This window comes from Triticum dicoccoides, chromosome 7A, assembly GCF_002162155.2.
Source record: "Triticum dicoccoides isolate Atlit2015 ecotype Zavitan chromosome 7A, WEW_v2.0, whole genome shotgun sequence".
NCBI lineage: Eukaryota > Viridiplantae > Streptophyta > Magnoliopsida > Poales > Poaceae > Triticum > Triticum dicoccoides.
Genome location: NC_041392.1, coordinates 336,092,918 through 336,159,812, shown reverse-complemented (window position 1 = coordinate 336,159,812; position 66,895 = coordinate 336,092,918). Strand labels below are relative to the sequence as shown.

Below are 66,895 nucleotides of genomic sequence, written 5' to 3'. Positions count from 1 at the left end.
GCCCCGTCCACACCACCGTCCCGCCGCCCGGACGCCGCCCCGTCCACACCACCGGACGCCGCCTCCTCCACCCCGGCCCGCTCCTCCAAGGTAAGCTACCGCCCCGACCCCTATCCCCTTCCCTCCTCCCATCCCATCTCCATATGAGCATGATAATTTGCACTCAGCTTCCGCCAGGACCAGTTTGATGCACATTTCATTCATTGCCTCGGTTGACTTTGCTTCCTGTTGTTTCCTGTTGTTGATATTGTTTCAGTAGGTTGCCTCGGTTGACATTTGATGCACATCTCCATATGAGCATGATAATCTGGATGCTTTGCTTCCTGTTGTTGATATTGTTTCAGTAGGTTGTCTGATCTGTCTTGTAGCATGAATTTTAGCGCAGCTTATTATCCCACGGTTGACTTTAGCCGACACGATGGGCTATGTATTTTTAGTTCTCTAGTGGTGTCATCCTAGATTAATTCACTCACATCATAGTTGTTCCTCTTGGTTCACTAGAACACTTTTTCATGTAACCAGAGGTTTTAGTATGAACATTGTATGGCTGTCTTGTTTTACACTGGAGATTAGTTAGTCTCCTGGAAGGATGGGGATATCAGGGTGTAGATGATTTGTACTGCGGTTGTCTGATCTGTCTTGTAGCATGATTTTTTTACTTGCCGTGGCTTTGCTCAGATTCCTATAATTTAGAGAAGCATATTGTTATATGATTAATTCTGGCCAACACGATGGGCTGTGCATTTTTAATTTTCCAGCAGGTGTGATGTTAGCTTAGTTTACTGTATCGTTGCTCTTGGTTCACAGGTTTTTAGTATGAAGAATGCGTTATTATTTGTGTCTGCCTTTGATTGTTTTTCACTGGAGAATTAGTTGTGTCTCTCCTGGAAAGGGTGAGGGGATACAAAAGACTGGAAGGTAGATTGCAATCAGATGAGATGATATGTGGTCTGATAAGACGCTTTCCGTCCTGTTGGTGATATATGTTTTGTGTAGGTTGCTTCCACCAGTGATGCATACATGCACAATGAACCAGTGATGCCTTGCTTCCACCAGAAGGAAAGTGAAGGAGAAAAATGAACACAATGAACTATTTAATTTTTTATATAACTCATAAAACAAAAAAAATGGCTCCATTGGGTTTTGGTGCTTCCCCATGGCCAAGACAAGATAACTTTATCATTGTCCTGCTGCTACTTGTCCATTGGGTTTGGGTTTTGCTTGGCAGTATAAAGTACTAGTAAGTATAGATAAGAGGTTGGTTTTTTGAGGAATCAACAGTTAACGGGTGAGGCTCAGGCTGCAGTGATGGCTGCAGTATAAAGTAATATTCTTGTTTCGGTGTACATATGTAGGACACAAACAATTAAGGTGTCTATTTTGATTTAGTGCCTTTGCCTCCACTGCCTTTATCTGGATTGAAGCTTGCTTGTGTTTACTTCTGATTACAAGATCTCCATACTCGGAGATTTCTTTATATATGTTGTAGTATAAATATATTGTTTTGTCATTCTGTAATTGTTAGTGGAATTTACATTGTAAATGTTAGTGGGTTTACAGTGTACTTCTAGTGGATTTTTGCTCTGTATTTGCTAGTGGCATTTTTACTGAAACTAAATTGAAAATGGGACTTTGTGCACCAAGTGCATGCATGCTGCTGCTACTGCTGCTGCTGTACTACTTGTCAAGTGATGTTGCTGCTGCTATCTGCGAGTTGCTGCTGCTAGTTGTGATTTTGTCAAGTGATGCTGCTGCTACTTGTGATCTTCTAAAATGACCCCTTTCTCCTGAAACGTTGATTAATTTCCGTTTCGGTTGAGAAATGGGGCACTCCAAGGTCAAGAAAATTAGCAAAGGTCATGCCCAATTTTCTTGACCTAGAAGGTGCCCGATTCTCAACCGAAATAAAAATTAATTTGCTTTAGTGGTTGGATTAGTTTAGTATTTTTTTCACACACTCAGACACCCTTGCTTGCCATGTGTGTGAGAGAGATAGTGAGAGGAGACAAGAAGAAGGGGGTTAGGAAGATGTTGCCTGCTCATCAAAGCTAACCATCTCCCCCTTTTCACCCCTTTTCCTTTGTCTTTTGTGGGTTGCAAGGAAGCTACCGTCTTAGCTAGCTTAGCTTGTGCACAAATCCCAGTGTTACAATCTAGAAAATTAGCCTGCAAAGATGAGGTCCCATGCTGGCTGTACCACTGCATCATGCAACAGTGCCTCCAAGATCCAAGGCAATATCACAAACATCATAGGCAATTTGACCAAACTCACAACGTTGTATCTTTGCAGCAACCAACTTTCTAGACACACCCCTCAAGAACTAGGTTACCCTGAGAATTAGGTTATTTGGTCAACTTAGAGATCTTGTTCCTTGACAATAACCAACTTTTTGACCAAACTTTGTTTCTATTTAGAGAGAAACATGGCCCACAACGATGAGGCCGAGGGTTCGGGCGGCAAGGCATTCTGGGAGCTGTCCCAGGAGCTGGAGGAACAACCTCACTTGTATGAGGCCGCCGCCTTCCCCACCGATCCTGAGACCACAGATGGTGCCGCCGAGGATGACCACACTGATGCCACCACTGATGGTGCCGCCGAGGATGCCACCACTGATGATGGCGGCGCATGCACAGATGGCAGCCAACCGAAGAGGCAACGGAAGGACCGGCGCCCGATCATGCTCCGCACCCTCAAGGAGGAAGTTACTGAAGTGGACTCCAACGGGAATCCAACGGCGCCCGAACGAATAGTCAAGGGGTACTCGCTTCAGCTCGGGTGCATTGTCCGGAGCACCGTCTCGATCAACACCGAGAACCTGAGGCATCCTGACCGAGGGAATTTGCGCAACCTCCTCTTCACGAAGCTGCACGAACGATACAAGTTCCCCGCTGAATTTGAAAACACAAGCCTCAAAGGGAATAAAGTGAACAATGCTGCCCTCACGAAGATGAGCAAGGCCCTGTCTACTTGGAAAAGCAATGTGAAGAGAATGATCGAGAAAGGTGAGAATTATCAGAAGATCAAGGAGAAAAATCCTTCGATCACCGAAGATGACTACAACGACTTCAAGATCAATTGCTCGAGCACCGCAAGCTCCCAATCAAGTGAGTGGGGGAAACAAATGCGGGAGCTGAACATAGGGGAACACACACTCGGTCCCGGCGGTTACAGAGTGGCGGAGCCTATATGGGACAAGGAGGACGCGGACCGTGCCGAGCAAGGCCTACCGCCCCGCTTCGAGAAATACAGCGGTAACAAGCAGACTAGGAACTATGTCAGGGCCCGGTACAAGGAGGACCCGATAACAAAGGAGCTTACCACGGATCTGAAGACCAGGGCGCTTGAGCTTGTTCTGGTAAGGAATACACCCCCGCGTAATTAGCTCCATATGGTTGCATTCTAATTAATGAAGCCAAATTTCTAAATGGTTCACATTCCTTCCGCAGGCGACTGAAAGCAGTAGCGCGGAGTCGACTAAGAGCAACCCTTGGGACACCACTCTAAATAGGGGGTTGAATGTAATGAAGAACAAGGATAAGCTCAGTAAGCCGACGTCAGCTGGTCGTGTGGCCGGCAAAGGCTTGTCGACAAAATGGGGGTCATACTATACCGCTGGTGTGCGGAAGGAGAAAAAGACCAGCTCGGAAAGCCAGGCGCGAGAGGTTCAAGAACTCAAGGCACAGGTGGCACGGATTCCGGAGATTGTCCAAGAGCAAGTGGAACAACGACTCGGAGCGACGATCACCGCCCTTGTGCCTACCTTGATCTCGGGGTTGAGTGCGTGGATTGCGGGCGGCCAACAGGGGCCGCCCCCGATTCTAGCTTCACGGCCAGCAACTCGCATAATGCGATGGCGGGGCCATTGGTGCCTCCGGCGGAGGCGGCATTGGTGTCTCCGACGCCGGCACGGGAGCTTAATGCACCCGGGTGTACGCCGGCCGGCACCTCTTCAGCAAGCGGCCCCTCCGTCAACTGCACGCCCGCCGTTGGCGGTGCCTCGACATTAGCCGAGCTCGACGCCATCATCACGGTAACTAATTAAGCCTCTCTCGGCCGAGGACTTCATCTCCTTGCCTTTGACTGGGCATCCCTGACGCCCTACATGTTTTCGCAGGGCGCCGCCGACGTTCCGTGCACTCTCCTCCACTTCGTGAACAACGAGTTGGTCGATGTCGCCAAGGGCAAAATCGTTCAACCGGGCAACCCCTTGTTCCACGGTACCCAGATGCCACCCAACTTGTTTAGGGTTCAACTGGTTCGGGTGCTGCCAGGCTGCGACGACTTGTTACCTCCGATTCGACCCGTCGGGGCCGACGATGAAGACGTGATGACCCTCAGCGCCTGCCTGAGCTGGCCCCTGCTTTGGCCGAAGAGCCAGATTCGTTTGGGGGCGGGGGACACCCCCCCAAAGACAACACCGCCAGTCGTGCCGGCGCCAAGTCGGCCCCATGGCAAGACCGCCGTAACGGTGCCGGACATCCCTATGCCACTGGATCCAAACATGCATATGGCACAGGATCAGAACGACGACGACGACGACGATGATACATTTGGCAATGTCGATCAGTACTTTGCCGAGCATGGGTACGATGGCGACTTCATGGGGCCTCCTTCTCAAGAACCAAACCCAACAAAAGACGTGTGCGATCTAGCTCGTACCGCGGAGAAGCCAAGTTGCAACAGGCGCCGTCTGGCGTTCAGCTCTCAGGAGACGCCTCCAGCTGCCGACTTCACCGAGCCTCAGATAGGCGAGGTGCGAAATATTATCAGCCCCAACACACTCAAGAAGGCGGTCTGTGAGCAGAACTCGGTCCCATTACAGGAGAAGAAGAAGGCACGCAAAAGAAAGACTAAGAAGGGTGCAAGCCAGCCGGCACCGAGTATGATCCGTGCTCAGGACGGGCCACCTTCACCGCAGGATATCTCGAGGAGGGTGCATGTGGCGGGTAGGGCGATGCTACCGACAAATATGCTCAATGCTGCAACCGGTGCTATGCGGAGTCTGCATGACAGTGTTCTTGCTTTGGAGAAGCGGCGTCTCAGAGAGAAGGATGTGGCATACCTGGTTTTCGCGGCCAAGGTGCCAGAGGGAAAGGGCTTTGTGGATAACTCCATCGGGCGTACGATCGTCCTGCGTTTTGATGACATCCACGCTATGTTGAACCTTCATCCGCTGCACTACACCTTCGTTCGGCTATTTTCGCTGAGTATGGAGATGCGGATCATTCACGCAAGACCCCGGACATCGTGATAGTCGACCCCTTCTACATGCGTGCCAAGATCTTGGGCAGCGCTGGGGACCGGCAAGTCGCGAGTTCTTACCTCGAAGGCGTCATTCTGGCAAACCAAGATAAGGATAACTTCCTCGTGCCTTACTTTCCCGAGTAAGTCCTCCCCTCAACCGGCCCGTAACATATGAATTCTTACATTTCGATCGTTTTTCTTTTAACATTCCGTGTTTTCTGCAGTGACACACATTGCACGCTCATCCTCCTAAGCCCCAAATATTCCATGGCCACGTATTTCGACCCGGACCGTCAGTCGAACGTAGACTACACAAATGTCAAGAAGGTTCTTGATGATGTTCTCCCCGGCTACGCCCAATCTGGAGGCACCTTCACCAGGCCTATTCGTAAGTACGGCAAGCATGTGTTCTCCCACAATACGACGTTCTGCTGCGTCAAGCAGCCGCCTGGCGGTCAGAAGGGTGCCTACTACGCCATCCATCACATGCGGGCGATCGTACGGGACCATCATCAACTTCTACTACCGAGTAAACTCAAAGATTGGGCCGCGAGCGTGTCGGCAATCTAGGACGCGGACCTCCGACAAGAATTCTTTCGCATCCAGTCGGAGTTTGCGGAAATCATCCATCAAGATGTCCTTCGTACCTCAGGGCAGTTCTACCTCAGAAATCAACCGTCCAACAGTGACATCGACACAATGCTACAAATGTAGGATGACAACGCCCGTTCTTTCATGACTCCCACGATAGACGGCGGCTTCATCCACGCTCCGGTCCCTTGAGTCAAGTTGTCTAGTTCTGAAACATCGATTGGCTCATGTTGTAATTAAACTTTAATGAACTTGTAGTATGTCTCTTTGGTTTCGAGAGTCGTTCAACTTAGATGTAATCGATGCTATTAATGTCTTGCTTTTCTCTTCCGATCATTCTGTTGCATACTTATATATTGCTTATGTATTGTCTGTGAATTGGTACTAACGTTTCGTTTGGCTAGTGCATAGCGATGCCGACGTATGTCGTGTACAAGGGTAAGGTTCCCGGAGTCTACGATGACTGGGAGGAGTGTCGGAGACAGGTTCACCGATTCAGCGGTAACAGTTACAAAGGGTACACCACTAGGGCCGAGGCCGAATCTAGATACGCCCGCTATCTAGCGGGAGAGGGGAGGGAGCGTTGGAGGAACCGGATGAAGACGAGTTTCATCGTGATGATGCTCATCGTGATGACCGCAGCTCTCTTCTATGTGATGGTAGTTTAGATGATCGATATCGACTTGTAATGTGAAGACAGACTCGCTACTCGCGGTCTCGAGACTTGTAATATAATGTTCTATCTTTGTTCGGTCTTTTCAATTCGGAGACTAATATGATGAATTGTATTCGGAGACTAATATGATGAATTGTATTCAAAGGCTAATCTTCTATTGTATTTGATGAATCTGTTGTTGATGTGTGCTGTCTATATTTTGTCAAATTATACATTTTGTAACCTGTGCAAAAAACAGAAAAATAAAAAATAAAAAAAACCTAATATTCATACTAATGGCGCATCACATGACAGTGCGCCATTAGTATGACAGTGCATACTAATGGCGCATCACTGGGCAGTGCGCCATTAGTATGTCGCGGTTACTAATGGCGCATCCGGAGGTGGTGCGTCATTAGTATGCCAAAGCACCTGGGTATACATGGCCCCTGGGAGGCATACTAATGGCGCACCTGGCCTATACTAATGGCGCACCCGAGGTGCGCCATTAGTATACCAGATACTAATGGCGCACCAGGTGGTGCGCCATTAGTAAAAATTACTAATGGCGTGCTGTTAATGGCGCACCACAGATCCGCCATTAATGGCCATATTAGGTGCGCCATTAGTAGGGGGTTTTTTAGTAGTGTCCCAAAGAACCTACCAGGTATTGGAGAACCTGACGTCCATAGCAGCCATGTAGCGACGGACGTGCTCGTCCTCCTCCCTGACACGATGACGCGCCACCTCCAACGGGGCCAGCTTCCTCTGCACCGAATGTGGCCCACGCGAACGCCACCAAACAAGATCAGGGTCGACGACAGGACCCGGGGTCGGGTTCCTCACCAAGCGGCGTGCCCCTGAAGGTAGCACCTCCCAATGCCAGCCCGGCGAAGCCCAGTCCCGGACATGGGTCCTCTAAAGCAGGATGTCGTCGCGAACGGGTCGACGGCGAGGATGCAGGCCGGGCATCGTCGAAAACAAATACTATATGCAAATGTAACATTTTTTAAATTATTGGATTGTGTCTTATATTCAAATTCTAAATTTCTATAACTAAAATTATAAGAAACTAGAAAAACATTGATCATCGTCTACCAATTTGAAATTAATCTAATTCATCTAGCTAAAACTAACATTTCTAAAATTGCTAACATTTCTATATACTAAAATTTATAACATTTGTATAAAAATAGAAAAAACCTTTGACATTAACAGAAAAATTGTGTGTGTGCGTGCGCGTGTAGTGTGTGTGTGTGTGCGCGCGCGCGCGCGTGCGCGCGTGTAATGTGTGTGCGTGTGTGCGCGCGCGGCCGGCGCCGATGGCGGCGCGGTAGATTGGAGGGAGGAGAGGCCGGGGGAGGGGCTCACAGCGCGCATGGGCGAGGTCGAGGTGACGGGGATGTTGACGGCGTGGGACGGGGCGGCGACGGCAACGGGGACGGCGACAACGACGACGGGGACGGCGACAGCGCGGGACGGGGCGGTGGCGCGACGGGGACGTCAACAGCGCGGGACAGGGCGGCGGCGCGACGGGGACGGCGACAACGCGGGACGGCGCGACGGGGGTGGCGACGGCGCGGGACGGGGACGGCGACGACGCAGGACGGGGCGGCGGCAGAGAGAAGTGGGGGATGAGGAACTGAAATTTTTTAAGTGTTTTCTTATATAGGAGGCACCTTTAGTACCGGTTGGAGCCACCAACCGGTACTAAATGCCTGTTTTGGCCAGGCCAAGCGGCGGGAAGGGCTGGCCTTTAGTACCGGGTGGTGGCCCCAACCAGTACTAAAGACCCCCCCCTTATTACCGGTTGGAGCCACGACCCGGTACTAAAGGGGTGTGCTGCCAGGCGTGGGGTGCAAAGTTTAGTCCCACCTCGCTTAGCGAAGGGCATCCGCACTGGTTTATAAACCCAGCCGCGGCTGCTCCTTCGAGCTCCTCTCCAAAGCAGACCTTCTGGGCCTACCTGTTCTGTGCTGCCCTGTGGGCCAACTGGGCCTTACGGGCCTGCATCCTGGCCCAACAACAGGTTGGGTTTCTAGTCGGATGCAGGCCGCTGTGGCCCAGTAGGCAAGCTTTTTTATTTTATTTTTTTATTTTTTTTATTTTTCTTATTTGCTTTATTTATTTTCTTTTGTTTATTTCTGAGTTGTTTTTTGCTGTATTTAGAGTTTCTTTGTGAATATTTTTTCTTTAGATACAAGAATTACAAACTTTCTGTTAGTGCCGGTAGTTTTCAAATTTGAATAGTTTAAATTTTGAATTATTTGAAATTTGTGTGAATCACTAGTTTGTGAATAACTTAACTTTAAAAATAGATTTTTCAGTGATTCTTTTTTCTTATGTTTAATATTAGTGTGTTTTATCATTATATTCAATTTGGTAATGCTTAGGTTATTTAAAAAATGAAATGCCTTTGTAACAGATGAGTTTTTGTCCGAAACTCTGATACTTCGAAAGAGATTGTCCATTTTGTACACGAAGTGCATCCAGTTTTTGTCGTAATCCTCTCTACTTTTTTGCACATGCTATGTGGGTGAATTTATGATACCATGCCAACTTTCAACCTTTTCGGAGTTTATTTGAAGTGTTTTCAATTTCAGGGTCATTTAGCTGGAAAAAATCAGTAAATGCATGAAAGAATTTGTTTGCAAATAAAGCGTTTCAAATGCCAAAACACATAACTACCCTAACTATTACAGAGATTTCCTCCTAGGTGTGAAACACAGAAGAAAGTGATGATAGTGAAGCCGATCACATCCCAGATCTTTGGGTGTGAAACTTTTTCTTCGCGTGCGTCCCTTTGCGCCGTAACCATGGAAAATCTTCATCATTTAACTAGATGCTCGGATCAATATTCACTGTGAATGGAGCAATTTCATTAAATTTTTCATAATCTTCTGACATGTCTATCTTGTCATCCACTCCGACGATGTTTCTCTTCCCAGAAACAACTATGTGGCACTTTGGCTCATCGTATGATGCATTCGCTTCCTTATCTTTTCTTTTTCTCGGCTTGGTAGATATGTCCTTCACATAGAAAACTTGTGCCACATCATTGGCTAGGACGAATGGTTTGTCTGCATACGCAAGATTGTTGAGATCCATTGTTGTCATTCCGTACTGCGGGTCTTCCTTTACCCCGCCTCGTGTCATATTGACCCACTTGCACCGAAACAAAGGGACCTTCAAACCAAGTCCATAGTCAAGTTCCCATATGTCCTCTATGTAACCATAATACGTTTCCTTTCCTGTCTTGGTTGCTGCATCAAAGCGGACACCACTGTTTTGGTTGGTGCTCTTCATATCTTGGGCGATCGTGTAAAATGTATTCCCATTTATCTCGTACCCTTTGAAAGTCATTATATTCGAAGATGGTAACTGGGACAACAAGTACATGTCATCTTCAATAGAGGCGTCATGCATGGCACGTGTCTGCAACCAGCCGGCGGAAGTCCTCGTTTGTTCACGTGTAATCCAGTCATCAGACCGCTCCGGGTGTTTGGAGCGTAGAAAATTCTTGTGTTCGTCCATATACGGAGCCACCAAGGCGGAATTCTATAGAACTATGTAGTGTGCTTCAGTGAGAGAATGTCCGTCCATACATATTATTTGATTCCCTCCTAGCGTGCCTTTTCCATCCAGTCTGCCCTTATGTCGCGATTCAGGAATACCAATCGGCTTAAGGTCAGGAATAAAGTCAATACAAAACTCAATGACCTCCTCATTTTCATGGCCCTTGGAGATGCTTCCTTCTGGCCTAGCATAGTTATGAACATATTTCCTTAAGACTCCCATGAACCTCTCAAAGGGGAACATATTGTGTAGAAATACAGGACCCAAAACGTTAATCTCTTCGCATAGGTGAACTAGGACATGTGTCATGATGTTGAAGAAGGATGATGGGAACACCAACTCAAAACTGACAAGACATTGCACCAAATCATTCTCTAACCTTGGTATGATTTCTGGATCGATTACCTTCTGAGAGATTGCATTGAGAAATGCACATAGCTTCACAATGGCTGATCGAACATTTTCCGGTAGAAGCCCCCTCAATGCAACCGGAAGTAGTTGTGTCATAATCACGTGGCAGTCATGAGACTTTAGGTTCTGGAACTTTTTTTCTACCATATTTATTATTCTGTTTATATTCGATGAGAAGCCAGACGGCACCTTAATACTGAGCAGGCATTCAAAGAAGATTTCCTTCTCTTCTTTGGTAAGAGCGTAGCTGGCATGACCCTGATATATGTTGTCTTTTCCGTGCATACGTTGCTGGTCCTCCCGTGCCTCGGGAGTATCTTTGTCTTCCCATACACGCCCAAGAAGCCAAGCAGGGTCACGCAAAGATTCTTCATCACGTGCATCACTCGAGTGCGGAGGGGACCTCTAGGTCATTCCAATAGGGCAGGTCCCAAAATATAGATTTCTTCTTCCACATGGGTGCGCGTCCGTCAGTGTCGTTTGGAACAGGTTGTCCGCCAGGACCCTTTCCGAAGACTACCTTCAAATCCTTGACCATATCATGTACATCAGCACTAGTACGGTGACGATGCTTCGTCTGGTGATCCGCCTCACCTTTGAAATGCTTGCCTTTCTTTCTTACGGGATGCCTGCTTGGAAGAAATCGACGATGTCCCAGGTACACATTCTTCCTACAATTACCCAAATATATACTGTCGGTATCATCCAAGCAGTGCGTGCATGCGCGGTATCCCTTGTTTGTCTGTCCTGAAAGGTTACTGAGAGCAGGCCACTCATTGATGGTCATGAACAGCAACGCCTTTAGGTCAAATTCTTCCCCCATGTACTCATCCCACGCACGTACACCTGTTCCATTGCACAGTTGTAAGAGTTCTTCAACTAATGGCCTTAGGTACACATCAATGTCATTGCCGGGTTGCTTAGGGCCTTGGATAAGCATTGGCATCATAATGAACTTCCGCTTCATGCACAACCAAGGAGGAAGGATATACAAAGATAGAGTCACATGCCAAGTGCTATGGTTGCTGCTCTGCTCCCCAAAAGGATTAATGCCATCTGTGCTTAGACCAAACCATACGTTCCTTGCGTCACCTGCAAACTCCTCCCTGTACTTTCTCTCAATTTTTCTCCACTGCGACCCGTCAGTGGGTACTCTCAACTTTCTGTCTTTCTTACGGTCTTCTCTGTGCCATCGCATCGCCTTGGCATGCTCTTTGTTTTGGAATAAACGTTTCAACCGTGGTATTATAGGAGCATACCACATCACCTTGGCAGGAATCTTCTTCCTGGGGCGCTCGCCCTCGACATCACCAGGGTCATTGCAGCTGATCTTATAGCGCAATGCACCGCATACCAGGCAAGTGTTCAAATCCTCGTACTCACTACGGTAGAGGATGCAGTCGTTAGGGCATGCATGTATCTTCTACACCTCTAACCCTAAAGGGAAGACAGCCTTCTTTGCTTAGTATGTACTCTCTAGCAATTCGTTGTCCTTTGGAAGCATATTCTTTATCGTTACCAGCAACTTTCCAAATCCCTTGTCAGATACACCATTCTCTGCCTCACATTGCAGCAATTCCAGTGTGGTGCCCAACTTTTTCTTGTCAGCTTCGCAATTCGGGTACAACAATTTCTTGTGATCCTCTAACATGTGCTGCAACTTCTTCTTCTCCAAATCACTTGCGCAGTTTCTCTTTGCATTGGCAATGGCCCGACCTAGATCATCAGCGGGCTCATATAATGCCTCTTCTTCAACTTCTTCCCGCATTGCCGGCTCAGCTTCTTCCCCCATTGTTGTATCATCGTATTCAGGGAACCCATGGCCAGGATAGCTGTCGTCGTCCTCTTCTTCTTCATTGTCTTCCATCATACCCTCTTTCTCCGTGCTTGGTCCAAACATTATAGTGGGGCATGAAACCGGACTCAAACAGGTGGATGTGAATGGTTCTTGACTTAGAGTAATTGTGATCATTCTTACAGCCAGCACATGGACAAGGCATAAAACCATCCGCCCGCTTGTTTGCCTCAGCCGCAAGCAGAAAAGTTTGCACGCCATTGATGAACTCGGGAGAGCATTGGTCATCGTACATCCATTGTCGACTCATCTTCATTACACAACACCGAAAAGACCAAATTAATACAAGTTCATACATAAAGTTCATACAACACTTAAATGCAACAAACAAATAACTCTCTAGCTAAAGCATTAAAATGCAACAACAAATGCGATCAAGATCGCAACTAAGGTAACAATTGATCCAACAGCATAATGATACCAAGCCTCACTATCAATGGCATATTTTCTAATCTTTCTAATCTTCAAGTGCATTTTCTCCATCTTGATATTGTGATCATCGACGACATTGACAACATGTAACTCCAATTCCATCTTCTCCCCCTCAATTATTTTCAATTTTTCTTTCAAATACTCGTTTTCTCTTTCACGTAAATTTAACCTCCCGACTATAGGGTCGGTTGGAATTTCTGGTTCACATAGCTCCTACATAAAAATATCTATGTCAACTTGATGGGCATAATTTGTCATAAACATGAAATGCAACAAATAGTTTCAAAAGAGAATATACCACATCCGAATCATAACAAGGACGAGGGCTGACGGGGACAGATATCAAAACCATGGCACTATGTATAACAAACAACGTACGGGTAAGATAATTATACGAGTAACTATATATCCAAATCACACAAACATCAATTTTTTATATAAAAAATTCATGAACAAGAGGCTCACCACAAGGTGGTGCCAGCAACGGGACGATGCGGGCGATCGACGGTGGTCACGTCGGAGATTTAGAAGGCACTAAGTAAACCACACCTACATATGCAAACTAAGTGTTATTTTGACCTCAAATTGCATATAAATCAAATACTACCACATATAATTCCTCCCAAATTACTAAAACCCACAAATTAATCACTATATAAACCATTGCAAGAGCTAATCTAGCAATGAGATATGAAAGGACAAAGTTGCTAACCTTTGTGATCATTTGAATGGATGGGGGGCCTTCAAATCTTGACAAAATTTGGGCAAAATTTGTGATGAGCTCGAGAGGAAGGGAAGAACAAAGGAGAGGGGAAAGGGGAAAGAAGCGAGCTCGAGTGGATGAAGGGTTTATATAGGGCGACCTTTAGTACCGGTTCGTGGCACGAACCGGTACTAAAGGTGCTGGAGGGGCCCCAGACTGACAACATCCTACCACCACTCTCATTAGTACCTGTTCGTGGCACGAACCGGTGCTAAAAGTTTGGCAAGAACCGGTACTAATGAGAGCGGCCGGGCTAGCCGTTGGAACCGGCACTAATGGACACATTAGTGCTGGTTCAAATTCAAATCGGCACTAATGAGCTGAACATTTGACCCCTTTTCTACTAGTGGTCTTACCAAAATCAGGAAGTGAAAGCAATGGGGCTGATGTCAATCTCATCTTCAGTTCTTGGAAGGACTTGTCCTGGGCACCACCCCATTGGAATGGAGTGTCTTTCTTCAGTAACTCATTCATGGGTGCAACAATGGTGCTGAAATCCTTCACGAACCGGCGGTGGAAACCTGCAAGTTCGAGGAAGCTACGTACTTGGCTCACATTTTGTGGAGGCATCCACTCACTAATAGCCTTGATCTTCTCTTCATCGACCTCCACACCTTTTGCTGAAACAACAAAGCCAAGAAACACAACCTTGTTTGTGCAAAATGTGCACTTTTCCATGTTAGCATACAACTTTTCCTCCCGTAGAACAGCAAGCACACATTTTATATGTCCAACATGATCCTCCAAAGTTTTGCTATAAATCAATATGTCATCAAAGTAAACCACTACAAACTTGCCAATGAAGGATCTAAGCACATGATTCATCAATCTCATGAAAGTACTAGGTGCATCCGTTAATCCAAAAGGCATGACCAACCATTCATACAAGCCAAATTTTGTCTTAAATGTAGTTTTCCATTTGTCACCCTCTTTCATTCTTATTTGGTGGTAACCACTACGCAAATCAATTTTGGAAAATATGGTGGAGCCACAAAGTTCATCAAGCATGTCATCGAGCCTATGAATAGGGTGTCGATATCTCACAGTTATATTGTTAATGGATCTACAGTCAGTGCACATGCGCATGGTACCATCTTTCTTTGGAACTAGAAGTATAGGAACAGCACAAGGAGAAAGACTTTCCCTTACATACCCTCTGTTAAGAAGATCTTTCACTTGCCTCTGAATTTCCTTCGTCTCCTCTGGGTTTGCTCGGTAAGGTGGTCGGTTTGGTAGTGGGGCGCCCGGAACCAAGTTGATTTGGTGCTCAATGCCCTGCTTCGGTGGCAAACCAGGTGGTACCTCCTTGGGAAACACATCCTGATACTCCTGCAAAAGATCAAAAGAAACACTAGGAAGAGTTGTGGGTAAATCGTTAGCAGCCAATAAATTTTCCTTGTACATGAGTACAAAGAATGGAGTATTAGGTTCTCTCAATTCCCGCATATCCCTTTTCCTAGCCGTCATAACTAATCCCTGTTTTTCTCCGGGCTTGGTCATATTTGGATGTGGAGCTTTTGGTTGTGGAAACACTCCCTCACTATGTTGGTGGCTCACTCGTTGTGTATGATCACTCTCTCCCTTTTTCTTTCCTTTTCTTTTCATCTCATCAAGATAGACTTCCTCGGGTATCATGGGCACCCAAGTGAACTTTTCTCCTTTATGGACAAAATATAAGCGATTCGCATGCCCGCTGATGTGCACATCATGGTCATGCAACCACGGTCGTCCAAGAAGCAAGTGACAAGCGTGCATTGGCACCACATCACACTCAACATCATCTTGATATGTCCCAACAGAAATTGGTATTTGCACGCTGCTAATCACCTTAATTGCGCCACAATCATTCAACCATTGCATGCGGTCTGGGTGTGGGTGACGTTTTGTTTGCAATTGAAGCTTGTCAACCATCTCTGTGCTTGCAATATTGTTGCAGCTGCCACTATCAACAATCACTCGACATATCTTTGAGTTGACATGGCAACAGGTGTGGAAAAGATTATGCCGTTGCCCCTTGTCCTCCTCCACAGCCTGGGCGTTAAGTGAACGACATACAACCAAAGCTTCTCCATCAAGTTCCTCATGAGATAAAATAGTTCCTCCTACTTCCCAACCTTGCTCCTCTTCCACTTCATCATTGCCACCTTCAGGGTCACTTTAAGACTCCCATTCACCTCGTTCATTGATGATCATAGTTCTTTTGCTTGGACATTCCGAAGAGATATGACCTCTTCCTTTGCACTTGTGGCATTGAATGTCGCTGCTGCGTGTAGAACTCTTTTCTGAAGGTGGAGCAGAGGATACTCCAGCTGTACCTGATGACCTCTTATCTTGATTGCGAATAGCAGGTGAGGAAGCCATCGAGGCATGTGGGTGTCTAGGTGGTGCACCCTCAAACTGAGAACCATATGGTTGTTGTGCTCACTGCCATGAGCTTGTGGTGGTGCGACCTTGGAAGGCACGAGTATGACCATTACGCATATTCTTCTTCTCAACTCTTATAGCTTGATGTACCACATCTTGTAATGTATCATAAGGAAACATATCCACAAAATCTGATGTTTCATCATTCAACCCATGTAAAAATCTCGCCATCTTCACCTCATCACTTTCACAGGTTCTTGTCCGAATTAGCAGCACCTCCATCTCTTTATTGTACTCCTCAGCAGTGTGAGAACCTTGAGTGAGCCCCTGCAACCGCTTATACAATTGACTCTCATAGTATGATGGAACAAAACGGCGCCTCATGACTTCCTTCATCAAAGTCCAGCTGCGGATATGATTATTGCCTGACATCAACCGATCGTCTTGCAGCTGATTCCACCATGTAAGAGCATAACCAGATAACTCCATAACAGCAAGATCAACTCTCTTGGCTTCAGAAAAAACATGTATGTGAAAGATTTGATCACACTTCTCTTCCCACTCACTATATGCATCCGGATCCTCTTTTCCCGTGAATGATGGCACATGGAGCTTCACTCTCGCTTGGTTGTCACGATCATCCTGATCACGACAGTCATAATGATGACCATTGCGACCAAAAATAGCACCACATCGAGGCGGGGAGTAGGGTTCATAGTCCCCCATGCCTTCATCTTCGTCACCATGCTCGGAGAGATCTTCAAGGAAGATGGCATCACCATCATGTGCCACTCGTCTCTAGTGAGCAGCAGCAAACCCGCGGGGGTCATGGTCTCACCCGCGAGCTTCTCCTCCATGTAGCCAGCCCTCACGGGGGCAGCAAAGTCGCCACACCTCCGTTCAGCACCAACAGCAGGGGCGCCGCGGGCAGCAACTCCTGCCACTCGTCCACCACCAACATGGCGATCGTTGTGTTCTTGACGTTGCCGGTTGTCAGCGGCCAACGAGGCAGCGGGGCTGTGTTGATGTTCATCCCCATTACCCGCAATAGGAAGATGACCACCGAACATCCTTCGCATAGCTGCAACTATACTCTCCTCAATCATATCACCAAGTGTTGCGTGAGTTTTTGGGAGATCATCTTCCACATGTTGATGTCCATGTACACTCGGGTTGGATCATGTCATGTTAAATCTTGGAAACAAGTGGACAAAAGAAAAATATATGTGGAAAACACTCAGCTCACCTTCTTGCTTACCCAAATTCTAATGATTCCTTGGCGGCTATGCGGAAGTAGCAAATCAGGAGTGGACAAGCGAATGAAAGGAAGGAAGCTGATGGTTTCTAGGTGGATTTGGGTGGGGTAAAAAGGGAGGGCTAGTGCTGAGATCCAATCGATGAAAACCAAATGAACAGGAAAAAATTGTAGATCCTTGCACCATGTTTGAGCTGCAACACTTGCCACTACAACTTCTGAAATTTCTCACCCAACTGAAAATGATTGCACACTTGCTCAACACTTTCTCTTCTCTTTTTTTGCTCTTTTCACTCTTGTTTGCTCTTTTTTGTAGCACAATAGATCCAACAACAAGACTCAAAGAAAAACATCAGCAACTTTGGATAGAACTTGGTGCAAACACAAAGAGGAAAGCAAACAACTAGATCTCAGCAACAAAGGCTTGGATTTTTTTGTGGCTTTTTGGCTTTGGACTCTAGGACAGGGAAAACCAAACTAAAAAGGATAGATCTAGCAACAAAGAACATATCCTACCGTGTAAACCTTGCTCTGATAGCAGATGATGCGACACCGTCTTCGGAGAAGAGGGTGTTTAAGGGGAGGTCTGATCTTCACGGCGTAGGATTGATAAATGGATGGGGATAACTAGCTGCAATCAGCCAGAAAATGGAAAAAAAGAGATTATGACCCGATGAGGAGGAGGCTCACCGAAGCTTGCAATCCGAACATTCACCGATCCACAACCCGCAATACTACCCCACACAACCACGCTCAAGTCGTGGAGCACGGGATAGGTGCAATCCGCAAGGGAAACCACGAACTCTAACCCACACAACACGATCTGGTCGTGGAGCACGAATTAGGAGCGATTTCTCAAGGAATCACGAGAATAAGGGTAACAAGAGCTCTCCAATCTCAGGAGGAGTCTATGTCTTTGGTCTTTGATAGAAATGGAAAAAGTCCCCAACGAAGGGAAGAGCTAGCCTATTTATAATCGGGACAACCCCCCTCGATAGGTGTGAAAGAGAACTAGCTTCTGGAACCATCTTGGGTGTGAAAGGGTACCAACTTTGTTTGACTAAATGGCTTCAAGACTTAATGAGGTAGCTTCTGGAATACTCTCGTTGGAGGTGGTTGGCAGTTCCCGACCAAACATTGTTCACTGGAGTCGAACAATGTTTCCTTCAGCAGCAAACTCGAGTTCTGGGAACCTTTCGCAAGTTGGAATATGCAAACTCGTACAAAACATTGTTTCGTCAGAATCAGAACAATGTTTCTTCAGCAGACAACTCATCTTCACGAAATCCTAACTTTGTTCCTTCGCCATAAAACATTGTTTTGCATGGACTGAAATGTGTTTGGCCTTTTTCGATATCGCACCTGAGTTCAACCAACAACAAAGGAGGTGAAGGCACAACCATGTTTTCAAGGTCAAATGATATACTTAAGTTAGAGTTCACCTGATCATGTATTTGCATTGCGCGGCTTCTTGTGATTGGACCGTTGATGATTGGTGGTGTGTTGCCCATGGTTGGGATGTCCTCATCAGAACGTGACTTTGCAGCATCAAGATCAACAATATATCAGCAATACCTACGTCGCTATCACAGCCGTACTTTCCAGGAGGGCGACTTAGTGCTCCGACTGATACAAGATCAAACTAGCATGCATAAGCTTTCACCTCCATGGGAAGGGCCTTTTGTCATCAGCAAGAACCTCAACAATGGGTAATATTATTTGATTGACATACGTGAACACAAGAAGTCACGTACATCTGAGGAGGAAACCAACATGCCTTGGAATATTGCTCATCTCCGTCCTTACTACACTTAGAGCCACTGGCTCCAGCTTTTGTACATACCTATGTGTATATTTTTTTTATGATCAATGTTAATAACGCCGACATCCCCGAAACTCGGGGCCTCTGTCCCTTTGTCCCATATATTGTACATGAGTCTTTATTTATTGATCATAGGTTAATTGGGGGCTTCCAACTCATCGAGTTTAGCTACTAACATCCCTCTTGGCCCGACATATGCCATTATATATCATGGTTAAACCTGCCTGTTTGCTTGATGCTCATCCGCCGAGATGACCCGGCGTACTCTTGACAGTCAATGTATTATGACCCTGAACTTGTCAAGGTTAAAACACCGTCTTAGTCATGAGAGAGTCGGCTTATAGAAAGCTAGGATAAACCATAGGCTATCAAGCCAACTTCATTGTAGCAAGACTCGAGCCTCGAAAGGCGACCTAACATCTATATTTATCTGTGTTTATTAAACTTGTTCATTTTACAGGACTATCTTCTTTGATCGCGATTGATATTGGCCATGAGCCACCAGGTCATTAATACAATGTCTTCTTTCTGATCATGGACAGACAAATATCAACCATGATTTGCCGGGTCAATAAAGCACTTGATTATTCTGATCATAACTCATGGTTCAGTTGGCAGACAAGAATTAGTTATTGGCGACTCACACAAATATGACTCGCCAAATCATTACTTAACAAAACAGATTTTTCAAAGGAGACTGGGCCAGTCAACATAACCCACACCAGTCAAAATCTTTATGCTCAAAGTATCAAAAGTGCGCGAAGGCACCACAAATGATGCAAAAGTTTTACTACCCTATTACATAGCCACGCTTGGGCTCAGTATGTTAACAAAGTTTTTTCAGGAGTTATCTACTCCTATAAGCCGGCCTCTGTGCCCTCCGGGTTGTCTCTTTCCCGGTTGACACCTTCTTGACGATCTTCCGTGTTTGAAGCCTCTGGCTTATCCTGCACCGGCTCTTCTTCTTCTCCGATCTGAAGGTTGTTCAGATCCCAGTCGATAGTTGTTAATGCTTGGAAGATGGCATCGACTTGCATGATAATTGATGGATCGACATCAGGAGCGAAGATATGCTTACGCCGTGCAGGAGTCAGGTCAAAAGGTTCAATGGTTGGCGGCTTAACTCGTGCGTTCTCCTCATTATAAGTTGGCTGATACTTGTTCAAATCAAGATCTTGAACTAGTTGACTCGCCAAGACGCGCGTTTCCTTCATGCAGCGGGCATAGTCTATTGCAAAAAACTGAGTGCCGTCAACATTGAATTCATGAAAGCCGCCAAGCATCTCAGCCGTCTCCATCTCTGGCAAAAAAGCTTTGGCGCGACTAAGTGACATCATCGCACCAGTCCGGGCGGATGATTTCTTCCACTCCTCAATTTGTTTGGGGATGGTGGATAGTTGTTTCAACACATCCTTTATAAATTGTGGCGGCTCTTTACCACCCTTCACAACCATGATGGTAAACATGCTTCCTACATATAGCTGCTCCAGGAAGGTATGTACAGCCTTTACCTTCACCAGGGGTGCCTAACAGAGATTTCCACTTCTTGTACCTACACAATTTCGAGATTCAAAGGTTACAAAAAATGCCGCCTAAAAATTGTTAGGCGGGTTATCATCAACTTAGTTCAGAACAAGCTAGCTTACCAAAGTAGTTGTGGTCGTCTGAGTGATATACTGCTTCAATGAGTTCAGCTCTTCAGTAACCGGCTTAAGCTAGCCCTCTACTTCCTCAACGTGTTTCAACAACGCTGCTTTTTCCTCCTCATGAGAGGTCTTCAAGGAGCTCAAGTTTTCAGAAGCAACAAGCACTGCTTTTTGCAATGAGGAAGCTGATGACTCAGCCTTCTCGCGCAACCTTTTCTCAGTTTTGAGCTGCTCTTGAAAGCTGGCAGCCTTTGATTCCGCAAGGTTCAACATATCCTGTCATAAACCAGCAAAGTCAACATGGATACATATTGAGTCCCGAGCCGACAAAGTTGCATAACCCCACCCTTGGGGATTCAAGACTGAAAAGTTTCTATATTCTAGTCCCAAGAAGTTGCAAGCAATCTACATGGCACTTGGGGGCTAAAAAGAATGACCCGGCCCTAAACGAGCGGGTGATATCGCGGGGTTATATCCCCAACAGATGGTGTGTATCCTGCGCGACCCCGGGCATGCGACAGACTCTCTGGCAAGGTGCTCGTCATCGTGTACCGTTGGCTTGCTCGACTGCCTGTGCGCCTCGCGCTGGCCGTGCGAGTTGCAGCGCCGCGAAGCGAGTTGCACTGTCAGCTGAGGTTGAGCTGTCTGACGAACCGGCACCGAGGAGGAGCAGCAGTGCTAGCTCGGCTCGGCCAACCAATTTGGCTTGGTTGGACCATGTATAAGGTTTGAGTCTAAATCGCGTTGGAGCCCGAGGGCGTCGCCAACGCCTCCACAATAAGACATCATCGCGAGCATCTCCGCGTCGCGAGGAAGAGAGCCACCACTGGTCCTGATCTTCTAGAGATGAACCGAGGGCCGCGTCGTTGTGTCACGTGCTGGAGGATGTTCTGCGCCGCACACCGTCTCAATCAAGGAGCTTGGACATGGTCAAATGGACCAGGACCAAGCCGAGTGCAAGCATGGGCGGTTGTGCGTTGGTGGCGGGGCGGCCCATGTTGTATCTCAGGCCGAGGGGGTCTTGCCAAGCATGCACCGGCCGATGGCCATGGCAATATACGTGTCGCCTATGAGCATCGCCGCACCATTGTTGGCTGCACACTGGAGGGTTGACGGGTGTCGGGTCGCTGCTGGCCGAGGAGAGCCTCGCCTTGGATGATGCCGTTCCTACCGCGCACTGTGGGTGAAGGATGTTGTCTCAGGTGCTGCCACTCTGCGAGGATGCGGCCCGAGCGACCGCACCATGACTGGTGAGCTGATCGTTGTTCCGTTCGTCACTAGTGCCGCCGCGTGATATGAGCGAGAGAGAAGGCTCAGGCGCGGTCCACCACACAAGGTTCGCGGGCGTAGTCGGCATGCCTCCCCGCCATGTCATCCTTGCAAGCGGGCCCTATTTGTCCAGTTAGGCTTTCAAAAAAAGGGTTCAAACTAGAATTAGTCTAATTTTTGCGGCCTACCCTAAGCTTTGTACTGATATGCTAAAAAATCAATGAAAACCCAGCCACAAATGTGGTAATTGTATGCAATTAAGGAAGTGTTTGGTTGCAGATCGGTAACGCAAACGCAAATGTAATCGGGTTACAGCGTTAACGTAAACGGTATGGGCAAAAATCAAACTTTGTTTGGCTACCTACGCTGTAACGTTAATGAATACCTTGGACCTGCGCATGGGGGCGAGGAAGAAGGCAACATCGTTCCTGTCTTGGAGGCGAGGGCCCGAGAGCGAGGCTAACAGCAACGACAACAGCGGCAGCGCCGGCGGTGGACACGACGGCGGCTGGTTGCGGCAGCGCAGGCAGCGGACGCGATGGCGCCGGCGGCTGGTTGTGGTGGCGACAGCGGCGGCGCCGACGGCGGTCGCAACGACGGCGGCTGGTTGCGGCAGCGCAGGCAGCGGACGCGATGGCGCCGGCGGCTGGTTGTGGTGGCGACAGCGGCGGCGCCGACGGCGGTCGCAACGACGGCAGCTGGTTGCGGCGGCGCCGATGGCGGTCGCAACGACGGCAGCTGGTTGCGGCGTCGGACGCGATGGTGCCGGCGGCTGGTTGCGGCGATGGCGTAGACGGCTGGTGGCGGCAGCAACGCTTTAACCATCGCAGAGGAGATAGCGAGGAGGGAGACGGCTGCAGCGGCTTTCGTTACGGATAATTTTGACCGGTAACAGATTTGTACTAGGCTGGGATCTAATGGAGTACCGTGTTATGGGATTATGGAGCAACGAAAACAAACAAGATTTGACGGTATCTGTTAACGCTGTAATCAGGTTACGATACAAAAGCACGAACCAAACACCTCCTAACTCTCATCCACAAATCTCAAAATGCACACTAAGACACTGACACGACGGGCCAGTGTCTACACTGTATACAGAACCCTAACGGATTATGCTTTCCCGTATAGACCAATCTCACCCGTAGCTCTCCGAAGGCCACAGCCACCAGTATCCGACCCCCGGTTCCTCCGCTCGGCCGCTCGCGCCGCCGTGCACAGCCGGGTGCCAATGGAGCGCCTACACCTCGCGGTGTCCCACCGCCCGGCTCTCCCCCTCCCCACTCCTCACAACCACCTACGCCGCCGCCATCTCCAGCTGCAGCCCTCCACTAGTTCTCTCTCCCTCTGCCGCCCCATCTCCCCTCACATCTCCCTCGCCCCTCGCCGCCACCTCCATCCTCTCCTGGCCTCCGCGTCCGCCACCCAAGCTTCAAGCCCCAACACTGAGCCCGCACCGGCGCCGGCCCCCGCCGCGGCCTCGTCCGGCGCGAAGCTGCTCCCCCTCATCGCCTCCATCGCGGTCGGCCTCGCAGTGCGATTCCTGGCGCCGCGGCCCCCCGAGGTGACTCCGCAGGCGTGGCAGCTCCTCTCCATCTTCCTCTCCACCATCGCAGGGCTCGTCCTCGGCCCGCTCCCCGTCGGCGCGTGGGCATTTCTCGGCCTCACTGCTACCGTGGCCACGGGTACGCTCCCCTTCACCGCGGCGTTCGGGGCGTTCACCAACGAGGTCATCTGGCTCATCGTCATCTCCTTCTTCTTTGCACGGGGGTTCGTCAAGACCGGCCTCGGCGACCGCGTTGCTACCTACTTCGTCAAGTGGTTGGGTGGAAGCACTCTGGGTCTATCCTACGGTCTCACCATCAGTGAGGCATGCATCGCGCCGGCCATGCCCAGCACCACGGCGAGGGCTGGAGGGGTGTTCCTTCCCATTGTCAAGTCGCTGTCGCTATCGGCCGGCAGCAAGCCGAATGATCCATCAGCGAAGAAACTGGGTGCCTACCTTGTCCAGTCTCAGCTGCAGGTACACTACAATTTACTGACGCACATGCCAAAAGACTGCGCTTTTTATTTACGAATTTAAGATATTACTGATGAATCATTGTAATCTTGGAGGTGCATTTTGCCCAGATGGTCATCAATTTTTCCCGAGATCGCTGAGTCCGTGATATGCGCTCATAGCTAGGATCACGTTCTGTTTCTCATATCCTGATAGAATACATAATTACCATTTTATCTCTATACTACATTGCTTATGGGGGTGCTCAGAATGAGTTCTTCATTGCGTCACATGGGTTGTCCATATGCTGACAAGCAAGTAGGATGGATCTTAGTAATAATTATTATACTCCTAAGATTATAATTTCTTGTGCGAAAATTTCTGTCTTGCTATTATTAATCAAGAGTTCTGTTTGCTTCCTCATTGCATCCAGAAGCATGCGTTCTGGATCATTCTTATACTTGAAAGCACCTTCACTCTGAAACTATTGGAAAATATGTGGCATTTGTATCACAAGATCTGGTTTGCATGGCATTTTTTAGTATGCTAGCTACCTGCGTTAAACACCGTGTCAGGGGCAGAACTTGATACATGTAGGCTGTACTAGTGTTGTTTGAATGGGTTTACACGGTCAACAGATAGTTGTGGTCATGGAGTCGATATATTTTTACTATTAATTAAGGGTTCTTCATAATTACTGGAATTTGACTCTGTTATGTGGGCTAGCTCATCAAATGATGGAGTCTTATTCCTTAATTAGAGTCCTGGTTGATTAAGCAAGTTTGTTAGGACTTAGGAAATAGTCCAATCAGTTTAGATTGTATTGGAGTTTGAGTAGGGCGGATGCTAGGAATCATCCGGCTGATCCGTGTGTGGGATCAGCCGGGTCGGTAGCCACTCGATCGTCTTGCCAGCCCGTATTATAAGCCATCCGATCCACCCGTCAAACCTGTTCGATTCATTTCTTTTGGAGGGTGCGGGTCGCAACTCGCGGGTACTTCTTTCACATAAAGCTACGCACACATGACACAGTGAAGAGCTTCTTGTTCAGCTAAGTAGCAAAGTCATCTCATATCAGTTCCGTAGCAAGTCACCCATTGCCTAATAAAAAAACGAAATTGCTATGCACACGATTGTTTGACAGACGATTTTTGCACGATGCTCCCATCGATGGCTGCTGCATGCAATACATACGTGATAAACGGTTGTAGATCTCTACAACAACAACAACAACAAAGCCTTTAGTCCCAAACAAGTTGGGGTAGGCTAGAGATGAAACCCATAAGATCTCGCAACCAACTCATGGCTCTGGCACGTGGATTGCAAGCTTCCACGCACCCCTGTCCATAGCTAGCTCTTTGGTGATACTCCAATCCTTCAGGTCTCTCTTAACGGACTCCTCCCATGTCAAATTCGGTCTACCCCGCCCTTTCTTGACATTCTCCGCACGCTTTAGCTGTCTGCTATGCACTGGAGCTTCTGGAGGCCTGCGCTGAATATGCCCAAACCATCTCAGACGATGTTGGACAAGCTTCTCTTCAATTGGTGCTACCCCAACTCTATCTCGTATATCATCATTCCGGACTCGATCCTTCCTCGTGTGGCCACACATCCATCTCAACATACGCATCTCCGCCACACCTAACTGTTGAACATGTCGCCTTTTAGTCGGCCAACACTCAGTGCCATACAACATTGCAGGTCGAACCGCCGTCCTGTAGAACTTGCCTTTTAGCTTTTGTGGCACTCTCTTGTCACAAAGAATTCCAGAAGCTTGGCGCCACTTCATCCATCCGGCTTTGAATCGATGGTTCACATCTTCATCAATACCCCCATCCTCCTGCAGCATTGTCCCCAAATACCGAAAGGTGTCCTTCTGGGGTACCACCTGGCCATGGCTAACCTCCTCCTCCTCACACCTAGTAGTACTGAAACCGCACATCATGTACTCGGTTTTAGTTCTACTAAGCCTAAACCCTTTTGATTCCAAGGTTTGTCTCCATAACTCTAGCTTCCTATTTACCCCCGTCCGACTATCGTCAACTAGCACCACATCATTCACAAAGAGCATACAACATGGGATATCTCCTTGTATATCCCTTGTGACCTCATCCATCACCAATGCAAAAAGATAAGGGCTCAAAGCTGACCCCTGATGCAGTCCTATCATAATCGGGAAGTCATCAGTGTCGACATCACTTGTTCGAACACTTGTCACAACATTATCGTACATGTCCTTGATGAGGGTAATGTATTTTGCTGGGACTTTGTGTTTCTCCAAGGCCCACCACATGACATTCCGCGGTATCTTATCATAGGCCTTCTCCAAGTCAATGAACACCATATGCAAGTCCTTCTGCTCCCTATATCTCTCCATAAGTTGTCGTACCAAGAAAATGGCTTCCATGGTCGACCTCCCAGGCATGAAACCAAACTGATTTTTGGTCATGCTTGTCATTCTTCTTAAGCGGTGCTCAATGACTCTCTCCCATAGCTTCATTGTTGGCTCATCAGCTTAATTCCACGGTAATTAGTACAACTCTGAACATCTCCCTTGTCCTTGAAGATTGGTACTAATATACTCTGTCTCCATTCTTCTGGCATCTTGTTTGCCCGAAAAATGAGGTTGAAAAGCTTGGTTAGCCATACTATCGCTATGTCCCTGAGACCTTTCCACACCTCAATGGGGATACAATCAGGGCCCATTGCCTTGCCTCCTCTCATCCTTGTTAAAGCCTCCTTGACCTCAGACTCCTGGATTCGTTGCACAAAACGCATGCTGGTCTCATCAAAGGAGTCGTCCAGTTCAATGGTAGAACTCCCATTCTCCCCATTGAACAGCTTGTCGAAGTACTCCCGCCATCTATGCTTAATCTCCTCGTCCTTCACCAAGAGTTGGCCCCTTCACCAAGAGTTGGCCTGCTCCGTCCTTGATGCATTTGACTTGGCCAATATCCCTCGTCTTCCTCTCTCGGATCTTGGCCATCTTATAGATGTCCCTTTCGCCTTCCTTCGTGCCTAACCGTTGGTAGAGGTCCTCATATGCCCGACCCCTTGCTTCACCAACAGCTCGCTTTGCAGCCTTCTTCGCCATCTTGTACTTCTCTATGTTGTCTGCACTCCTATCCAGGTATAGGCGTCTGAAGCAATCTTTCTTCTCTTTAATCGCCTTCTGGACATCATCATCCTACCACCAGGTATCCTTATCTTCGCTTCTCCTCCCCCTGGACACTCCAAACTCCTCCGAGGCCACCTTACGAATGCAAGTCGCCATCTTCATCCACACATTGTCCGCATCCCCTCCTTCCTCCCAAGGGCCCTCCTTAATGACCCTCTCCTTGAACGCCTGAGCTACCTCCCCCTTGAGCTTCCACTACTTTGTTCTAGCGACTTTGGCACGCTTATCCCGCTGGACACGAATCCGAAAGCGGAAGTCAGCAACCACCAGCTTATGCTAGGGTACAACACTCTCCAGGTATCACCTTACAGTCTAGGCACGCACGCCTATCCTCTCTTCTCGAGAGGATGAAATCAATCTGGCTAGAGTGTTGGCCACTACTAAAAGTCACCAGATGTGATTCTCTCTTTCTAAAGAGGGTGTTAGCTAAAATCATGTTGTAGGCTAGAGCAAAGCTTAAGACATCTTCTCCTTCTTGATTCCTGATGCCATAGCCAAAGCCCCCATGCGCCCCTTCAAAACCTGTGTTAGATGTACCCACGTGGCCATTGAGGTCTCCTCCTATGAAGAGCTTCTCACCAATCTGTACACTCCTAACCATGTCTTCCAGGCCTTCCCAGAACTCCCTCTTGGTGTTCTCATTGTGGCCTACTTGCGGGGCATATGCGCTGATAACATTGAGAACCAAGTCCTCAACTACCAGCTTGACTAGGATAATTCGGTCCCCACGTCTCTTGACATCTACCACTCCATACTTGAGGCTCTTGTTGATCAAGATGCCTACGCCATTTTTGTTTGCAGCCGTCCCCGTGTACACAGCTTGAAGCTGGTATCCTCCACCTCCTTCGCCTTCTGTCCTCTCCATTTGGTTTCTTGGACGCAAAGGATATCAACACCTCTCCTCACCGCTGCATCAACTAGCTCCCGAAACGGTTGTAGATCTCTGTCGTCTGAAAATCGTGCACAAACGGTCGTCCATGTAGCAGCGCTCATAAAAAAATAGCAAGTCATCCATTCTCATGCAACGACACCAGCTGCTTCATAGACAATCGACAGAGTGGCTGCTGCATACGAAGGTAGACGCGCTGCAAGCAGAGACAACATTGTCGCAACGGGTTGTCTGACTGTTGCGAGCGAAGTGTCGCAACGGGTTGTCTGACTGTTGCGGGCGTAGTGTGAGGGTGCGAGCAGTGTCACGACGCTGGACGGTCATCTCTGCGATAACAACCCGACTACTTTGACGGCGGCGGTGATGCTACAAGGTGTGCTGTGAGGAAAACCTGGCCACTTCAACGATGTTGCGATGTCATGCTTCGACGGCTGTGGCGATGGCACGATGCGTGCGGCCGCGGTGATGCTGCGACGACAGCCCATCTGCTTCGACGGTGTTGCGACCGCATGCTTTGAAGGTAGCAGTGATGCTACGGCGACAAGTTGTCTGCTTCAATGATGTTGTGATGGCGTGCTTCGACCACCACGGCGGGTGCTTTAACAGCCGCGGTGATGCTACGATGTAAACACGGGTACTTTGATGATGTTGCATCGACATGCTTTGACGGCAGCGGCGAGTGCTTCAATAGTCGCAACGATGCACGACGGCATGCCGACTGTTTCGATGATGTTGCGACGGCATGCTTCCAACACTAACGACTATCTTGCGGCGAACCGCGATGATGGCGTTCTTTGAACGATTGCGGCAATGCTGCGATGGCGTGCTTTGATGACCATGGTGATGCTCCGACGATGGTTCGATTGCTTCGACGATGCTGTAACATCGTGCTTCCCAGCCGTAGCAGTGCTTCGATGATAGGATGGCTGTTTCAATGATGCTACGACATCAGCCCGACTGCTCCGATGATGTTGCGGTGGTATATATGTTTCGACGGCCATGACGGCGGCAGGAACGCTACTCTAAGCATTGCTATATCTAAGCAAATCATGACTCCATGTGCTTGCTAGTACCAAAATCCAACAAAGACCTACAATCAACGTCAAATATATGGCATTCTGAAATCCTTGTTTAGTGCTGGCTATGTACTTCCTCTTGAAATTGTTGGTAGCGTCACGTAAATATGTGGGGACGTGCTAAGCACTATGTGTGAAAGTGAAAGTATAAGTAAAAAGAACCTGTTAAACGCGTCACGATAGGTGTTCACGCGAAGGCCAGAGGCTCCACGCCACACGATGGCGTGCGATCACATGGCGCACGACGCGGCTTACGAAGCCCAAAATCATCCTGTTTTAGAACATTTCCCTTTGAATATACTTACCGGCTTGTCGGTCAACTCTTGTCTACTGTATAAAAGGGCCGACCTTGTAAATAAAGCAAGCAAAGAAAAATAGTGTTGTTACTTTCATCTACTTTTCAATAATTAGGGTTATGTCATCAGTAGATTATTCCAGTTTGGTACTTGAGCCATCTACGATGGTGGGCAAAGAAATCGAGATCGAGGCTGTGGAGCAGATGAAGAGCATCATGAAGCAATTGGAGGCCTTCACGCGCCAACGAGCAGAGGACCAGACGCTCCTTGCCGGGCTAGTGACGGCCCTCGAGCAACGGCTGCTGCCTTGCCCGTGGCACTAGATCCCACGGCTGCAGCGGCCATCCATTACACCACCTCCCTGTCCCAGGCCCTCCTCCCCGGCGACAATGTGCCCCTAGTGCCCCCCTCGCCAACCCTTCTCGAGCGGGGAATCATCGATTGCCCATCCCAACCACCCCTCGCTTTCCTGCCATCAACCGGCTGCTTGCTGTCGCAACACAACCCTGTGCTAACTCCTGCTAACCACCACCAGCAACCATTCCCCTTTTACCACCTCCAGCCATCTCCTTACTCACCAGCTGCCTCCTAACATCAATTTGGGCCACTTCGCACCCTCACCTTACAACTCAAATCCTACCCCAAATCCCGCCCCAATTTTGTCGCCCACCTACTAACAACAGCTCTACCATCACCAGGCGCAGATCTCTGCCGCCTTGACCGCCTTCACGCCTCCAGCCACCAACTGATTCCTTACACCAGTATGGCCGTGCCCCCTTCCACAACCCATCTATGGATCCACCCTGCCCATCACCTCCCTCTGCCCCTGCCTAACCATTACCTTGGCTTTGGTTTAGGTTCCGGCATGCTCCGCTTCCACAAGCTCGACTTCCCAACATATGCTGTCTTGCTTGATCCTCTTGGTTGCCTCAATAGGTCTGAGCAGTTTTTTCATGGACAACACATGAACTAATGATGCCCAGTTTTGGTACTTACAACTCGAGCACAATTTCGACAGTTGGCCATGGGAACAGTTCAAGGAGGCTTGCCACATTCAGTTTGGGCCATCACGTCGAGCAGATCCCTTGGGTGAGTTGGCACGTTTCCCATTCACTTCCTTGGTCGTTGACTACACCAACAGGTTTCTAACGCTCAAGTGCTGCAACAATGAGCCATTAACACCGTCCCAACAACAGTACTGGTACACAGTAGGCTTGCCTGATGGTCTTCGCTTTGACATCGAGCTTCAACGACCATCTGACGTCCACACCGCCATTTCCTTCACCAAGGCCTATGAGCAGTGGCATTTCCTCGCAACATCACTACACTAGCCTTCTGAGCGGCCCCTCCGACCCTCCCATGATCAACGCAACTCCAATACCGCCACTTCCAGCACCACTAGCACTTGTTCTATCGTCGACCACTCCAGTAAACGCCGCCATGGCAAGTTTGGCGCCTCACCCCAATTGAGTTGGTAGAACGTCGTCGTTGGGCCTTTGCACAACATCGTCGACCACTCCAGTGAACGCTGCCATGGCAAGTTTGGTGCCTCACCCCAACTGAGTTGGTAGCACAACGAGATTTATGTTCGGTGGTCATCATTGTGCGTGGCTCTTCTTCATCGAGGCTGATGACTACGACCAAGATAGCTCCACAACTAGTAGTACCCAAGGTTCCTTGAAGAAAGGGAGAGATGATATGTGGACCAGCCCATCAAACATGGAGTCTTGCTCTTATCCCTTAACCAGAGTCCTGATTGATTAAGCAAGTTTGTTAGAAAGCGTCTAGTTAGTTTAGAGATCGTATTAGAGTTTGAATAGATTTACCAGCTTGTTGGTCAAGTCTTATGTACTATATATGTTGCTTAATGAAAAACCACATAAGGTGTTTTTTTGTCGATCAAGTCTTGTCTGCTATATATTCGATCTGAAGTTTGAATAGTCTTGGTAGATATTTGTCGTTGATCGAGTCGACGTGGCACAATGCTAGCAAGCATCGCATTCATCAACCTTAAAAACGGGCATACACATTGGTTATGCAACCGGTCGACGTATACTGGAGAGAGGTGTTTTCTTTTGGGTTTGTCCATGCCTCCTGATCGAGTGAAGCTTAATCTCGTTGAGGGGTGGACCCCCAAGTATTGTTACGATACCCGGCCCCGTGTTGTAGGCTGAATCCTCGACACGTGGTAAGCTTTCTACGTGATGTTTCCGTTCCGAGCCTGGGCTCGGAGGGAAATTCACTTGGCCCGATTGCCTAAGCGGTCGTCTCAAAAGGAAGCCAAGGTCTTGCCTGTTGTGAGAGCTCTCTTATTCCAAATGAGAGATAGGTTACAAATGATCCATGTGGTGCCTTTTATAGGCTCAAGGCCTTGTACAAATGACCACCACTACCCTTGGTGGGGAGGGAAAGCATGGGCAAAAGAGTCTATTGTAGAAAAAACTAAATGCCCCTACGAACAAAAAGAAGAGGAAGGTTATTTCAATCTTCTTTGGTCCATGAGGGATGTGCATGAGTGGGGTTAATGGGCTTCATACTTTCTTGGGTCTCTTTATCATTAGGTTGCCATTTGACTTGGCATTTGACCTTTCTTTTCGTGTCTTTGATCTTCAATATTTCTTGGTGCTCTGGCTTATACAACATGGAGAACCAGGAACCTTCTGATTGATAGCTGATATTTTTATTTACAACAATATAAAGGGGCTCGGCCCCTCTCAACAAAGCAGAGAAGAATATTATCGTCTGGTTTTATCTACTTTTCAATAATTAGGGCTATGTCAGTAGTAGATTCTTCAGACTGCGCAAGAAAGCTGCTTTGATTTGCATTGGGCATGGTAGTTCAACATCAAGTTTGGAGTATTATATTGGATATTCAGTCTAAAAGTCCATCACTAAGGGTGCAATTTTAGATATTTGATGTTTATACACAAGGTTGCGCTGTAGAGCTCATCTGAGTAGACGACACCATCAAATTAATAAACTGGCACTGGTGCTGAAAAAGTCTGCAAGTGTTTTGTATAAGCGTGTTGTTGGGTATGTGGAAAAAGAAAAGAGAAGGGGGGAAATTGAAGCAGCACAAGGTTGTGGAGGAACAACTCCACCTTGCTGGTTGCTCCTACACAGTGTGCAACACAAGTGTTGAAGGAACTACTTCAATGTGCTCCTTAGATATCGCTCTAGAGGCCAAATAGGCCAATGTGGCAGCAGGAGTTTAGTCCAAAACTCCTTGAGCACAAGATCTACTCCAAGATCTTAGATAAGAATACCAAGTTCTATTATAGGTAGTGGGGGGTACATAGCCTTGTCACAAGTTAGAGATGAGGACCTCTATTTATAGGACTTTGGGAAGTCTTCACATCCCAAATTCTACTTGTAGCTAGAACATTCTAGAAAACATCACTTAAGATACAATATTCCATTTATATCTAGAAGACTCTAGAAAACAGTAGCTAGGTTAAGAAAAGAAAATACTGGAGGGGACAGATGTGCGTGGAAGCTAGCTATCCATGTGCTAGAATTATGAGTTGGTTGCGAGATCTTATGAGTTTCAGCTCTAGCCTACCCCAACTTGTTTGGGACTAAAGGCTTTGTTGTTGTTGTTGAGAAGTATCTAGAAGTTTGCTCTCTTCTTCTTCTTCTTTTATTTTCCTCTATTGTTCCTCATCATTCTCCCCTGGTTGTTTGTAACTCGACCTTGAGTTATCTTCATAGAGCGCTTCTTCTGGGTGGTAGAGAGTCAAGTCCGCAACATTGTATGCCCATCTCGCCTGGAAGATCTATCACATAAGCATTATCATTTATCTTCCTCATAAGAGGGAAGGGCCTATACCTTTGCTACCTAAGCTTCCCTTTAATAATGAAGGTCTTGAAGTGTGGTTTTGTAATGTCCGCTGCTCTTTGTGTGATCTGGAGCTGTTTCTGGGTATGTGCGTAGAGGATCTGGTGCGATCCTATGCATAGTGGAATACTGAGACTAAATCATTAAAATAATGATAATATGGAAGGATAAGATATGCTTTAGTATGTCGATGTTTTGGTGGAGAAATCTGAGTTTCAAAGTAAACCATGGGCAACCAACAATCCTTCTTTAAGTTTGGAAGTTCTGGTGCCGTTTCTCTGTGATATACTCCCAGAATTTCTGATGTGTTGCTTCTAGAGTGGTTGCATGTATAATTTCTCTCTGTTTCACTTCTTAACCATTTAGCTTGAATTTTAAAACTACCAATAACAGTGTCGTGTTGGTTTCTGCTGCTTGACAGGCATCTGGCAACTCCAGTGCTCTCTTTCTGACCGCTGCTGCGCAGAATCTCTTGTGTTTGAAGTTAGCGGAGGAGGCTGGTGTCAAAATTGCAAGCCCGTGGATATCATGGTTCAAGGTTGCAAGTTTGCCTGCCATCATTTCGCTTTTAGCAACACCTTATTTGCTATACAAAATATTCCCTCCAGAAATAAAGGACACTCCTGAAGCCCCTGCATTAGCTGCTCAAAAACTAAAGAAAATGGGCCCAGTGACAAAAAATGAATGGGTCATGGTTGCTACAATGATTCTTGCAGTCTCACTCTGGATTTTTGGGTAAGATTTATGTCTTTTTGACTAAAGTATTTCTCTGCACTGAGTTTACCTACTAGCAATATACTTCAGATTTATGATTGATTTACAAGAGATAAACGCATCATTAGTCATACAGCTCATGTGATATGTGTAGTCTAAGAATGTTCTAATTTTAAAGTGGCCACAAGACTTATAGTTTATGAGCAAACATGTGACATGTAAATTAAACCCCTCTCTTCCCCTCACGCTCCCAGCCATGAGGCTGATGAGGCTGTATTTTTTTTAAAAGTAACTATGATGACGCTTTAGTGTCGTTTAGTGCAAATTAAACCCCTCTCTCTTCCACGAGGTTGATGAGGCTGCGAAACTGACTTATGGCACGACGCACTTAAAAAAGGGACTTCGACTGAAGTTGTCAATCGATGACATCATCGCAGTTTCCTCCACCTATTTGTGTAGCCGTGTCGTGCGCGTCGAGAACATAATGTCAGCATTCTGATCCGATAGTAACTATCGGGGGTCTACGAGTGGTAGATCAGAATGGCGACACACAATACTCTACTCCTGCTGCTGAAATGTATTGCTTAGTGGGCCGGCTGGATATCGGAGACATCTCAGCTAGGGTTGTACAAGGGGCGCCACGGTGGCTGCAGAGGTGGGAGCTGAAGGGTTAGGTGAGGAACCATAGATCTCGCTAGTGGTGTGTAGAATGATCTGAGATGAATCTCTTGTTTCTCGAGAGGCCTATAACTTTCCTTATATATGTGGTCAGGTTAGGGTTACATTGCTCGGGTCGGTTTACAAGTTGGTGGGGGCTACTGGGTCACAACGGACCCTGGCTTGCTGGGTGAGCTGGTTGGTTGACTTGTCCATCGAGATGATGAGACATCCCATCTAGGAGCCGGACGTGAGTCGCCAGTCCGGCCATGCTAGGGTCGCTGGGCTGGCTTTCGGCCTTGCTGACTATACCCTGGTGCCGTCCGTGTCCTTGTCACAACCCCTTTGACACCGCGGAGAAGGAGGTCTGTGACGCCAACGAGCTCATCGGCCGGGTCCTCTCCGTCCACCTCGCCGCCCATGGTGCAATGGGGAAGGGAAGGGCTATGCCTTTGTCGAGTACGACGACGACTCCGAGCGTGTTCCACGACTTGCATGCCCCTTGCGTAGCTGTGGGTCAGCCCCCAAGACCTCTTCCATGACTTCTGCGGACCATCACCGCTGTGTTCGTCACTGCCACACATGCCTTCCATTGGCACCGTCTGAGCTCACATCCAGTGACAATCCGGCCACCTCCACTCCTGTGGATGCCATGGGCAAACTGGCGTGCGTGTCCTCGTAGCTCACGGACCCGTCCAGGGCCGCCATGGGCTGCTCCATGGCCCTGCCTAGCGCCGAGCATGGACAGTAGGTCCGTAAACAAACCGAACTCGAGCCACCCAGGCTCAGCTCGAGCTCGATTTCCATCACAAGCCAAAAGGTTAGCTCGAGCTCGGGTCGTGAGCTTAGGCATGAGGTTGCGCTCTACTAGCTGAAGGCTTTACAAGCTTGCAGAACTCTTTATTTTTTATATTTAACAAATTCAACCAGCACATCTGTTAGACGGCACAAATTAGAGTATACTGGCCAAGATGACAACAACACAAGCCTCTATTTATTGCTGGAGCTCTGCCGTGCTCTGTATCAGCAACCGATGTGGTATGAACTGGAGTGCTCCAACGCACATGCATTAACGATGAGTTACTAGGCTGCAAAAGGCTTCATTGCCTCAGGAGTGAAGTCCCGTGAGGTGCCCAGACTTGTGCATATCAGGTAGTAGTGGCAGGGGTATGATAACATTGGGCCTACAGTTATTTGCTGAAAGAGCTGGAACGTTGAGCATGCTCGTTCTACCGAGCCTTTGCGAACCGTTCAAGCTTGAGCTCGCCAGGTTCGTGAGCTTCACATCAGGCTTGAGCTCAGCTTGTTTAGCTCTCAAGCCAAGCTCGAATCCAGCCTGGAATGAATCAAACTCGAACAACATGACGAGCCCAAGCTTTTTTTACAGCCCTAACGGCCAGCCCCTGAACCCCAGTGCCGTGGGCGGCGACACGCTGTGCTGTCGACAAGAGGGCATGCGGCGGCGAGCATGAGGGCCACCGAGCCATGGCTAGGAGCGCGAGGGGAAGAGGGAGGTTTAAGTTGCACATTAAACCACTGTAAAGATATTATCAGGGTTTATTTTGTAAATAGACGGCCTCATCAGCATGCCATGTCAGCTGTGGTTACTCCGCAAAAGGGTATGTGATCTGTTTGCTCATAAACAAATGCGACCGCTATTTAACAATCTAATAGTTCTGTGACTAAAGTACTCATCCTGCGTAAGCAATATGACTAATGGTGCGTTTGTCTCCATTTATATCTACTTGTTATCTGCAGTGTTGCTTGCAGTTTCACGAACTGCATATCTTGCTGCTTCTCTTATTACGTTACACCTTCTTTGTGAAAGCAGACACACATACACATCACATGATTACAAATACTTCTATGGTTGGCTCTGCTGACTTTGTAGTTGTGTCCAGTTGTTGAAACTAAGAGGGACCTAACATGAATTAGGCACTATTTAATTAAGATACTGGGGATGACTGTCTAGCTCACGATCGGTGGTGCTGACGAGTTGCCCCTGGATGACGTCTCCAGTTATAACAAACTATCATCATTAGACTCCAATAGATGATGTAAAATAGGGCACCAAATTGTGGTTCGAGTAAAATTTACATCACCTAAAAGTGCTATTTTACATCACCAAAAACCTCCAACTCCGATAGATGATGTAAAATAGGGCACTAGCGCTCCAAGAGGTGATGTAAAATAGAGCAGCCGCACAACAGCCGCTCCACAATTTCATACATATGTGAACCAAATCATTTCAAATCAATCCTAAACCTAAACCGGCATTGAAAGTACCTCTATGAAAAAACTGGTTTAGGAGTAAAATAGTTGCCCATCAATCTTGCGTGAGCCTCGAGCTGTTCTCTTCGTGTGCTCACGGCCAAACATGGAACCGCCATGCTTCGGCCTCTTCTTGTGCATCATCAAGAGCAAAGCAATCACGAGCGAAATAGTGTCCTCTTTGTCGGCCAAATCATATTCCTCATCCGATGAGGAATCATCCCAAACAGAGGAGTCACATGAGCTCATCTACAATACGGAAATCTCCATGAAAGTACTTCTTTCGTGCACGTTAAAAAAACCATGACAGATTTAGGATATTTTTATCTTGTGCAATATTTGTCGAACACCTTGTGCACGAGGAGGAGAAAACTGGGCGGCTGCTCGTCGGAGCAAAGATGGTAGCCGTGCTGGCGACGAGACGCTCACTAAGGCCTCTTCTACGCCTCGTTGACGCGTGCCGGTTGGGGGCTGCCCGTGATTTTGGTGACATGGTGCCGGCGGCGCCGACCAAAATCATGGCGGTCGCGCGACTGCCCGCGGTAGCACCGGTGGCCAGAAGTCCTATCCCGGACAACGGCCATGAGCTGCGAGAGCCATCACGGGAGTCGGCGCTCTGGCCAACAGCCGAATCGGACAAAACATGGTGCGGCGGCAGGACCTTCAGCGGCTGGATGGGGTCGCAGCGAACTCAGGGGAGGATGGACGAGCGGCGGCCGCAGCCTTCCCTTGCAAAATTGCTGGCAGCGGTGGTCGGGTGGACGAGCGGGCGGCAGGAGCGGCGTAGGAATGTTCCACGCGGCAGTTGGGCTACGCCACGACTGCACAAGTTTTGCTCGAGCGACACAAGTTATGCAAATTTGCATCACTTGGTGGCCTATTTTACACCACACCCTATCCCTCTAGTAAAAATAATTGCATCTACATCATCTATTGGAGCACCAATTTTGCCCCTGGTGGTGCTAAAATATGTTATTTTTTCATCTACATCATCTATTGGAGATGCTCTTATGGTACAGAAATTTGTTCCCTCCAGAATTTTATGTTGAAGTTTCCTTTATCAGTCTGACGTAAAGTTCAACACCAATTTTGCCCCTGGTGGTGCTAAAATATGTTATTTTTTCATCTACATCATCTATTGGAGATGCTCTTATGGTACAGAAATTTGTTCCCTCCAGAATTTTATGTTGAAGTTTCCTTTATCAGTCTGACGTAAAGTTCAACGGGTTTAAAACGAATTCCATTGTCTTGAAAAAGGTATGCGTCGTTTTGTTTTCAACTATAGAAGTCATGCATTTTTGTTGGTTGCACCTAACTGACATTTGTACCCAAACAAATATTTGCTCCCCTCGTACAACAACTATGAACCCTTTAGTCCCAAACAAATTGGGGTAGGCTAGAGCTGAAACCCATAAGATCGCACAACCAACTCATGGTTCTGGCACATGGATAGCTAGCTTCCATGCATCCCTGTACATGGCTAGTTCTTTGTCGATACTCCAGTCCTTCAAATCCCTCTTTACGGACTCCTCCCGTGTCAAGTTCGGTCTACCCTGACTCTCTTGGCATTATCATCATGCCGTTCGCTATGCATAGGAGCTTCTAGAGGCCCGCGTTGAATATACCCAAACCATCTTTGACGATAATGGACAAACTTCTCTTCAATCGGTGCTACCCCAATCCCATATAACATCATTCCATACCCAATCCTTCCCTATGTGGCCACACATCCATCTCAACATGCGCATCTCCGCTACACCTAACTGTTGAACATGTCATCACCTTTTAGTCAGCCAACACTCAGCACTATACAACATTGCAGGTCAAATCACCGTCCTATAGAACCTGCCTTTTAGCTTTTGTGGCACTCTCTCGTCATAGAGAACACCAGAAGCTTAGCGCCACTTCATCCACCCGGCTTTGATTCGATTCGATTGTTCACATCTTCATCCATCCTTGTGCATCATTGACCCCAAATATCGAAAGGTGTCCTTTTGAGGTACCGCCTGCCCATCACCTGCCCATCAAGGCTAATCTTCTCCTCCTCGTGCCTAGTAGTACTGAAACCGCACCTCATGTACTCGGTTTTAGTTCTACTCAGCCCAAACCCTTCCGATTCCAAGGTTTGTCCCTATAGCTCTAATCTTATATTAACCCCCGTCCGACTATCATTGACTAGCACCACATCATCCTCAAAGAGCATACACCATGGGATATCTTCTTGTATATCCCTTGTGACCTCATCCATCACGAAAGCAAAAAAATAAGGGCTCAAAGCTCCCTGGTGCAGTCCTATTTTAATCGAAAAGTCATCAGTGTTGCCATCACTTGTTCGAACACTTCCATAGCATTGTTGTACATGTCCTTGATGAGGGTAATGTACTTTGTTTGGACTTTGTGTTTCTCTAAGGCACACCACATGACATTCCGCGACATCTTATCGTAGGCCTTCTCCAAGTCAATGAACACCATATGCATGCTCTTCTTTTGCTCCCCGTATCTCTCCATAAGTTGTCGTACCAAGAGAATGGCTTCCATAGTGGACCTCCCACGCATGAAACCAAATTGATTTTTGGTCACGCTTGTCATTCTTCTTAAGTGGTGCTCAATGACTCTCCCATAGATTCATTGTATAGCTCATCAGCTTAATTCCATGGATTTAGTACAATTCTGAACATTCCCCTTTTCTTGAAGATTGGTACTAATATACTCCGCCTCCATTATTCTGGCACCTTGTTTGCCCGAAAAATGAGGTTGAAAAGCTTAGTGAGCCATACTATTGCTATGTCTTCGAGGCCTCTCCACTCAATGGGGAGACAATCAGGGCCCATCGCCTTGCCTCCTTTCATTCTTTTTAAAGCCTCCTTGACCTTAGACTCCTGCATTCGCCGCACAAAACGCTTGTTGTTATCATCAAAGAAGTCGTCTAGTTCAATGCTAGAGCTCTCATTCTCTCCATTGAACAACTTGTCGAAGTACTCCCGCCAACAACAACAACAATAGAGCCTTTAGCCCCAAACAAGTTGGGGTAGGCTAGAGGTGAAACCCGATCTCGTGACCAACTCATGGCTCTGGCACATGGATAGCAAGCTTCCACGCACCCCCGTCCATAACTAGTTCTTTGGTTATACTCCAATCCTTCAGGTCTCTCTTAACGGACTTCTCCCATGTCAAATTCGGTCTACCCCGAGCTCTCTTGACATTCTCCGCACGCTTTAGCTGTCTGCTATGCACTGGAGCTTCTGGAGGCCTTCGCTCAATATGCCCAAACCACCTCTTACGATGTTGGACAAGCTTCTCTTCAGTTGGTGCTACCCCAACTCTATCTCGTATATCATCATTCCGGACTCGATCCTTCCTCGTGTGGCCACACATCCATCTCAACATACGCATCTCCGCCACACCTAACTGTTGAACATGTCGCCTTTTAGTCGGGCAACACTCGGCGCCATACAACATTGCGGGTCGAACCGCCGTCCTGTAGAACTTGCCTTTTAGCTTTTGTGGCACTCTCTTATCATAGAGAATGCTAGAAGCTTGGCGCCAATTCATCCATCCGGCTTTGATTCGATGGTTCACACCTTCATCAATACCCCCATCCTCCTGCAGCATTGACCCCAAATATCGAAAGGTGTCCTTCTGAGGCACCACCTGCCCATCAAGGCTAACCTCCTCACACCTAGTAGTATTGAAACCGCACATCATGTACTCGGTTTTAGTTCTACTAAGCCTAAACCCTTTCGATTCCAAGGTTTGTCTCCATAACTCTCAACTTCCTATTTACCACCGTCCGACTATCGTCAACTAGTAGCACATCACCCGCAAAGAGCATACACCATGGGATATCTCCTTGTATATCCCTTGTGACCTCATCCATCACCAAGGCAAAAAGATAAGGGCTCAAAGCTGACCCCTGATACAGTCCTATCTTAATCGGGAAGTCATCAGTGTCGACATGACTTGTTCGAACACTTGTCACAACATTATTGTACATGTCCTTGATGAGGGTAAAGTACTTGCTGGGACTTTGTGTTTCTCCAAGGCCCACCACATGACATTCCGCGGTATCTTATCATAAGCCTTCTCCAAGTCAATGAACACCATATGCAAGTCCTTCTTTTGCTCCCTGTATCTCTCCATAAGTTGTCTTACCAAGAAAATGGCTTCCATGGTCTACCTCCCAGGCATGAAACCAAACTGATTTTTGGTCAGGCTTGTCATTCTTCTTAAGCGGTGCTCAATGACTCTCCCATAGCTTCATTGTATGGCTTATCAGCTTAATTCCACGGTAATTAGTACAACTTTGAACATCCCCCTTGTTTTTGAAGATTGGTATTAATATACTTCGTCTCCATTCTTCTGGCATCTTGTTTGCCCAAAAAATAAGGTTGAAAAGCTTGGTTAGCCATACTATTGCTATGTCCCCGAGGCCTTTCCACACCTCAATGGGGATACAATCAAGGCCCATCGCCTTGCCTCCTTTCATCCTTTTTAAAGCCTCCTTGACCTCAGACTCCTAGATTCGCCGCACAAAACGCATGCTGGTCTCATCAAAGGAGTCGTCCAGTTCAATGGTAGAACTCTCATTCTCCCCATTGAACAGCTTGTCGAAGTACTCCTGCCATCTATGCTTAATCTTCTCGTCCTTCACCAAGAGTTGGTCTGCTCCGTCCTTGATGCATTTGACTTGGCCAATATCCCTTGTCTTCCTCTCACGGATCCTGGTCATCTTATAGATGTCCCTTGCGCCTTCCTTCGTGCCTAACCGTTGGTAGAGGTCCTCATACGCCCGACCCCTTGCTTCACTGACAGCTCGTTTTGCGGCCTTCTTCGCCATCTTGTACTTCTCTATGTTGTCTGCACTCCTATCCAGGTATAGGCGTCTGAAACAATCTTTCTTCTCTTTAATTGCCTTTTGGACATCATCATTCCACCGCCAGGTATCCTTATCTTCGCTTCTCCTTCCCCTGGACACTCCAAACTCCTTCGAGGCACCTTACGAATGCAAGTCGCCATCTTCATCCACACATTGTCCGCATCCCCTTCTTCCTCCCAAGGACCCTCCTTAATGACCCTCTCCTTGAACGCCTGAGCTACCTCCCCCTTGAGCTTCCACCACTTCGTTCTAGCGACTTTGGCATGCTTATCACGCTGACACGAATCAGAAAGCAAAAGTCAGCATCCAGCAGCTTATGCTGAGGTACAACACTCTCCAGGTATCACCTTACAGTCTAGGCACGCACGCCTATCTTCTCTTCTCGAGAGGATGAAATCAATCTGGCTAGAGTGTTGGCCACTATTTAAAGTCACCAGATGTGATTCTCTCTTTCTAAAGAGGGTGTTAGCTACAATCATGTCGTAGGCTAGAGCAAAGCTTAAGACATCTTCTTGATTCCTGATGCCATAGCCAAAGCCCCCATGCACCCCTTCAAAACCTGTGTTAGATGTACCCACGTGGCCATTGAGGTCTCCTCCTATGAAGAGCTTCTTGCCAATCGGTACACTTCTAACCATGTCTTCCAGGCCTTCCCAGAACTCCCTCTTGGTGTTCTCATTGTGGCCTACTTGCGGGGCATACTCGTTGATAACATCGAGAACCAAGTCCCCAACTACCAGCTTGACCAGGATAATCCGGTCCCCATGTCTCTTGACGTCTACCAGACCACCAATCCATACTTGAGGCTCTTGTTAAGCGAGATGCTTACTCCATTTCTGTTTGCAACTGTTCCCGTGTACCACAACTTGAAGCCGGTATCCTCCACCTCCTTCGCTTTCTGTCCTCTCCATTTGGTTTCTTAGACGCAAAGGATATCCACACCTCCCCGCCATATCAACTAGCTCCCGAAGCTTACCTGTCAGGGACCCTACATTCCAGCTACCTAACAGACCCTCCTAGGCTCAGCTAGCTTCCTTACCCTTCGCACTCGTCGAGTCAAATGCGAAGACCCTTGCTCATTTTCCACTACAACGGGGCGTCGACGTAGCGCGGCACTAAGGATGCGACGACCCGATCCTTGCTCACTTGCCACCGTATCCAAATCATGATACGGCGGGCTGGGGGGGGGGGCCCGGCCCTTGCCCATTTGACAGCACACCCGGGCTCCGATGTGGCGCGTCGCTGAGAGCAACAAAAATCTTTTGAGTTTCATCTCCAATAAGAGTGGCTGACTTTTCACGTTGGCTCGCCAAGCCTATCACAACCCTCCTCCTTTACCTGGGCTTGGGACCAGCTATGTTGAGACAACATAGGCGGAGTTGTCGAAGTACTCCCGCCATCTATGCTTAATCTCCTCGTTCTTCACCAGGAGCTGATCTGCTCCGTCCTTGATGTGTTTGACTTGGTCAACATCCTTCGCCTTCCTCTCTCGGATCTTGTCCATCTTAGGGCCAGTTCTTTTGGCGGCTTTTTTGGGCTTCTAGAATAAGCTGCCCCCTACCGAGCTTATTCTGGAAGCCCAACCAAAATTTTCTTTTTGGAAGCCTACTAGTCAAGTCTTGATTGGTAGGCTTCTAAAAAAATAAATTTGGTTGGCAGCTTATTCTAGAAGTCAGCAAAAGAACTGGCCCTTATAGATGTTTCTTTCGCCTTCCTTCGTGTCTAAGTGCTGGTAGAGCTCCTCATACGTCCGGACCCCTTGCTTCACTCACAGCTCGCTTTGCGGCCTTCTTTGCCACCTTGGCTGCCTGATCGTAGTAGTAAATAAAACTGAAATCCTTTAAGTTTTACTTATGCCTTCATTGTTCGGAAATACTGTTATGTTCTTCCTGCGCAGGGATTATGTGATTGTTTGCTTCCAAAATCTCGACTTGCGGTCACATTCTGTATGGCATGGAATTTTTGTAAATGTTTTCGTAAGAGGCAGCATGGTGACAACAAGATTAGAAGTAGGAAACTAAAACAGCAACAGAAGTTCTTAAAAGTGCAACACCATGCCTGTTTTTACAAATAGATAGAAATGTGTAATTATTTGTTTATTATTCAAAATATAGCTTCATGTTGAACTGTTGTACACTTTGTTTTGCAGGGATGCTATTGGTGTGTCGAGTGTTGTTGCTGCAATGATTGGGCTTTCAATTCTTCTTCTACTTGGAGTGATGAACTGGGATGATTGCTTGAATGAAAAGTCTGCATGGGACACTTTAGCTTGGTTTGCTATTCTAGTGGGAATGGCAGGGCAGCTCACTGACCTCGGGATTGTGTCATGGATGTCAAACTGTGTTGCAAAGGTTCTTCAGTCTTTCTCATTGAGTTGGCCTGCAGCATTTGGTGTTCTTCAGGCCTCCTATTTCTTTATTCACTATCTATTTGCAAGCCAAACTGCACATGTTGGAGCTCTATACTCGGCGTTTCTTGCCATGCACCTAGCAGCTGGTGTTCCTGCTATACTCTCAGCACTTGCTCTGACGTACAATTCAAATCTCTTTGGAGCACTAACACATTATAGCAGTGGGCAGTCCGCGGTTTACTATGGAGGTAATTTTACTTGAGATTCAAATTTATGCATGTTCACAAGCACTTGTGTGTTACATGCCCGTCAATTTGCATTGTCCAGTTTGGTGTTTCAATGTAAAAACACATCTAAACAAAACCATTTTTCTGATATATCGGGTTGTTTGTCCTGTTTCTTAAAAAAAAGAAGCAACGTTCCATTTAAGTATGGGGAGTGTGTATAAACCACCTTCAAGATTGTTGCATAGAACAACACCATTCCAATGCCTCGTTCGGAAACCACGAGTCCATATACACAAGCTGACATTTAAAGAAGTCCTTTTTTTTAATGTATTTAACTGTTAGATTTCTCATATCAGGGCTTTAACCAAATTCTTGTTATTTTGCACTGCAGCTGGGTATGTTGACCTTCCTGATGTATTCAAGCTGGGGTTTACAGCAGCAGCGATTAATGCTTTGATTTGGGGAGTAGTTGGTACATTTTGGTGGAAATTCTTGGGTCTTTACTGAGGATTTCTGCGGTGTAAGTTGATGGAAATTGTTCTTTACTGCACCAGAAACCTATGTGGCTCACCATTTGGAGTGAGCTCATCTTTCTTCAGAGGTGCTTGTTGAAATGTATAATAAGAGAGGGATGTTCACCGCTCAGAACTTTGAACATGCTACATTTGTGAAGACCCAGAAGGGTTCACATAGTTCTCAAGACTGCATTATATCTCTATTTTGCAGAACTAAATGCAATGTAGGGATGAGTTTAGATCTGGAAGCTCTGTATTTTCTTGATGTGGATATTGCGTATGCAATGACTTTTTTTGTGTGCCAACAATGGAGAGCTTCTGTCTTGATTAGTGGTGGCTGCATTTTGGAGCAGAGCGAGGAGCCCCCTTGGAAGAGGTGCCCGCAGCTCCAAAATTGGCCGCATCAAAGAATGGGTACTACTCATTAAAAAAAAACTGGCACTGTAGCTGTGTGGGATGCTAGTTTTTTTTTTAATGTTGGTAGGAGAGCTATCCAAATCCATTGATTAGAACGGCGTACTAAAGAAGGAATGCACCGCATAAGGCATATATAGGAGGAATGCACTGCACGCATCATGGGCCACAAACTCGTCGAAAGTTACTTTGGGTTGTAAATGGGCTAAAATGGATCATGGGCCTACACTGGCCCAGATACAAATGGGTGTAGGTCGAAAGAGACCATGGGCTGAAACTAGCTAAGACGCACAACAGACTGGAAATGAGCCGATATACATCACGGGCCGAAAATGGCCCAAAGACACCATGGGCTGTAAATGGGTCGAATTCATCACGGGTCGTAAAAGGTCCTAGAGGTTGTACAATTGTAAATGGGCTGAAAGGCAGTATAGTCTAAAACTGATCCAGAGGCACCACAAATCACACATGAGCCAAAAGTATCAACGGCCTAGAACCATGTTGAAAGGCCCACGTGCTGGAGCTGAATTCATGAAGGTCCTAACTATGTGAACCCGAGCCGTAAATTGGCTACATGCAAGCAGCCGTTAAAGGGCCTTACATGAGCCAAATCGCCTATGTAGCCCATGGGCTTTAACCAGGCCTTTGTCTGGGTTGGCCTATTTTGCTCCCAACAAAACTCATAAACGGGTCTATGGTGCGAAGTGGTGCTCCCCACAAAACTCACATACGGGTCACCTCGGGTGCTTGTCTATGATGTGTCAGAGTAAGAGCAGTTGCGGCCACTTGATGCAACGCTCCTTGAGGAAGATCGTCTTTGGGCGGCTGTGCGAGTTGCATGCTACCAGCAAGCTTTGCGCCGCTACCATAGCCGCAAAGTTTATGCCCAAAGCTTTGAGGAAGGCGACCTTATTCTTCGACGCATTCAAGCCGCCAAGAGATCAAATAAGTTGACACCAAAGTGGGAAGACCCTTATCGGGTAATACAAGTCACCAGACCTGGCGCAGTCCGTCTAGAGATCGAGGATGGCATTAAAGTGCAGAACTCATGGAATATTGAGTATCTTCGCAAGTTCTACCCATGAGGCGCAGTTGCCGAGCCTTATTACCAACGAACCCTTTTGTACAAGCTTTGTCGGCAAGACTTGTTAGCCTTTGTACAAAGCCAGGCGTAGATCATGTGAATAAAGCTAAGTGTTTCTACATATTCATTTATGTATAAATGCATGTAATGTTGTGATTACACTTTGGTTTGTATGAGATGGCTGATGAACCGCCAAGGTTTTCAAACCACTCTTTTCTCTTCTTTCTTTTTCTCAAAGGACGGAAGGATCCCTCGCGTACAAGCTTCCCTGAGGGAGTGACAATGGGAATACCATTTGAATGGCGTTGGTGTTTCAAGTGATCATTTCGTAAAAAAGAAAAACAACATAAGGGAAAAGCTGAGTTGAAAAACTTTGAAACAATTTCCTTGTTATATTTGTAATTCCCCTTTGAACGATTTTGTGTTTGTATGAGAAACTTGCACGCGAAGGAACCTTGTCATGATCATTCGCGCTCTTACTTTGTTTCGAGCCCGCTCAACAATTTAAGTAGCTGCATTGAAAACATCAAAGGAAAACTTGTCGGCGGCAAGACTACCGGCTAGCTGCTAAGGACCCGTTCCTCAAACGCTCGCGGCAAGTGCGTGCCCCGACAAGCTTCTGGCATGCGTAGGGTAAAAAATCAAATCATACAAAGATGAAGAGAAACAAGGGAGACATCACACATTCATCTGAGCATGATAAACGGTAGATATTCATTAACGAGTGCTCGATAACATTTTCTTAGCCCTTCCCCGCGGGGTTTACACCGAGTGCAATACAGGAGCAAAAGGAGTGCCTAGGCGAAGCCCGACTCGCTCCCGGAAGACCAGATGATGGTGCTGCCCGTGATTAGCTGGAGTCGGAGCCGTCGTCCTCGATCTGGACACCTGGAGAGTTGTATCATCGTCCTCGGTCTTGGTGGAGGAAGCGGTGTCGCTGTCGCTCGAGCTCTTCGCGCAGCATTCCAGGCGAGCGCCTGAAGCCTCGAAGAACTTCACAAAGAGCGTGTTAGATCCGACCAGCCTGAAGTGAAGAAGGTGTCCCTGCCCCAAGCTGCGGGAGTGGACGAAGGACTTCCATCCGCGTGTGAAGTACATGATGTCATTGGCGGAGATCTCGACGATCACCTAGACGGGGCCGTTGCAGCAGCCGTCCACGCATAGCCATAGGCCGCGCGGATGGCTCTTCCATCATCCTAGCAAAGGGATGGGGAAGACGCAACCAGCTCCGCGGCCGATGGCGTAGTTCCATGACGAACTCGTGCGCCGTGTCCTCCGCATGGCCTTCTACCGGGGGAGGAGTGGCTGTAGATGAAACAACGAGTGCTCCGCCGTGGCGACCCCAACCCCGGCCGCCGTGTTCGCCATGAACACAGACCACGGCCCTTCCTCGAGCGCCGGAGCCGGCCTCCGTAGCTATGGCCGGAACGTGTGTGTGGTGCCGAGGATAAGCTCTCGCAGCAACGACGGATGCACGAGCTCGACCCTTTCCCCTCGCCATAGTGACAGCAGATTCAGGAGGGGAAGGTAGAAGAAGGAAGAGGCAATGATGGCTGGGGGATTGGAATGGAAAGAGGTGAATGAGCATCGCTCTCCCTGACCCCCCTCTTTATAGGGAAGGCGCGAGGGCTGGCTCTTCACTATTTTTCGATGACCGCCCATTTTCACCAATCCCATGCCCTGCATTCCTGGCCAGGTGCACTACCCCAGTGACAGCCCAGTTTCATCAACCCCGTGCATCACGTTTCCTGCCAGGCGCAACACTCCAACGACCGCCTTGTTTTTATTAACCCTGCATTTTGGATGAAGTGCGTGTGGCGAGAGGGCGCAATAAAAGAGAAAATTAAGACAAATATGGTAGTTACTCTTCGCCACGCGTGGCTGTGCACCTGTTCAGGTCTGGCCCGACGATGCCTCGTGTACGTGCATACTCTAGATCTATGCACAGGCAGTAGCTGCTCGCCGACGTCAGGTTTGCCGGAGGATGGCCAAAAGAAAATTAAATCCAGATTAATGAAGAAGCAAAGAAGATCTTAGAAGACGAAAACCATCATGACAAAAATTGCAGGGTTAGTTTCCTGCCGCGTGTGTGTGTGCATTATTTGGGCCTAGCCCAATGACGCTTGGGAAACGTGTATGGCCTAGGCCCGGGGGCTCCTGTCGGTGTATAAAACATGGGATTTTACACCATGAGTTATGCACAGACGGTGGCAGCTTGCCTGCTGGCCAAGGCTTGCCGAAGACTGCCAAGACCAAGATTCAAGGCCCAGTTGCAGAAGCTACTGGGAGAAGATCAAGACAAAGCACCAAGATCAACACCGAAGACAACTGAGGGAGTCCTAGACTAAGGGGTCCTTGGGCTGTAGTCCTATCTCTTATGGGCCGGACAGGTGGGATGCTCTGCGACTACTAGAAGACCAAGCTATAAGGTGACTCCGTGTCCGAACAGGAAACCATCAAAGCCTTGGTGTGTCCTCCAAGTCAAGAAGGAAGAATCGGCATGTTTATTCCCTGATGGCAACCGACCATGTGTAACCCTAGGTACCCCTAGTGTCTATATAATCCAGAGGGTTTAGTCTGTAGAGGCTAGAAGAAGAACCCTCATCCTACTCACCTAGGGTTTAGTTCATCTGATCTCGTGGTAGATCGACTCTGTAGACATCATATACACATCAATACAGTGAAGCAATGCAAGACGTAGGGTTTTACCTCTTCAAGAGGGCCCAAACCTAGGTAAATATTGTCCATGTGTTCTCCTATTCCCCATTGATCTAAGATCCACAGCTCGGGACCCCCTACCCGAGATCCGCCAATTTTGACACCAACATTGGTGCTTTCATTGAGAGTTTTGCTGTGCGATCACAAAAGGATCGATGGCTCGCCTAGTCATCGGAGATGGCATCCGCACCGGTGACATCTTTGTTCCCGGCTAGCTCTTCACGTTCAATGGCATTGTTCTACACGCCAACCCGGCCGGTCACCTGGACCAGGTCAACCGTTTTGCCCCTGAGCATCAAATCTGGTTTGGCAACCTGGAGTACATCGCCAAAGCTCGGAGCGATCTGATCTTAACCAGGTTCTCAACCTCGTTTGAGGATCTCAAAAACCCTGAGGCTTCGTCCTCGGATTTTCTTTCTGACCCTATCTCCGGGTCGGCCCTTACCTCGGATCCGGCTTCAACCCAGGAGACGACTTTGGCGCCTGAAGACTAGGAGTCAACCCTGGCCGGATGCGCCCCTTACACTACCACACCGGAGATTGACTCCGAAGAAATCCCGGACATTGATCCGGCTAGTCTCTCCCTGTTACACGAGCTGCTAGATCAGATCCAGACAATGAGCATCACAGGCACCCCTCCCTCGATCTACAATCGGATTGGTCCTGATGCAGATAGTGGGGATTTTTTTGTCCCACCCACCACCAACTTGGTAGCCACTGTCCAAGATTTAACCGACATGCCGGACTACACTTCTGAGGAGGACGACGACATGGATGAAGATGTCGATGCCATGGCCTATACTGCTACTGCCCCTCCCATCACTGAACGGTGGACAACCACCTCCACCTATGACGTCTATATGGTCGACACCCCTAACGATAAGGGCGATGACACCACTGGGAAGAACGGCGATGGCACCCTCGAAAAGGATGGTGATAAGCCTGACGAGGAGCAGCCCAAACGCCGACGTCAGCGCAGACGATCCATGGGGTGCAAGGGCAGGGAAAGCAACACGGGCACTTCAGAAAGTGATACCCCGGACAATTTGGAAGACCTCGGCGACCCCGTTGCCCTCGAACAACAGCTCGATGACTCGGAGGGGCATGAGGATCAGTATAATCCCGAGGACCTCAATGACTCTGAGGACAATAACTACCTTCCTCTCTCTGAAGAGGAGGTTAGCCTCGGAGCCAAGGATTTCATCATCCTCGAGGACTAGCTGGACCATGAATGATTCAAGCAGCAACTTATAGCCACTGCCCGAAGCCTAAAGAAGAAGCAGAAGTAGCTAAAGGCCGAACAAGATACCCTCAGTGACAGATGGATGAGAGTCCTAGCAGCTGAAGAGGGGTACGACAATGAGCGGTAGGATCAAAACAAAAGCTACCCACACCGATGTTCGCTACCTCAGTTCGACGACGAGGCCCTGGAGCCCGCACCCCCAAACGCACTTAGAACAACCAGCCAGAATGCCTCCCTCGAGCACGGGACATGACGGCTGGAGAGGCCGAAAATCTACTTGCACTCCTTCGACGGAGAGGCAAGGAACCAATGCAGCCTGAAGATCCGTATGACCTACAACACGACCTCACCATTAGAGCAGGTCAGACAAGATCCATCTATGGATCTAGAGGGTACGCCCCACTGGACGGGACAGATACCCAGCTTGGCGCAACCGAAACGATAGAGCTCGAGAGAAGCACCGGGCATAGATGATAGCCGATCTCCGGTGCGACGTAGCCCGGGTCAGGGGCTCCGCTCACCCAATGTGCTTTACAGATGAGGTGATGCAGCATTAGTTCCCCAAAGGGTTCCAACTCATAAATATCAAACAATACGACGGGACAACATACCCAACCATATGGATCAAAGACTTCCTTCTCCACATACGCATGGCCCAGAGACGACCTCCATGCCATCAAATATCTACCACTCAAGCTCAAAGGACTAGCCAGGCATTGGTTGAATAGCCTCCCCGAAAACTCCATTGGGAGTTGGGAAGAGCTCGAGGATGCTTTCTGAGCTAACTTTCAAGGCACCTATGTTCGGCCTCTGGATGCCGATGACCCGAGCCACGTGGTCCAAAAGCTCGGAGAGTCAGCCCGACAATTTTGGAATCAGTTCTTGACGAAGAAGAATCAAATCGTCAACTATCCTGATGCCGAGGCAATAGCCGCCTTCCGACATAGTATCAAAGATGAATGGCTTGCTCGCCAGCTCGGCCAGGACAAGCCGAAGACAATATTAGCACTAACCTCTCTCATGAACCGCTTTTGCGCGGGCGAGGATAGTTGGTTAGCTCGTAGAAGCAACAACCCGGACAAACTCGACACCACAAAAGTCTGGGACGGTAACGGGAAACCACGAGGCAACAAGAACAAACGCCAGCACAACGGTGGTGAAGCCAAAGACATGATAGTAAGTGCCGGATTCAATAAATCAGGACCGCGGAAGAAGTCCTCTAAAGGGAACTAGGATGGACCCACCGCGTTAGATAAAATCTTGGATAGACCCTACCAGATCCACGACACCCCAAACAAGCTCGCCAACCACACCAATTGTAATTGTTGGGTGATCAAATAGGCTGGCAAACTCACAGCCGAGGAACAAGGCAAGGGGCCCTGCAACGAAGACGATGACGAGCTTTGCGGGCCGAATAATAGAGGCCAAAAGCAATTCCCTTCCGAGGTAAAAATTGTGAACATGATCTACGTCACACATATACCCAAGAAGGAGAGGAAGCGCATGTTTCAAGACGTCTACACCATAGAGCCGATAGCCCCAAAATACAACCCGTGGTCGGCATACTCGATCACCTTTGACCGCAGGGACCATCCGACCAGTATCCGGCATGGAGGGTCGGCGCCCTTGGTAATTGACCCCATTATCGATGGGTACCACCTAACTCGAGTTCTCATGGATAGAGGCAGTAGCCTCAATCTGATTTACTCAGATACAATGAGAAAGATGGGCATCGATCCATCAAGGATCAAACCCAGCAACACCACCTTCAAAGGAGTAATCCCAGGCATCAAAGCCCGCTGCTCGGGAACTATGACTTTGGAAGTAGTGTTCAGTTCGCCCGACAACTTTCGCATCAAAGACTCGATCTTCGACATCGTCCCTTTCCGCAGTGGCTACCACACACTTCTCCGCCGTATAGCGTTCGCTCGCTCCAGCGTCGCCCCCCACTACGCATATCTAAAGCTCAAGATGCCCAGACCCAAGGGCGTTAGCATCGTTAATGGCAACACGGAGCACTCACTCTGAACCGAGGAGCACACAACGACCCTGGCAGTTGAAGTCTAGTTCGGCAACGAGGCGCTGAAGTCCTAGTCTGCCGTTATGGCAAGAGAGGCGAACAAATGGGATCGAGCCCTATCTCAGCTCCTAGAACCTTCCCACGGTCAATGTAAATAGGAACACGCTCCCCACAGCATGACCTCGCTAGCTGCGGAGTCCTGGACTATGGGGTCCTCAGGCTACCGGCCTATCTCTTATGGGCCAGACAGGTGGGATGTTGTACGACTACTACAAGGCCAAGCTATAAGGTGATTTCGTATCCGGATAGGAAACTGGTGACGCCTTGGTGTGTCCTCCAAGTCAATATAATAAGAATCGACATGTTTATTCCTTCCTTGTAACCGACCATGTGTAACCCTAGTGCCCCTGGTGCCTATATAAACCAGAGGGTTTAGTCCATAGAGGCTAGAAAAAAAACCATCATCCTACTCACCTAGGGTTTAGTTCATCTGATCTCGTGGTAGATCGACTCTGTAATCACCCAATACGCTCGAATATAATCAAGCAGGACGTAGGGTTCTATCTCTTCGAGAGGGCCCGAACCTGGTAAACATCGTGTTCCTTGTCCCTTGTTCCACATCGATCCAAGATCCATAGCTCGGGACCCCCTACCCAAGATCCGCCGGTTTGGACACCGGCATTGGTGCTTTCATGGAGAGTTCCGCTGTGAGATCGCCGAAGGATCAATGGCTCTCCTGATCATAGGAGATGGCATCAACACGGGGGGCATCTTTACCCCTTGTCAGCTTTTCGCATTCGGAGGCATCGTTCTGCATGCTAAATCGTTCGATCATCTCGACTAGGTCGACAGCTTCGCCCTTGAGCACCAAATTAGGTTTGGTAACCTAGAAGACGTCACTTACACTTTGGGCGATATGATCTTCATATGCTTCTCAGCCTTGCCTGAGGCGCTCGAAGACCCTGAAGCTTCGACTTTGGGATCTCCCTCCGACCCGATCCCTGGGTCGGCTCTTACCTCGGATCTGGTTTCAAGCCTAGATTTGATCTCCGCGTCCAAAGATCGGGAGTCAACCACGGTCGGACTCGCTCTTCTTGCCTAGGATCCGGCATCAATCGTATACGCGGATTCGGCGTCTGAACACCAGGAGTCAACCCTGGCCGGACTCGCCCCTCCCACCATCATAATGGAGGTCGAATTCGAAGAAATCCTGGATACCAATTCGGCTAGTCTCGCCCTGATAAATGAAATGCTAGATCAGATCCAGATGATGATCACCACGGGCCCATCCCCGACCTATGCTCGGCTCGGTCTTGAGGCGGGCTCCAGGGAATTAAATGCCCCACCCACAACCCACTTAGTAGCTAGTGTTGAATACTTAACCAACATGCTAGACTACACCTCTGAGGAGGCCGAAGACATGGATGAAAATGTCGAAGCTATAGCCCATGCTGCTACCGCCCCTCCCATCACCGGACGATGGACGCCCACCTCCACCTATGATGTCTATATGGTGGATACCCCCAACGATAAGGGCGACGACACCAATGGGAGGAACAGCGACAGCACCCCCAGAAAAGATGGTGATGAGCCCGGCAAAGAGCCACCCAAACGCCGGAGACAGCGCCGATGATCCAACAGGCGTAGCGGTAGGGAAAGCAACACATGCACTAGAGAAAACGACATCCCGGACAATATGGAAGACTTCGGCGACCCTGCTGCCCCTGAGCAACAACCCGATTACTCAGAGGTGCACGAGGATCAGTATAATCCTGATTCGTCTCCAATGTATCTATAATTTTTGATTGTTCCATGCTATTATATTATCATTCTTGGATGTTTTATATTAATTTTATAGAAACTTTATATCTTTTTTGGGACTAACCTATTGACATAGTGCTCAGTTCCAGTTGCTATTTTTTTTCTTGTTTTTTACTTCATAGAATATCCATATCAAACAGAAGGCCGCAAAAGATCAAGCCAAGGAAGAATAAAATCTTCGTCTAATCAAATCATACTTCGAGAAGAAAAAGGAAGAAGGAAAAGCAGAATGTCGAACAAAGAGCAAACATGATCCGATATCTGCTGCTCAGAAGAAAAAGAGTGCCCCGAGGAAAAGGTCCGCGAAGCCAGCTGAACCTGAAAGTGATTCCTCTGATCAAGATGATCCTCCGCTCACCCTAGAAGAAATTGACTGAACTATCTCCGAACAGGTGAATGTCACCACATCCACTATTCTGCCTGACCTTTGAACAAGTGCAGTTCCAAATGCACCTCCGAAAAAGAACCCATTGAAGAGAAAGACCACTACAACCACTGTCACCATGGTTGTCAAAGTAAACACAGAACCTCATCCTGATGCAATAAACTTGCAAGACTTGGTGGTTGAAGCCCTTGTTGGCACAGCTAAGCCAGGAGAACAAGTCCCGAAAGAAAAGGCGAAGCAAATCAAAGCCCCTGCTGCCAAGCAAAAGGCCCACCTAATGATTTTGTGAAAGAAAAGGTTGCCAAATTTGCTTCAAAACTAACTCAACCATTGGCCTCTATGCCTCCGACCGAGCAAAATGTGGCACACACTACTCCTCCTGCTCATGCTGCTACACAGACTGAAAATGTGCACCACATTATTTCAATCGCACATTCATTATGGAGTAGCTGGACAAGATTTGTTTGATGGAGAAGTGGCATCTTTGCCCATTCCCACTGAAGTCAAAGCTCAAGCTTTTGATCTGGTCTAAGAGATGAGAAATGACTCAGTAGAGATCAATGACCTCATTGCGCAACTCAACGAGCTTGACAACCGCATGAAGGCCATGAAGTCTAAGTTTATCATCAAGCAACTCGAAGAATCTTATGAGGATGTCGACAAGGCTCTGGCAATTCTTTGGCACAGGAGATTCGGATTTCATTCAGATTTCGATCAGATTGTTCGCAAGATTTGCCTTGATCACCAAGCCAAAGTGTCTGGGTATAATGAACTGGTCAAAGGGCACATTGATCCATCCAAGCAGTAGAAGAAGAAAAAGATAGCGAAGAAGAATGCTCCTCCTCCTCCAGATGCTGATGCACAGAGAGAAAATTCTCATGTACAAGCAATTCCTTCGGCTACTCATGAACCAGTTGCAGACGCATCAAATTCTCCGAGGCCAACTGAATCAGTCACTACTGTAGGATGTTGCTAACACGGCACTACAATCAGAGACCCTTTGACGGAACTGTGTGTGATGAAATAATCGCAAACGGTGGTGTAAAAAACCGTCTAAAAAGGTGCAATACATTTGCGATGACGGATGCATCAAACACGGTTCAGATTTTAGTTGCGTGTGTGATGCAGGGCATACGGTTCAGTTCAATGAAATGTTTGCGATGAGGAGGAACAAAAGAAACATGTAGCCAGATGAAGGTGTGTGCAATATACAACATACGGTTCACTCAGATGAACTATTTGTGATTAGGCAACACAAAGAAACGGTCAACCAGATCAAGGTGTGTGCGATATATGGCATACAGTTCACTCGGATGAACTGTTTTCGATTAAGCAACACAACAGAATCGGTTCAACCAGATCAAGGTGTGTGCAATGGATGGCATACAATTTATTCAGATAAACTGTTTGTGTTGAGCCAAGAGAACATAAACGTTTCACATAAACCAGATGTGTGTAATACGCGGCAAACATCCAGTTACATAGGTGGCTAGTACACACATGACATTTCCACACACCAAAGTAAACTATTAGATGCATAATTAACTAGGATAAACGATCATCTGATCATCATCTACTTCTTGTGCTAGCTAGATGTTCCTTCTATGCTAAGTTTCCATTAATTGATGGCATTTTATGAACACGCCACCGTTTCCCACCATTTCCTCACTGGTTTCCCCCCACCCAGTGATATTGCGCATAAACGTAGGCAGTGCGCAACACACGAAGGCAACAAGTGCAGCTTGTAGCACATCCACCATTTCCAAGCATGCCAACCCACCAAAGCGTCGCCTCTTCCATCAACCTCATCGACGAGGAAAATGAGAAGGTGCCACGGCTCATCGAGGCCGAGGCGCTCCCCGGCAACGCGATGGACAACGCCGTGATGCGCGTCATCGCCAGGGTTGAGCGGACCCTTAGCGCATGGTGCTTTAGCGCCGCGGATCAAGATAGGCATGTCAGCGCCGAGAGGCTACAGCTCACCGCACAACATGATAGATGGCGCGCTGCAGAGCAAGCTAGGCGCGTCCACGCCGATAGGCTGCGGCTCGCCGCACGATGAAACCGTTGGAGCGCCACAGAGCGAGAGCGGGTCCATCGGCGCTTGCCTGCTATCAACAGGGTGCCGCAGCTGGGTACACGTCCCGTCAGTACCCCCATTCCTCGCCAGGAGTGGGTAGAGGCCCTCTGCGCCGACTTGCACCAGAGGCCGGTCACGCCGTACTTGCACCGACGCCCGCCGCATGGTTCACATGGGTCGCGCCGTTTGCTTTGTCCGCGTCCCGCTCGATGCCAACGCGTTGGTCGGTAGGCTCGACCGCCTCCTTGGCCCAGGTGTCCACCTGGGCGCAGTAGAGGAACATGGCTGTCGCATCCTCAAGTTGGTGATCTCCAATGTAATAGCCAAATTGGAGCTCGAGATCGCGATCCAGATGTACCACGAGCGTGTCAACCACTTGGACGAACGCATGCACGAGTTCAGGCAGAGCCAAGAGCTACCATAGGCAAGGGCTGCTGGTCATGGTTTCATGAACGCATTCTATTTTGTTGAATCATTTCGATGTGGATAGCTATGTATTCATAGAAATCATTGTATTGCTCTGTTTATTACTCTGTTTCAATGTGTGAACTCTGTTTTCCGTTCTTATATGTTCTGTTTCAATGTGTGTATATATGCTTTCCATTCTGTATGTGGATGATAACAACTAGATTCAAATTAGTATACAAAAACAGATAGAAAATGGAATTCATAATATATATATATATATTAATTGTTCATTAGTTCATCACATAATATACATAATATCATCACATATACGTGATGATACTTAACTACTACGTACAATGCATAAAATTGAAAACGAACAATACTAAAACTAATAATTCCTCCTGGGGCCAGTATATTGGCAGCCCCTCTCCAGTAGCTCCCTGGTACCCGGCGTCTTCCTAGCACAGAGGCAATACTCTGCCTCCTCCGCCTCGCAGCGCTTGACGTACCGATTTGCCTCTTATTGGTAGACGGGCGCGAACGATCTTGCCATTTCATTGGGCGCCCACCGGAGCTCCTCGTCGATGGCATGCTGGAGCTTATCGATCCACCTCCAGGCAGCGATGAGGCGCCTAACGCCTTTGACCTTCCTCACGAAGTACCCGTCTTCGTACACCTCCTCCGCATGATGACGCGCCCGCCCCCAAAGCTCCACCGCCTCCTTTTTCCAGGCGGCATCATGGGCTTCACAGGCCGCTTGGTACCTGGCTTCCTCCTCCACCATCTCCTTCTTGAACGCCACTTGCCTGGCTTTCTCAGCCGGCGGAAGCAACTTCCACAGACAAAGATTGTACTGGCCCCAAAACCAATCCAAAGTTGGGCGGTCCGTGAAGGAAATATGCCCTAGAGGCAATAATAAAGTTGTTATTTCCTTATATCATGATAAATTTTTATTATTCATGCTAGAATTGTATTAACCGAAAACTTGATACATGTGTGAATACATAGACAAAACAAAGTGTCCCTAGTATGCCTCTACTTGACTAGCTCGTTAATCAATGATGCTTAAGTTTCCTGACCATAGACATGTGTTGTCATTTGATGAACGAGATCACATCATTAGGAGAATGATGTGATGGACAAGACCCACCCATTAGCTTAGCATAATGATTGCTAAGTTTTATTTCTATTGCTTTCTTCATGACTTATACATATTCCTTTGACTATGAGATTATGCAACTCCCGAATACCGAAGGAGCACCTTGTGTGCTATGAAACATCACAACATAACTGGGTGATTATAAAGATGCTCTATAGGTGTCTCCGAAGGTGTTTGTTGGGTTGGCATAGATCGAGATTAGGATTTTTCACTCCGAGTATCGGAGAGGTATCTCTAGGCCCTCTCAGTAATGCACATCATGCTAAGCCTTGCAAGCAATATGACTAATGAGTTATTTACGAGACGATGCATTACAGAATGAGTAAAGAGACTTGTCGATAATGAGATTTAACTAGGTATGAGGATACCGACGACCGAATCTCGGGCAAGTAACATACCGATGACAAAGGGAATAACGTATGTTGTCATTGCGGTTTGACCGATAAAGATCTTCATAGAATATGTAGGAATCAATATGAGCATTCAGGTTCCGCTGTTGGTTATTGATCCGAGATGTGTCTCAGTCATGTCTACATAGTTCTCGAACCCATAGGGTCCGCACGCTTAACGTTCGATGACAATTTGTATTATGAGTTATGTGTTTTGGTGACCGAAGATTGTTTGGAGTCCCAGATGAGATCATGGACATGACGAGGAGTCTCAAAATGGTCGGGAGGCAAAGATTGATATATTGGATGATGGTATTCGGACACTGGAATGGTTTCGGAGTGTTTCAGATATTTATCGGAGTACCGAGGGGTTACCGGAACCCCTCGGGGAAAGTAATGGGCCAACATGGGCCATAAGGGAGAGAGAGGTCAGCCCACAAGGGGTGGCGCCCCCCATGGGAGTCCAAATTGGACAAGGGGAGGAGGCGTGGCCCCCCTTTCCTTCTCCCTCTCCCTCTCTGTAACGCCCCGAGTCCGGAGCTTCAGATGCCTTCCAGGGTTTCCGGGTTTCGTTGTGTGTTTTGTTTCGTCTGTTGCATTCATCTTTGCATCGCGTGCATTGCATCATGTCATCATGCCATCATGCCATTTCTTTTTTCTTAACTCAACTAAATAAATGGCATGGATCTTTGATCCATTTAAACCGAGGGAACTCACATGGTGGTTTCTCTTTATAACCTATCCTCCCGATAGTAGGGAGCTATATTCAATATTTCTTTAATTTGATATTCACCATAACACACGTGCAAAAATAATCCTCATGCCTATTTCCACTTCGAGTTTGACCTTCAAATCTTGTCCACAATTCTGTATCTCTTTTATCGAGGTTCCTCTAAAAACCGAACATTTTGGACCTTCCAAACCTCCACTCCCTATTCACCCATTTGAATTTAATTCAAATGTGTTTGAATCTAAGCCTTGCATCCATGCCCACTCCTATTTTCTTGGATTAGACTCAATTTTATGAGTTTGAGAGTATATTCTTTCTCCTACCATCTTCTTTTCTCTCTTTTCTTTCTTTCTTTCTTGTTTTACTTCTCTGTTTTTTTTCTGTTCTTTAGAGTGAGAGAGAGAGAGAGCCCAGCCCAGATACAACCTATGCTAGGCCGGCCCTTTAGGCCCACCTAACCCTTGCATGCAGCCCACTAGTGCCGCAACCCTAGACCCAGGGAGCCTGACTCCCTTCTCCCTCGATACCTTCCCCCTCGCGCCGCCATCTCCCTCTCGTTCCCTGGCCCGATCCTCCTCTTCCCCCGTGCTCGATCCCCCCAGCGCTGCAGCGACGACCGAGCCGTCACTGGCGAAGCCCTTCTCCTCCTCCGCCTCTCTACGCCTCCTCGCTCGCGCCGTAACCCCCCCTCAGGGCCAGCCTCACCGCCTCTGCTTCGTCGTGCAGCACCATCCACCAGGCTGCCGCATCACCAGGAGCTCTTCTTGCCCCGTGCGCTACTGGCCGTCCATGGTCGCAACCCCGTGTGCTCCACCGCCCAGTGCCTCCGCCTCACCGGACCGGCTCCATCCTCCGCTGCTGCCATGAGCCCACCATGGCGCTGCTGCTGGGCTTGCCTCCCGCTGGCCCCTGCTGATGCCATGGCCGCCTCGTTAGCAGTTTGCCTCCGCCTCTCCTGCTACCCCTCCCGGTCTAGCCTCGGCTCCGCTAGCCCCCCCGCATCGCTTCCTCACCAGGAGCTGAGCTCCATCCAGTTCGGCGCCACTCCCTGTACAAGTTCAATTGCATCGGTTCGCCTAGGTTGTTCGTCCTCTGCTCGTAGCTCCATCCATGGCAGCCTCTGTTCGTTGACCACCGAGACCCGAGGCCCTTTTGTGTTGCTTCGCTTTGGATGCGCCAAGATCCTCTCAAACAAGTGTACGACTACATGGTGATTCGTGTGTACCACTACCGTCGCCCCGAAGACGTTGGAGTCATCAAGTACCCATCCGAATGAACGTGAACGACTACCATCGCAAGAACGGGACCGGCAGGTCCGAAGACCCCAAGTACCACGGCAACCGCGAAGGGAGCCGAGTTCGTCAAGTTCACCTTCGAAACATGTACCACAACCAACGGCTGAGACCCTGGATTCGACACATTCCTCACGGTGACCCTGAACATCTACGGGACATGCACGACTTCGAACCGTGTACCACGTCGAACATGTGCGGCTACACGATGAACCGCCAAGACCCTGAACGACTACCGCCGCCGAAGTCCGCGAGTACAACTACTTCCACAACGCGTCATGTACGACTACCATCACTTGGGTTTGACAAGACTCCGAGTACCACTACATTTGCCATGTACAACTACACCAAGTCCGGACCGACAAGTGCCTTGAGAACGTCTGTACCTCTTCCGTCGCCAAGGACCGAAAGTACCACTACGCCCCATCGAACCCAAACCGTCTCGTTTGCACGCTTGGAAGGTATAACCGCCGAGACGACCTTCCGAGAATGAATGCATGTTGTTTGAGATGCCCGTGCTTGCTCCGTGCCAGAATTCTCGGTGCATGTTGCCCCTCTTTTGCCTTGTCACCGTCGTCGACTCATGGGACACCCGGTATCCGGGAGTGCCCCACCATCTTTTGCATGCATCCGCACACTTCTCCTTTGCATCGGTATCTCAATCGAGTTACTGGAACTGGAACGTTGCAGTGGCACCATTTTCGTTATCGTCGCCGTGGCACCCCTTTTGTTTCCGCCACGATGTCAAATGCCTCATCTCTTATCCTGTCAACTTTTAATAAAACTTGCATAAAACTTGAACATGTCATCCGCATCATGTTAACAACATTTGAATGTTTAAAATTGTTGTTTGCATTAATTTACTAATGCATATGGGGATTTACCGGATTTGTTGTTTGCTATATCCGGCCCCATTTTAATTGTTTAGATAGATAATCCCTTTATGTTTCACCTCTTGACATGCTTAACAACATTTAATATTGTTGAGTACCTAACCGGGAGTGAACAAAATAATTGATGTGGTGTTCCGTCAATATGCAACTCGTTGCATATTCGGCTCCATTTAACTTGTCGTTTTGTTTGTGCACTTTGCCATGCCATGCTTCATTAAACCGGACATGCATCATACTCGATTGTGCATCACGCCATGTTGATGTGTTGGTTGTTTACTATGTTGTATGCTTCTTTTCCGGTTTTGCTTCTCCGGGTTGGTTCTGATAACGTCGCGTTTGTGAGGATCCATTCATCTACGTCCGTTTGTTCTTCTTCATGGACTCGTTCTTCTTCCTTGCGGGATTTCAGGCAAGATGACCATACCCTCGAAATCACTTCTATCTTTGCTTGCTAGTTTCTCGCTCTTTTGCTATGCCTATGCTGCGATACCTACCACTTGCTTATCATGCCTCCTATATTGTTGAACCAAGCCTTTAACCCACCTTGTCCTAGAAAACCGTTGTTTGGCTATGTTACCGCTTTGCTCAGCCCCTCTTATAGCGTTGTTAGTTGCAGGTGAAGATTGAAGTTTGTTCCTTGTTGGAACATGGAGATTTTGTTCCTTGTTGGAACATGTTTACTTGTTTGGATATCACAATATCTCTTATCTAATTTAATGCATCTATATACTTGGTAAAGGGTGGAAGGCTCGGCCTTATGCCTGGTGTTTTGTTCCACTCTTGCCGCCCTAGTTTCCGTCATATCGGTGTTATGTTCCCGGATTTTGCGTTCGTTACGCGGTTGGGTTATAATGGGAACCCCTTGACAGTTCTCTTTGAATAAAACTCCTCCAGCAAGGCCCAACCTTGGTTTTACCATTCGCCACCTAGCCTCTTTTTGCCCTTGGGTTAGGCCAGCCCAAGGGTCATCTTTATTTTAACCCCCCGGGCCAGTGCTTGTCTAAGTGTTGGTCCGAAATGGGCAGCCTACGGGGCCACCTCGGGGAAACTTGAGGGCTGGTTTTACTCGTAGCTTGACCTATCCGGTGTTGCCCTGAGAACGAGATATGTGCAGCTCCCATCAGGATGTCGGCACATCGGGCGGCTTTGCTGGACTTGTTTTACCATTGTCGAGGATGTCTTGTAACCGGGATTCCGAGTCTGATCGGGTCTTCCCGCTAGAAGGAATATCCTTCGTTGACCGTGAGAGCTTGTGATGGGCTAAGTTGGGACACCCCTGCAGGGATTTGAACTTTCGAAAGCCGTGCCCGCGGTTATGGGCAAATGGGAATTTGTTAATGTCCGGTTGTAGAAAACCTGAACTTGACCTTAATTAAAATACATCAACCGCGTGTGTAACTGTGATGGTCTCTTCTCGGCGGAGTCCGGGAAGTGAACACGGTGTTGGAGTTATGCTTGACGTAGGTTGCTCTAGGATCACTTCTTGATCATAGATTTTCGATCGTGCTTTTGCCTTCTCTTCTCGCTCTCATTTGCGTATGTTAGCCACCATATATGCTAGTCGCTTGCTGCAGCTCCACCTCATACTTTTACCTTACCTATAAGATTAAATAGTCTTGATCGCGAGGGTGTGAGATTGCTGAGTCCCCGTGACTCACAGATACTTCCAAAACCAGTTTGCAGGTGCCGATGTTACCGAGCAGGTGACGCAATAAAGCTCAGGAGGAGCTCGATGAAGATCTTGTCCTTTGTGTTGTTTTGTTCTAGTTGAGCAGTAGTGGAGCCCAGTCGGGACGATCGGGGATCTGTGTAGCTTTTGGGGTAGTCTTCTTTTATTTTGGTTCTGTAGTCGGACCTTGATTGTATCTGGATGATGTAATGCTTTAATTCATGTAATTATGTGAAGTGGCGATTGTAAGCCAACTATGTATCTCTTTCCCTTATGTATTACATGGGTTGTGTGAAGATTACCTCACTTGCGACATTGCTTTCAATGCGGTTATGCCTCTAAGTCGTGCTTCGACACATGGGAGATATAGCCGCATCGAGGGCGTTACAAGTTGGTAATCAGAGCCTTCCCTGACCTTAGGAGCCCCCTACTTGATCGAATAGCTGGCGTTGTTGAGTCTAGAAAAATGTTTTGAGTCATTTAGGATTATATATCGGAGAGTTAGGAATTCTTTTTACTCCTCAGTCCCTTCATCGCTCTAGTGAGGCATCCTGATGTAGAGTTTTGACTCTTCTCTTCTCAAATTTCATGATTTTTTTAGGATCACGCGGGTATCTTGGAATCGTTCTAATGGTTTTGTGACGAGAACATTGTTCTTGGTGCCTCCTGACATTTAGGGGTTGTGGCAGTGTCCCGGGGAGTTGAGCTCCGAGGTGTTGTCGTCACAATTTTATCGTTGCAGTTCAGGAATACCTGAGATAGTTTCGCCGACATCGAAAATCTCTTTTATGAAGTTGTTGGTGAGATAACCTCGACGCCACCCAGTACTGGGGCGGGAGTTTGGGAGTATTGCCAGAACTTGTATAACGGATGCTTTTCGAAGGTTGAGGTAGATGGTTTCCGAAGTTTTTCTCGGTTATGTGTTGAAGGATGGATACAGCTGGATGTAGGAATTGCTAGATTTGGGTGAGATATTATGCTTCCCCTGTATCCCCAACACCTGATTGCATAACCGGAAAGGTTCGGGAGTTTCATAGGTGGGAATTCAAGTAGCTCTTAGGATATCTTCCCTACAGATGTATGATATGAAATTGGGGTTCGACGTCTAGTGGTCCGCCTATTCACGGTTGGTTTTACAGTGGTCTTGTTGTGTCTTAAAGAGTCCTCGGCTATGCCGACTCAGGGACGCTTCGTATGTCGTGTGCACTGCCTTGTACATGATGGTGCTGTACGATCGAGCCCGTGTAGGCCCCACCACGAAAACTTCGGACGAAATCTCTATCATATGTTTGTTCCGGCTTACTCCGCAAGCCAATCCTTTCTTTTGTTTTGAGTTGTGGTATTCGAGTTGTTTCGAAGTCAAATGTTGATTCCATACCTTTCCTAAGCGGTGTTCTCATACTCCAATGTGGATACCAATCCTTCTTGATCATCAAGATTGTCTTGTCAAAACTTTTCACCCGACGTGTTTGTTCTCTTCAAGTGGATCCGATCATTTTCAACATCCGCAAGATCAACTCAAATTTTGGTCAACGGTGTTTGTTTCATCCATCTCCAAGTTGTATTTGTTTTCCCACCCTCCCACCCCTTTTCTTCAAGGACTCAAATTTCTTAATCAAGTATCCTTTTATTCATGAGAATTATCTCCATTCTTTTTTCCTTCATGTTTTTACCCGGTGTTTCTCATGAAGATGCTCTACAAGTTCATCATTATTCATTCTCTTTCTTCTCCGATGGAACTAATTCAAGCTTTGTTGATCATATCCTTCCCTCGTTTCAAATGCCTTCTCATACCGGTGCTCCTCATATTCATTCTTTTCTCGCTATTCAATTGTTCCAGAGTGTTCATAATATCTAGAAGAATCGTGTTTCCACTCTGCTTTCATTCAAGCTCTTTCGAGGATGTTATCTCTTTTGAGCCATGCAATTCAACCGGTGCAATCTATCTTTTAAATCCTTCAACGATGTTTCTTTTGAGTGGGCCCTAACCCACAGGTCTTCTCCCAGGATCTTACCTGACTCTTCTTATTTTTTCCCGGAGCTATCCTCAAATTTCTTTTCGAAGTTTGACGTAAGAATGATTTATCATCAGTCAAATGTCTTTCTCCAAGATCTTCCAAATTCTTTTCATCATTGGTTCAACTTTTCTATTCTTCTCTATTCCGGAGTGTCTCAACAATTCACGGTGGTGTTTCTCATCGTCTTTCTCATCATTTGAAGACCAAAGAAGAGCCTTACCTCCATATCTTATCCATTCTCTCAGGGATTTGTGGTTCTAGTTCGGGACCATCCTCTCATAATTGTTTTCAAATGTGAGATTTCTTTTCACCTATCCGGAGCAATTCAGGAGTCTTTTCAGTTTGATTCTCTGGAGGCCATCATATCAGAATTATTCATTCCAGCTTTCAGTTCTCATACTCCAAATCTTACCGGTGCATCGTTCAAGTGATCTCTAATCAGCTCGTGATCTCGTCGTCTCATGTATCTAAATTCCTTCAAGTATCTTCATTCGTTTTCTAATTCTTCCCGGTGTTTCTTTATCTTTTCTTCGTTCATTTTGATTCTTATGGTGGTTCGTTCAAGACTTCTCTTCCTCATCAATTTATTCGTTATTTCAATTCTACCAGTGGTGTGTTGAAGATTTTCTCAAGTTTATGTTATATCTCTCTTAATTTTTTCTACGAGAATAAGTAATATGTCAAATCCGTTGCTTGTGAGCAATTAAATTGTTGAAGGATACGCATAACATAATTCTTATTCTTGTTCCATCCAAGGGATTAATTCCTTTTTCCGGAGTGGTTCATCATATCTTATTCTCAGTTTCATTTGTTTCATCTTTTCTTTTTCCGGAGTTCCAAGCTTTCATCATCATGAAGATCCATCTAATCATTGCAAGGCTTCAACCTTATTCTTTTCATCCTCCATTTCGATTGATCATTTCTTTTATTTCCAGAGTTCTCATGGAGGTTCTACATGATGGTTCATCAAGGATTTAATTCCTTCTCGAAGTTTTCATCGAGATTCTTTTTAGAGGAGCTCAAGTATTCTTTATCTTGCATTTTAAAGTGCAATTCTTTCAACCGTATCATTCGAGGTGGTATTACGTCATTCTTGATAATTTGAGTTCATGTCTCATGATTCACATGTTGTTAAGAATGAGGTATTTTAAATCCATCAATCTCTTCTTTGGAATTATCTTGAGTTATATTTCACCAAAAGCCTTCCCTGAGGATTGTTGCTATCCATGGTGCTTATAAAGGACCCAAGTTCTTCTTTATCCTCCCGGTGAAATAACCTTCTCGTCAATTTGTTCATATCTATCCAATTCTTTTTCCCGTGAATGGCAGGTTGTCACCTCATAATTGGAGACGTATTCCATAAGACCATATCAAGCTTATTCTTTTCGTTGTTGGTTTTCCAACAACTCCGTTCTAGCTTTTGTTGTAAGCGTGCTCCCTCAAGACCTTGTTTCCCTTCGTTCACTTCATTCCATTCTCACTTTTGTTCCGGAGGCATTATGATGCTCATCTTTTCAACCCATCATCTCGTTTTGTCAAAGATCATGCTCTTTTCATGCCTATCCATTTAACCGGAGTGTTGTGCCCTTTTTGCTCAAGTTCTTTTCGCCTTATCAAGCCTTGCATCTCTTTTCAACCGAAGTGCTGTCCGAATTTGTAATTCCTTGTTTCCTCTTCCCTACCAGAGTGCTTTCAACTTCTTTCATCTCCGTCGTATTCTTTTCTCGATATGGCTTAACCTTTTCAAGGTTCTTTGGTCTCACTCATTGGTCAAAGAAGCAACTTAGCTTTACCTCTCCTCT

At 47.6% G+C, this 66,895-nt stretch overlaps 1 protein-coding gene across 1 annotated transcript; it reads left to right on the top strand.

Annotated features, from left to right (window-relative positions):
• The first annotated feature begins 23,024 nt into the window (after positions 1 to 23,024).
• Positions 23,025 to 45,075, top strand: LOC119330474 (dicarboxylate transporter 2.1, chloroplastic-like). The gene is made up of 4 exons (XM_037603579.1): positions 23,025 to 23,907; positions 33,582 to 33,895; positions 43,828 to 44,276; positions 44,647 to 45,075. The coding sequence occupies exons 1-4, from the start codon at positions 23,116 to 23,118 to the stop codon at positions 44,760 to 44,762; spliced, it is 1,671 nt and encodes a 556-aa protein (XP_037459476.1). The 5' UTR covers positions 23,025 to 23,115; the 3' UTR covers positions 44,763 to 45,075.
• The last annotated feature ends 21,820 nt before the right edge of the window (positions 45,076 to 66,895 follow it).

Excerpts from the sequence above, each read along its gene's own strand:
- LOC119330474 (XM_037603579.1), top strand. The coding sequence starts at position 23,116 with ATGGAGCGCCTACACCTCGCGGTGTCCCACCGCCCGGCTCTCCCCCTC. Across the intron at positions 23,908-33,581 it reads TTGTCCAGTCTCAGCTGCAG|GCATCTGGCAACTCCAGTGC; the intron begins GTACACTACAAT and ends GCTGCTTGACAG. Across the intron at positions 33,896-43,827 it reads GTCTCACTCTGGATTTTTGG|GGATGCTATTGGTGTGTCGA; the intron begins GTAAGATTTATG and ends TTTGTTTTGCAG.